This window comes from Malaclemys terrapin, chromosome 1, assembly GCF_027887155.1.
Source record: "Malaclemys terrapin pileata isolate rMalTer1 chromosome 1, rMalTer1.hap1, whole genome shotgun sequence".
Classification (NCBI taxonomy): Eukaryota; Metazoa; Chordata; order Testudines; family Emydidae; genus Malaclemys; species Malaclemys terrapin.
This window is the reverse complement of record NC_071505.1, coordinates 191,427,697-191,488,644: the sequence shown is the minus strand read 5'-3', so window position 1 is coordinate 191,488,644 and position 60,948 is coordinate 191,427,697. Positions and strand designations below refer to the sequence as shown.

At 42.4% G+C, this 60,948-nt stretch overlaps 2 protein-coding genes across 7 annotated transcripts; one reads left to right on the top strand and one right to left on the bottom strand.

Moving 5' to 3' along the window:
* Positions 1-6,987: 6,987 nt before the first annotated feature.
* LOC128848726 (carbonyl reductase [NADPH] 1-like) lies at positions 6,988-18,033 on the bottom strand. The gene is made up of 4 exons (XM_054048837.1): positions 17,825-18,033; positions 15,151-15,469; positions 12,426-12,533; positions 6,988-10,657 (listed from the first exon to the last, which is right to left on the bottom strand). Exons 2-4 carry the CDS (start codon positions 15,434-15,436, stop codon positions 10,221-10,223), a joined length of 831 nt encoding a protein of 276 aa, XP_053904812.1. The 5' UTR covers positions 15,437-15,469; positions 17,825-18,033; the 3' UTR covers positions 6,988-10,220.
* On the top strand, positions 15,488-43,202 carry SETD4 (SET domain containing 4). Of its 6 annotated transcripts, none has more exons than XM_054048780.1 (12): positions 15,488-16,155; positions 18,920-19,053; positions 20,740-20,843; positions 21,732-21,827; positions 25,282-25,319; positions 25,990-26,078; positions 28,821-29,250; positions 31,035-31,209; positions 32,531-32,612; positions 33,079-33,159; positions 34,070-34,193; positions 40,238-43,202. In XM_054048780.1, exons 3-12 carry the CDS (start codon positions 20,771-20,773, stop codon positions 40,370-40,372), a joined length of 1,323 nt encoding a protein of 440 aa, XP_053904755.1. In that variant the 5' UTR covers positions 15,488-16,155; positions 18,920-19,053; positions 20,740-20,770; the 3' UTR covers positions 40,373-43,202. The 6 variants fall into 6 exon arrangements, with proteins under 6 accessions (XP_053904755.1, XP_053904775.1, XP_053904801.1 ...); XM_054048790.1 differs by lacking the exon at positions 15,488-16,155 and adding an exon at positions 18,096-18,149; XM_054048800.1 differs by lacking the exon at positions 18,920-19,053.
* The last annotated feature ends 17,746 nt before the right edge of the window (positions 43,203-60,948 follow it).

Sequence of the window (60,948 nt, the reverse complement as noted above, 5' to 3'; positions counted from 1 at the left end):
AGAAGTGGGTCGTGTGACCCCTCTAAGAACTCCCCCCCCACCCTCTGCCAATCAGGAGGGGTTTTGTGCCGAAAGGACCGCCCTGAGAGGAGATGTTGACCAACCAGGGTGACTTCTGGGTTGGGGTGACCCCTCCGGAAGGGAGTCGTGTGACCCCACTAAGAACGCCTCCCAAGGCCCTCCGCCAATCAGAGTGCAGCACCATTACCCCATAAAGTCCAGCGCCAGACAGAGGAGGCGGCCATGTCTTACCAAGGACACGTGTTTTTGAAAGCGCAGAAAGGCTGCTGAGAGGAAACGTGGCCTCCTTCATCACCCCCGTGAGAACTTCGGACATTGTTTTAGCCCCAACCACCTTTGACCTTGTGTGGAGCAGGAGTTGCATCAGCCATAGTTCCAAGGAGGACCCTTTGACCCAGCCATTGATGGATACGTCGGAACCCGACACCGAAACCCTCGTGAGACAGCCCGATGAACATGACGGCCTCTCTTTGTCCACCCCCTCAGAGGTGGAAGGCAATCGCGGCTCGGGGGAGGCACCGGTGGACAAAGCGAACGGAAAAGACAGCGCTCAGGTAAAATGAATAATTAAGAAGCGGCGGTCGAGGAGGGGTGGGTAATGGGGTAGGAACCGGGGGTTGCGTAAATTAAAAAAAAACAAAAAAACAAGCAGTGGGGGTGCTTACGCGGTTTCTTTTCTGAAAATCTCTCAACAGGTCGACGATGCCTTTTTAGAGGCCTTTAAGAACTTACACATTGGAAGCCCTGTGGGAGTAAACATATCGTGCGTCAGCTGCTTTTGCTCATGTCTGAGACACAGATCTCAAACCGAAGAGGACAAAATGGAAGAATGAACCATCTAAGACTCCCTTATGGTAGGGGTCATGGCATCCATTTTTACAGGTGGCTGTAAAAGGTCGTGTTAAACCAGGCGATTAATAAAACTTATTTAAATGTGTCAATATGAATGTGTTCCCTTTCATACTCGTGGTAGTAAAAGACGGTACCGGTAACAGTCATGTCTACACAGGCGGCTCTGTTAAAGAAAATATATTACGCCCCCAGGGAAGTTGGGAGCTTCGGCGGGGTCAACCCTCTTTTTCAAGCGGCCAGAAAGCATAGTAAAACTTTAAACAGAAGACAGGTAACTGTGGGGTCCCATGCGGAGCGGATAAAGCACACGACCAATGTGGTTGCAAGCTGAATTCAATTCTGTTTATTACAAGCTTTCTTTTATAGTTTTTCTTAACATTACATAACACCATTAGGCTATAATCACACATCTACGGATTGGACAAGAAGGAGAATCATGTGTTTATCTCATGTATAGCCCCACACCGATTGGTTCAACCGTTCCTTACATAAGGCCATGATTTATTACCTTGTTTACCTCATCTTATATAATTCCTAGACCACCAGGGGGGCCTTACATAAGGCCATGATTTATTACCTTGCAAGTGTCCCATCGTGACCCTTACCTCCTCATGGAACTTTCCATTAGGTTGGTGTAGGGATAATACATTCCCACAGGTAACAGCATGGCTTTCAGACCAGGATGCTTACACTTTACACAAACCGGCTCGAATACGTTTTAAAAGAAACAAGACCATTGTTTCAGAGGTGGATGTGCAGTGGCAGGCAGATTTGGTGGATATGCACCGGTTCTCCAAACACAACAGCAGTTTTAAGTACATCTTAACAGTGTACTTTTTCCTCAATTGTTTTTTTTTGTCTTTGTTTTTTTTTAATTACACACCAAACATCATTTGTCTTTAAACCCCCCACCTGGGGTGCTTTATTGGGTAACATGGCTATGAAAATCATTGCAAGATACGCATGTCTGGGCTTGTTGAAACATGGTTTGAGCAAGGCTAGGCATGCCCAAGAATTTAAATTTCCTTTTTACAAACTTCATCACCATCCAGTCGTTTTGCACTAAGTCGTTAGAATACAAATTTAAAATCCGATCAAAAGATAAACCCTTGCTACGATGATGTCAGAAAAATATGCAGTGATAGCCAGAGGGCCTTGGGAGGCATTCTTAGTGGGGTCACATGACTCCCTTCCAGAGGGGTCACCCCAACCCAGAAGTCACCCTGGTGGTCAACATCTCCTCTCGGGGCGGTCCTATCGGGACGAAACCCCTCCTGATTGGTAGAGGGTAGTGGGGGCAGTTCTTAGAGGGGTCACACGACCCACTTCCGGATGGATCACCCCCGCCCCAGAAGTCACCCTAATTGGTCAAAATCTCCTCTCGAGGCGGTCCTGTCGGCATGAAACCCCTCCTGATTGGTAAAGGGTGGTGAGGGGAGTTCTTAGAGGGGTCACACGACCCACTTCTGGACAGGTCACCTCCACCCCGGAAGTCACCCTAATTGGTCAAAATCTCCTCTCGGGGCAGTCCTATCGGGATGAAACCCCTCCTGATTGGTAGAGGGTGGTGGGTGGAGTTCTTAGAGGGGTCACATGACACACCTTGCTTCTGGTCAGGTAGCCCCTTGACCCCGGAAGTAATACCCCATGGGGTGGGACTTACTGTGACAGGTGGGCGGGACCAATGGGGTCAAGGGGCGGGGCTTAAGAGATCAAGGGGGCGGGTTAGGGGTTTGATTGACGGTAGGACCCTTATACTACTCTTGTCTATAAGGCAAATTACTGTACAGCCAGCCTAGGTGTGAATCTACAATGAACCAGCTTGCTGTGCAGTAATGTTCCATGGTGGGAAAGTCCTGGTGTGTAGCTTGTCATACTATTACTTGAAAGTGTAGTATGCTTGCAGGCCAGGCTTGGCATGAGTAATTAAACGGGGGATGCCTCATTTCTTGGAAGACAGGATTAGGAGGTAACTAGATCAGCAGGCTGAAAATGGAATGTTTGTGCTAAAATAAGTACATGGGTCAGTAAGCTAAAAGACAGAAAGTCTGAGCTGGCTCTGATACAGGGCCAGTGCAAGGAAGTTTCGCGCTCTAGGCGAAACTTCACCTTGCGCCACCCCCCACCCAGCTAACTCCGCCCCCCCACAGCAGCTAACCCCTCCCGCCACCCTGGGAGCCCCCCCACAGCTAACCCCGCCTGGGGAACCCACCCCAGGTCACCTCCGCTCCGCCTTCTCCGCTGAGCACGCCGGTGCCGCTCTAATTCTCCTCCCCTCCCAGGCTTGCAATGCCAATTGGAGGAGAATTAGAGTGGGGGTTGTGTGCTCAGCGGAGGAGGCAGAGTGGAGGTGATCTGGGGCGGGGAGTGGTTCCCCTGTGTCCCCCCCAGTTACTGCAGGCAGCCTTCCCTGAGCTCCCCCGCCCCAGCTCACCTCCACTCCACCTTCTCGCCTGAGCGGGCTTTTAGGCGGCCGCCTAGTTTGCCCAGTGGTTGCACCGGCCCTGCTCAGATAAGAGGGGGAACACCCAGGGAACCATTTACTATGAACAAGGTACTGTACCAATGGACAAGAGCATGCTGTACAATGATTGGTTCCTGCATAGTAACCAAGAAAATACCATAACATGTGATGCAATGTATAGTGAGTGTAATGTGATGTGTAAATGTATATAAAGGAAGGGGATATCTGTGTAACTTTGGATGTGCCCTATGCCCTGTATACAACCCCAAGCTTGAATCTGATCAACTCCAGCGTAGTTTGATTGAATGCTAATAAAGGAAGTTCAGTGACGAGTTTGGAGTTGAGTGGAGTTCTTGGGAACGGAGTGGATAAGGTCATGGAGGCTACTGAGTGGATAAGGTCTCAGAAGCCACCCCAACATATTCCTGAGTGGATAAAGTCTCAGAGGCTACTTCAACATATTGGTGCAGTGACTCAGATCTGCTTGTCTAGAGCAGGTAACATATACACTGCTTAGCATGAGGGTTGCAATCAGCATTAAGGGAAATGATATTGGAAGGGTTTAAAGGATTAAATATGAAGAAATTAGTACCATGCTGGAGAAGTAGGTTAAATCTAAAGGCAGGCCCTATGTCCTCCCCAGAGAAGTATTAGTGGGAGACTAGGTGAAAAAGGAACTCCAGAGTGTGGTATTAGAGATCGAGAGAAAAAAAATGTTTGGTAGAACACAGCAAAGATCTGGTGAATGCCACTGAAATTTTCAAAAAATAGGACCCATTGGTAGCCATGGAAAAATAGTATCTTTTTTTTTTTTTTAATCCTAAGGCAAAGAAAGCTCAAATCAAGGCATTAGTTTCACAAAGATTATTTCTGGTGGCTAAAACATTACAAACAAAATGTGCCGCCTTGTGGGATGAATATGAAAAGCATAAAGAGCAACAAAAGGTGTAGAGTGGGAACCAGATTAAATGGAAAAGATTCCTGAAAGGTCAGGGAGAAAACAATTTCTTACCTATTAGCGTACATCCAGAGTAAAAAGCAGCTGTTCTTCAAGACTGTATTTAGGGAAGGGGTGGGTAAACTTTTTGGCCCGAGGACCGTATCTGTGAATAGAAATTGTATGGTGGGCAATGAATGCTCCGAAAATTGGGGTTAGGAGGGGGTGAGGGCTCTGGTTGGGGGTGCGGGCTCCGGGGTGGGGCCAAAAAATGAGAAATTCAGGTTGCGGAAGGGGGCTCCGGGCTAGGGCGGGGTAGTGGGATGTGGAGGAGGGGGATGAAGGCTCCGGCTGGGGGGGTGGGGCTGGGGATGAGGAGTTTGGGATGTAGGAGGGTGCTCTAGGCTGGGATCGAGGGGTTCTGAGGGCAGGAGGGGGATCAGGGCTGGGGTGGGGGATTAGAGGGATGCAGGCTCCAGGCCGCGCTTACCTCAAGTGGCTCCCGGAAGCAGCAGCATATCCCTTCTTGGGGTCTTATGTGGAGGTGCAGCTAGGCGGCTCTGCACGCTGCCCCATCCGCAGGCACTGCCCTGCATCTCCAATTGGAGCGCCGGAGGGGGGCCATGCCACTGCTTCCGGGAGCCGTGTGGAGCGGCCCCCGACCCTGTGCCCCAGCTGGAGCGCCGGAACGGGGCAAGTCCCAGACTCTTCTCCCCAGAGGGAGCTGGAGGGTTGGCTTAAAACGGCTGGTGGGCCGGCTCCGTCCCATGGGCTGTAGTTTTCCCACCCCTGATTTAGGGAGTACAGCTTTCCAAAGTGTACTAAATTAAGAAATAAATGCAAAAAACATAAAAAATAAGTTTAGAGCCACCGAAAGAATTCAGCTGAGACTAGGGTGACCAGACAGCAAGTGTGAAAAATTGGAATCAGGGGTGGTGGTGGGGGGAGGGGTAATAGGAACCTATATAGGAAAAGGACCTAAAAATCAGGACTGTCCCTATAAAATTGGGGCATCTGGTTACCCCAGCTGAGACATGTGTCACTTTGGGAGATAAGTAAGTGATTTAAGAAAAAAGAGTGAGGACTTAAAGGAGCTTTTGCACAAATTAAGACTGCAGAGTTCCAAGGGAGCTGAACGGTTGGGGAAATGTTAAAGAGTAAAAGTGTTAAAGAAAAGAGAGTGCTTGGTTTGAGAATGAAAGCCAGTTATAGCAGTATAACATGGCGAAGTCCTGCCTGGTGAAATCTTTAGTAATCAAACAAACTATGCAAAGGGGAGGTCAGTGGTGACAACTACCATGACTATAGTATGTGCTTTTCCCTCCTGAGAAGCCTTGTCAGCCATTTTGAAGGAAATGGACCCTTCCCAATGAATGTGTCTGTAAATGAGCAATTGTGCTAGTTGCTGCAGGTACAGAGACAATCTGACTGAAATTGGCTTACTGTGGACGATTGAGCTGAAATCACTAAAGGAAACAGCGATTTCTGTATGGCTTAACTGCTTCCAAATGTACTAGTAGGAATGTAATGTTGGCACAGAAAAGGGAGGTAAAAAATTGTTGTGCTAAGTTAAAGGAAAAAATAAATGAAACAGCAGCTGGAATTGCCTGCCAGAAAAAACAGTGGTGATCTTACTATAGTCTCAGCTTAGATACAGAAGAAAAATAAAGGAGAGAAAACAGCAGTAAAACAAAATGTAGCTAGGATACAACAGTTATAAGAGCCCAGGCCAAAAAAGTTATCTTGTCTGTGAAGAACTTATTCAAAGTAGGCTGTCAAACAATTAAAAAAAATAATCCCAATTACTTGCAGTTTTAATCATACTGTTAAACAATAATAGAATATCAATTTAAATGTATTATAAACACTTTTGGATGTTTTTCTACATTTTCAAATATATTGATTTCAATTACAACACAGAATACGAAGTGTACAGTGCTCACTATATATTATTTTTGATTATAAATATTTGTACTGTAAAAAAGAAAATATTTTTCAAGTCATCTCATACAAGTACTGTAGAGCAATCTCTTTATTGTGAAAGTATAACTTACAAATGTACAATTTTTTTTAACATAACTGAACTCAAAACAAAATGTAAATCTTTAGTGCCTACAAGTGGAAGCATGAAGAGGCATACGAATGTGTAGCATATCTGGTACATAAATACCTTGCAATGCCGGCTACAAAAGTGCCATGTGAATGCCAGTTCTCATTTTCTGGTGACATTATAAATATGAAGCAGGCAGTATTACCTCCCATAAATGTAAACAAACTTGTCTTAGAGATTGATTGAACAAGTAGTAAGACCGAATAGATTTGTATATGGTGAATTGAAAAATATTATTTCTTTTATCTTTTTTACAGTGCAAATATTTGTAATAATATAAGGTGAACACTTTGTAATTTAAATTGGTATTCTATTATTGTTTAACAGTGCAATTAAAACAGATTATGACTTTCAAAATCTAGTTAATTTGTTTTGTGTTAATCACTTGCATTAATTGCGATTGACAGCCCTGATTCAAAGCTTTATATAAAATATGAACATTGCAGTTTAGAGATGTAAACTCTTGTTGCTGCCGCCTCAACCTGGCAGAAGGGTTACAGAAATGTAAGCAACTTAAATGTGTCATAACTTGCACTTTATGAAAGGAAAACTTCAGGATTATAAAGCCATTTTAGAAAAGAAAGAAGTTCAAAGGATCAGCTGGCAAGGCTAAACCTAGCAAGTTTAAAATATTTATTTGATCTCTCATAATAAACATACATAAATACAACATAGCAAGAGACCTCAGAATTTAAGAAAACATCTATTTAAAAAGAAAATGTACATGTAAATGGAATTGGCTTTCAAAAGATTCCACTAAAAATCCATCTGAATCTTTCATTCAAGGTTTGCAAAGCTGAAAAGACACTCTTTGGGCAGCAGCCAGTGTCTCCTGGCAGCCTTAACTTTGTTAATTAACACTTGGGGTGTCTTAATACTTTTATAACGTTTAACATTTTTTAAATTAAGTTGTAAATGTTAAATACAAATTAGTAAATAAAAGTAGGGACTTAAAGGGCAGCCACACCCAGGATTATGGGGAAGAGACCCTGTATCCATTTTCAGTAATAAAGGAACAGCTAAAAGAGCTGCAGAAGAAAAGTAATTATTAATAATAGTAATTATATAATTACATTGATATGCCTAATATGTTATAGCAAGTAAAAAGTAGAGGTTAAATTATGAAAGGAATGTACATTTCTATTACATGTGCAATTTACACAGTAGAAGGAATGTAAACAAGACATGGTACTTAATTAAAATCCAATAAGGGCTCCAAAGAAGAGCCACAATAGGTTGTGTTTTGTTTTTCAGGTGGCTGTGTGCCCCAGTGCCCTCTGCGGAGCTGAAGCCCCGACCCCAGTGCTCCCCACAGGTCCTGGTTCGTACTTTGAGCCTAGTATTTATGGGGATTCAAATAATTACAACTATTGGGAATGTGTTGCAAGGTAATAAACTTAGGAAGAAGGCACAAAAAGACAGGAAGATGATACAAATGAAATGAATAATTATGGAGAAAAGAAAAGAAATAAAAAGAAAAGCAATGGAATATAAGATGGCTTGACATACGTAATTGAATATAGGGGAAGCCTCATTTTTTGGAAGACAGGATTAGGGCGGTAACTGGATCAGCAGGCTGAAAATGAAATGTTTGTGCTAAATAAGCAAATGGATCACTAAGCTAAAAGACAGAATGTCTGAGCTCGCTAATGTAAGTGGGGGAACACCCAGGGAACCATTTACTAAGAACAAGATACCAATGGACAAGGGAAATTGGGAGTGTAAAGATGAGGCAGAAAGTAAAGTCAAGTCAAACATGGATACCATGTGGACAGAGCATGCTGTACAGAGATTGGTTCCTCCAAAGTAACCAAGCCAATCTCACATGTGTTGCAATATATAGTGAATGTAATGTGAAGTGTAAATCTACATTAAGGAAGGAGGTTTGGATGTCTGGTATCCCTTGTACCCACTCCCATTCTTCATCCTGATCTACTCAAGTATAGTTTGATTGTGTGCCAGTAAAGAAACCTCAGTAATGAATTTGGAGTAGAGTGGAGTTCTTGGGAACCAGGTTGATGAGGTCTCAGAAACCACCCCAACATACACCTGGGATCTCATATTTTTGGTGCCTGGGTGAAACAGAAAGTGGCTATAATATGCAGAAATGTAGTAAAGCTGCAATAATAGGTGGCTTCACTTCCACTATTTCATTTGGGAGTGTGCTTGTTTATGCTCAGATCACAAGCATTGGACAAGGCCAGACGAGTGGTATTTCTGTGTTGTGGAGTATGCCTGGGAGGCCGTTTGAATAAGTTTTTCCATTTGGTATTATTATTAAATTATATTTAATACAGCAGTGATACTCAGATCTCAGTGGTTCAGGAGCCAAATTAGCAATCAACATTACCAAGAAGAGCCACAGTAGTATGAATGACGGGGAAATATTTAGTTTTATATATCTAGAATATTCTCACAGCAAATAAGTTAATAACTTAGTGCAAGTTGATAACTTAATTGGTTAACATAGTAAGAACCTCCTGATGGGCTAATAATTAAATCACACTGCATTTTAATATCGTTTGCTGCAAAGAGCCGCAGGAGACACATTAAACAGCCACTTGTGGCTCGTGAATCTCAGTCAAAGTGTCACTGTGTTAAGCATAAATGTAAGGCCCCATTGTACAAATGCATAGTAAGAGACAGTCCCTGTCCTAATGAAGTTACAATCTAAAATAATCCTGATAAATCAGGTTTATCTGCTATCCTTACAACTCAATCTGTGCATAGAAGCCTGGGGATGAAAGTTTGGGAGAAAGAATTATAAAAATACTTAAAAAACAAAACAACAAAAACCCACAGAGTTCTCACTGCTTCTCTTGGGTGTATTGGTCAGGGCATTCAGCATAGAGCTGCAATAAATTAAAATTATTTGTTTACATGGCACTTATCAAGCAGTTGAACTGTTCATGTTTTGTGGTATTAGAAGAGTGAGGTGAAAATCAGCAATAAATGTTACCCTATTTTTTTGTTTGTTACCATAGGAACTAGGTTAGTTTATTCTGAAGCTGTGGACAAAAGGCTATGACTACCTGAATTTATTAATTCACTGTGGGCATGAGAATAAATACAAAATGTGAATTAATTTATAATGGGCTAAAAATTACTCTCAGGGTGAATCTGACTATAGATCTAGTATCTCCAAGCCTTTACTCTGAATTATCAAACTACTCTTTAGCTTCAGAAGATTGAGTGTCCCCGGCTGGATCCTATTCTCATTGAAGTCAATGGAATTTTGCTGCTGACTTCAGTGGGAGCAGAATGAGGCCCTACATACTGAAGAGTTTGAAGAAGCATTCAACTAAACAGCATACGCAGTCTCTTGGGGACTTCTGGGCTGAGAATATATTTGCAGGAACGGTTTCACATTAATCTATGCCAAGCCATCCATCTTTGCCATCTCACTTAAAATGGAATGACTTTCCATTTCAAACTGATATGGTTACTTTTAAGATCAAATAGTTAGACATCATAATCTCACCAGGAACAATATGTGAAATCACTAAAAAGAACACACCTCTCCCCCCCCTCCCCCCGCACCACTAAAGAGAATATAAATTTCAACAAATGCATTTTAGCTTATTAAACTATACTTTTTTATTTCAACACTTTTCATACCTTTAAAAACTAAATTAAAGGCACAGTTTAATTCATGCACTATTCCAAATTGCAATTATTTTGCAATAGCAGAAACCTTGTGTATATTCTATAAACCCTAATAAGATATTAGAAATGGCAAAGACATTTACAGATGCTTAATTATTATTGGTACCAACAATAAATTAGTAATATCTGATATTGTCGCTGGACTGCATCTCACATATACAAATAAAGGATTACCACTTTTGCACTTTCTTTTCACTAACAAACTGCCCATGAGGCCCATCAGCATCAGGGGCTAAAAGGGCTAAATAAACTGGAGTCTCGGCTCCCTCATCTGGACTTTTAGTGGCATTGGGACCTGCCATGTCGGTTCTCACCCATCCAGGGCAACAGGCATTTAGAAGAATTCGATCAGCTTTCCTTTCCTCGTTCAACATCCGGGCCTGGATTCTTGACAAGACCGTGACTCCAATTTTGGACACACCATAAGCGGTATTTGGCCAGCCCTCCTTCTCATGCACTCCGTTCTTGGTATCCTCCACAAACTTTGTCATGAGTTTCACTAGCTCCTCCTCAGTGATTGTGTCACTACGAAACTTCTGCTGCAGATCCCGGCTACATCTTGCCAGAGCGGATACACTTCCCGTGCTAGATACATTCACTACTCTACCTATTAAAAGAAAATTATAAATAAATATATAAAATAAACATGCCCATACACAATATTAGGTCTTGATCCTGAAAAGTGCTCCATGAAGGTCTATGTATGGTGATTGCTTTTCAGAACAGTTTAAAAACCAAAACAAAAACACACTGTTGGATGTAATAGAATTGCTAGCAAATATTTGACATATCCCACCTCTACAATTTTAAATAGGGATATTTCTGAATAAACGAACAAATCCTGATCCTGCAAACAAACACCATGCTTCCATGAATAATCCCATTAAAAAAACAAAAAAACCAACACCACCACCACCACAACAAACAGAAATGGGCCTATGTACAAGAGTAAACCCTCCCCTCGGCAGTGTTTGCAAAATTGGGGCATGGGACTTTTGATAGGAACTTTGTTCTCCCTTCTACTTTAAATTGGTATGAATGAAGAGGTCTCTCAAAATTCCTAGGGAAAGAGTCCTACCTACAGGTTAGGAGGGCCTTGAATGCACTAGAAGCAATATGTTCCACTGCACTGGGGGGAGGCAGGCTGTATGGAGCCCATGAAGGGGAGCTGCAAGCCAAACACACAACAGAGTGCAATGTGTGTCCCAGCATCGGGGTGGGGGAAAAGGGAAGACGATGACGGATTCTGCAACTGCACATCTCGGTCAGCCAATCCTCCCATATATTGTTGAATGTGTGTGGGATTCCTTCCTTCTGTAGGGTTCCTCAGTGGACAGAGTCATTATCTGGGATGTGTGCTGAAAAGAGGGGTTGTCTCTTAAAAACCCAAATACACCCTCCAGAAATAAAAACTGTATCTAAATAAGTACAGATATCCTTTCAAGATCATTTATCTTTATAGTATGGGAATGGTTCCATGGCTTTGTTCAAAACCAAACTTTTCTACTGGTTTTTGGTGTTGTATAAACAAATTTTTTCCCAAAACCTAGATTTTGGGAAAAGTTTGACCTATGTCCCTTCCAAACATCTCCACCTGTGACATCACAGGGTTCTAAGACATTCCCAGAGGTTCAGCTGGAAAAACAGAAATGTTGTGCGCACAGTGAAGCGCAGATCATCTGTCTGCTGATACTAAACTCACAAATATAACACAGTTTTATTATGTCTCATCCTGGCCTCTCCCATTCTGTTTACCATTATTGTGTGGACCCACACAACTCTTTCATCCTGTAGCATTTATCGCCACATGGGATGATTTTCACTACCTTTCAAAATAATATGGTATTTCTAATGGCATACCCGATGCTGGCAAATGTGTCAGCTCCCAAAACAAGGGCTGCAGTGTACATAGAGCGAAACTTCTCTGCAGGGAGACAGCAACAAGACTAGGGAGCTAGGTTTCTTCAGTGACTGTGAGTGCAAGCCTGTACAGAACACTGAACTCAGCCTCAGTGCTCCATTTTTGTGAGCAAGCAGAACATTGAAATCTCCCCATTTCCTCTTGTCTGAAGCAAGGACAGATGAGGCAATTGACAATCCTTCATTTCTGCATCATGGCACAGATAAGCACTTCCGGAATAAACCATTAGTAAAGAAAGGGATTCGAATAGAAGCAACTTTAGATTAAAAAGCAGAGACATTCTGTGCGTCAAGACGTGCATGCAAGCTATTCTTGTCTTCTTACTTTTGATGCAGCAGAAAGGCACGGGTACTCCTGTGGGCAGCAAATTTCTAACAGAGGGTAGGGTTTGCCCCCTTGTGAGAAGCAAGAGTTATTCTCAAGGATACTTTGGTATTTGTTGGGTTATACTTACCATGAGGCTTTATGAGGGGTAGCAACTCCGTGCAGACGTCCCTTGTTGCAAAAAAGTTTGTCCTTATTGTAACCTCTGCTTGAATAGCAAATGGAGTGGTATCAGCAACTGTTCACAGGGAGAAGAAAAATATATAACATTGAAGTTATGCTCACTGGTTAATGGGAAAATACAGGTCTCTGAAAGCTAGAGTTAATCCTAATTCCTTCTACAGTAGTCATTTCTGTATAAATTAGGAAGCAGATGTTTAACAGAGAAAGTGCAGAAAAGTAACAGGTACACAGTGCTGCAAAGATTAACATTTTAAAATGCAAAGGCCCAAATATGCAATATTAGATTAGTGGAAGATTGAGAAGATTTTCACCTGCTAAAAACTCTTAGTTTAGGGTTCTGTGCTCCCCCCACAAGAGCTGATGACAACTGATGCCTCAAAACAGGGCAGGGAGCTGCATTCTTTATACAGATTTAGAGCTCAATCATGTGTATTAGGCAATGGCTGGGTTGTTACTGCTGGTGTGTCGAGTTTCATCATGCGTTTGAGCCAGGATGAGGAGTGCTGCACAGAGATAGGATTCCCATGCAGGCAACATCAAGCTTTTGAAGAACTGCAGCAAATGGGGGCAACTAAGCCTGTTTCTTTGTGGCAGGGAAGGAAGAAACAGGAAGCACTGTCATTCTGTAGTAGGTACTCAGAATAAAAATTTTATTAAGATGATGTTAAAAAGAGCGAACAGAATTTGAGCATAGAAGTTTCTGGTTATCAGGGAATAACATACAGATTATCGAGGGTGCAAAATTTGATTTAAGATCAGGTGGCATAAGGAATACATAATCTGCAATATCCCTGATTGGGGGTAAAAGGTTGATGGGTCAAAGTACAGGCATTGAGTTATGAGGGTATGAAGTTCATAGAGTGGCTATGTTCGGGTGTGGAGTATAAGGAGTGGATAGGATGATGAGGAAGGATTGATTCTACAAGCACGAGGGCTCTCCAAGTAGTGTAAATAGATACCAATTGTTGTAGTCCCCTTGCTAGATACAACATACCTGCAGGTAACCCCAAGGAGTGGCTGTAACTGAACACCTATTGCTTAAACTAATGGAGATATTCCTTAAAGGCGTTGCTAATAACCACCTTACCTGTTCTCTTGAGCAATGTGCCAGGACACCACTATTTACAGAATACTGACCAGTATATTAACACTGAGACATGAGGCCCAATTCATCACTGATTTCAATGGTTTCAGCATCAAACAGGGGTAAAGCAGTGAAGAGTCAAGACAATAGCTCCCAAATAAGAAATGTAAGCTGTAACTAGGACATAAGAGTTTTTGTTCTTTATCAACATTTACTACATTTTAAAATATCTCTTTTTAAGCAGGTTTTCCCAGAGCTCAGGGCAGATGGCTGCGGTTTGTGAGTTGTTGCAAAAAAATATGTATCATCCATGCTGTGTGACAAATAACCTTTGCTAGAATCCCCCAGCACTATTAGAAGAGTTCTGTGCACAGTAGGGTGACCAGATGTCCCGATTTTATAGGGACAGTCCCGTTTTTTGGGTCTTTTCCTTATATAGGCTCCTATTACCCCCCCACCCCCGTCCCGATTTTTCACATTTGTTGTCTGGTCACCCTAGTGCACAGTCATTACATGGCAAGCACTTCCCACTATGCATATACTGTACAAAGAGAAGTTTCTGTTGAGATAGTGATTTATGCATGAATACGTTCAACAACAGATCAGTTTAATACCAAATCCAGTATTTGAAAGGCAACATCATTCAGGTCACAGGGGAATTATTTAAAATGGTACAAGAGGCAATCAGAGTAACAAGATTAAATTAAGGAAAGAACACTTTAGACTAAACATCAAGATAGGCCTCCTGACAAATAGAGTCCTATAATATTTTCTAAGACTCCCAAAGTAAGTAGAGGAAACTATGTTGGCAGGAATAGCTTCTAAATAGTCTGTTTATTTATACAGTGCTCATCACCATGGTAAATAGCTCCCTAAAGGGGTGTTCCCTGCAGAATTAAATGGAGTTATCTACGCTCCCTTGCCTCTGGGGGAGGGATAGCTCAGTTGGGGGAAGGGATAGCTCAGTGGCTTGAGCATTGGCCTGCTAAACCCAAGGTTGTGAGTACAATCCTTGAGGAGGCCACTTAGGGATCTGGGGCAAAAATCAGTACTTGGTCCTGCTAGTGGGGGCTGGACTCAATGATCTTTTGGGGTCCCTTCCAGTTCTATGAGATAGGTATATCTCCATATTTCTCATGCCTAGATAGAAGGAGAGCAGCCACTCTGCAAAGCAGTCCTTGAGCTGCACAGCGTGACTGGCTTTTAGTAACAGAGTAGCAGCCTCCCCACTGCATTACTTCAGCAGCACTCGAGCATGCTCCCAGATGGGCCAGCTAGCTCAAGTTTAAAGCACCACTCCTCTTGAGCTAGAGATGTGTGTGTGTGTGGGGACAGGAGTTGGGTTACATAATTTGAGTTATATCTTGAGCTAACACAGCAGTGAAGACAAGATCAAAAATTAGATCTGACAAAGCACCAGAAAAATGTCAAGTTGGGAACAGCTCTCTGCTGGCACAGGGACGAGCGAGGTATCATACTTGCTTGCCTCTCCAGCTAGCATGATTCTTGTAAAAGCAGACATGACCTACTCATCATTCTTCATGTAATTTACAGCTCACAAAGCCTTGCCAATGAGCCAGCAGTGTACCTTTAAAAGCAATCCCTGCGTTATTAACCAGCACATTCAGCCCTCCATATTTCTCCTTCAGGAACTCCTGCAGAGTCCGGATACTCTGCAGATCTTCGATGTCCAGCTGGTGGAAAAGTGGGTTCAGTCCCTCCTGCTGCAGCTTTGTCACCGCAGCCTGACCCCGTCCTGGGTCCCGGGCTGTCAGGTACACATCCCCAGTGAACTGCTTACACAGAGCCCGCACAATAGCAAATCCAATCCCTTTGTTGCCCCCGGTCACCACAGCTACTGGGGTGCTGGACATCCTCCTGGGCTAGTGGATGGCAAAATAAGTTCACTGCAACAGGCAAAAGAATATAGGTGTATATATTTGGTTATTGTGACTATGCACGCCTACCTGCTCGCTCTCTATGCAATTTTCTGCAAATGTACATTTCTCTTCTGTTGCCAAACCAAAAGAAATAATTGGGCAAAATAAGGTTGGTCTCCAGTTTTTCAACGAACAATCGGCACTTATCCTGTAGCTTGCTTCTTCAAAGTGCTTTGCAAATGAATGTGAGCCAAAGAGCGGTCTAGGGCAATCAGGGACAGGGCTGGCCTCGGGGGTGAGCTACCCTGCAATCGCCTAGGGGGCGCTGTGTGGCAGTAGAGGTATGCACTGCCAGTGTAGAGTCAGAAGCTGCTCACAGCTGGCAGGGGAGTGCTCTGTGGGGGGCACTCAGATTTCTCCCAGTCACTGCTTCTTCCCACCAGAGGAACATGGTGGGTAAGTAATGCACAGATACTGCTTTCCCCTCCTCCCCCCCCCCCATCATAAACAGACAGTTAAGGGTTAATGCCTCTTTTACCTGTAAAGGGTTAAGAAGTTCACCTAGCCTAGCTGACATCTGACCAGGGGAACCAATGGGGAGGGGGAGGAGGAGGGGACACAAGATTTTTCAAGAGGAAGGATGGAAGTTTTTCCTTTGCTCTCTTCATTAAGTTCTGTGCCCGAGTGAAAAGATCCAGGAATCAACCAGGGTAGTGAGTATTAGAGAAGGAATAAATTAGCTTATGTTTATTTCCTTTTGTGACTTTTTTTTGAAATAGAGGGGGAATCAAATTGGGTTCTCTTTTGTGTACTTTAAGTTTTTATGCCCAGAGAGAAATCCTCTGTGTTTCTGAATCTGTCGTCTGTGAGAATAGCTTGCATGCTAATCTCCCAGAGGTTTTTCTTTCACCTTTCTTTCTTTAATTAAGTCTTCTTTTAAGAACCTGACTGATTTTTCCTTGTTTTAAGATCCAAGGGGGTTGGATCTGGACTCACCAGGAATTGGTGGGGGAAAAGGGAAATTAAACTCAAATCCTGCCAGCAAAGGGGGGGGATGATTAATTTCTTCTTGTTTTAAGATCCAAGGGTTTGGATCGGTGTTCACCAGGAAATTGGTGGAGGAAGTCTCTCAAGGTTACCCAGGGAAGGGTTATAGTACCTGTGAGGGAGATATTTTGGGGGGGAAGACAGAATTCCCAAATGACTCAAACAGTTGTTTAAACGATTTGGTGGTGGCAGCATACTAATCTAAGCTGGTAATTAAGTTTAGGGGTTCTCATACAGGTCCCCACATCTGTACCCTAAAGTTCAGAGTGGGGGTGAAACCCAGAGCCGGTGCAAGGAAGTTTTGCACTGTAGGCGAAACTTCCACCTTGCAACCCCTCCTCCCCCCAGCCCTGCAGCAGCTCCCCCCCTCTGTCCTGAGGTGTCCCCCTCACGGGGAGCCGAGCCGTGCGGCAGCTCCCCACCCCAGCTCACCTCTGCTCCGCCTCCTCCCTGAGCACGCCGCCCCCGCTCAAATTCTCCTCCACTCCCAGGCTTGTGGTGCCAAACAGATGATTGGCGCTGCAAGCCTGAGAGGCGGGAGAAGTGGAGCGGCAACCGCACGCTTGGGGAGAGGGCATAGGAACGCTGTAAAAAAAAAAAAAAAAAAAGGAAAAATTGAGGGCACCACTTTTTGGTGCCCCCAAATCTTGGCACCCTAGGCAACCGCCTAGTTTGCCTTAATGGTAGCACCAGCCCTGGTGAAACCTATGACACCCCCCACACGTTCCTTCGTGCCCCCCTAGGAGGCTGTGGGGAGGGTGAGGAGGGGAAGCGAAGAGCAACACGGAGTGTTCCATGTATCCAGGTCACTTTCCCCGCATGGGCTACTGCTCTCCTGTCCTTCCCTTATGCAGCCCTGGTGGGGAAAATGCACAGAGCCCTGACATCACTCCTCACTCCCCCCCCTCACAGCTCTTAGGGGTGTGTGGAGGAGCAGCATCAGAGGGGGGAGAGTGCGTAGCAATGCCAGCTGCTCCCTGCATCCAGGTCATTTCCCAATGTGGGCGCAGGAGCGGGGTGCACGGGTTAGGAGCAAAGAGAGTGCAGCACAGGGGTTGGGGTGCAGGAGGGGGGATGAGAGAGGGATTGGGGCAACAGGGGGAGCTCAGAAGGCTCATAGGGGGCAGGCACCATACCCATGCGGACTGGGGCACCAGAATACAAGTTCACCCAGGGCACCATTTTCCCTAAGGCCAGCGCTGCACAAGAAATGCGGTCTGATCTCCGTAACAAGCAAAGGCAGGCTGCAAGGAACGCTGTATGCAAGCTGCCCCCCGGGGGTGGGTTCGCTGGGGAAGGGGGTGCTAAGGTGAAGAAAGCAACTTGCAAACTCACCTCTGGCACTACGTAGCTCAGCCTCTTTAGCTGCTTCAGGCTCCTACGCTAAGATCCAACGGTTTTTATGCATCAGCCCAGAAGGGTCGATCCGAGAGGGCGGAGCGCTCTCGACACAGTCACAGACGCTTCTCACGCCTGATAAGAGAACAGCGAGAGGAGAGAGCGAGCTGGAGGCGGAGTTCTAGATATGTCCGCGGGCTGCCTGCGGCTCCGAGCTGGGTGTGGGACTGGGGGAGAGGAGGCAGGAAACACGTGGCTGCGCTGCAGCTGTGTCCGTGGGGGATGAGCGCAAGCAGTCTGGCCGCTGGGGCCTGGCTTGGGTGTAAGTGAGCTTTTTGCTTTACCATGTGCTATCTGTGCGAGATCTGGAGCTGTAAGCGAAAGGCCGTAGATTGAATGGGATTGTTTACAGGCACTAGCGGGTAGGTTTTTTTTTAAAGCTCTTTGTCTGATGGCAACTCCGGAAAGAACCAGAAAATGTAGCCGAGGTACTCCAGTCAGCGATCGGAGCTGTGAACGCAGTGGGTTTGTTATAGCTGTCTCCCGTGGTGGTAGAGATTTTTCTTATTTATTTAATCTCTTGCGCAGGGCTCTGAAAATCCAAGGCGCTAGAAGTAATATTGTTACTCATTTCAGTATGCAGTTGATAATGCAACCGGTGCTGCTATTAGAGATCTAGCCATTTGTTAAGAAAAGGCCTGATGCCGGAACTGGAGGGGGAAAACACACACACATAGGCTTTCTCGCTTACAGCTGTAGACTTGTGGAAGAAGTGATTCATGTGTGTTAGAATCGTCATCCTCTCCCCTAAAAAGATATGTTCCTTTTATTGGGAAATTCACCCACACCCGTACACGCATATTCAAAAATGTTGTGCCCTGGAAACGGGTGCTGGAACTCGGGGTGCAGGAACATCCCCTGCTTGAAGTGGTTTGTATCATATACAGGGTTTACAGTTTTGTTCAATGGCTCTCAGCACGCCCACTGTACAAATTGTTCCAACACCAATGTCAGGAAATAGAAGTTACTATGATATAGTGTGTGTGGTGGTGGTCCTGAACTCAGCAATGCTATAATGTGCTTACTTGACAGTGTTGCCGGCCGGCACAGGGGCCCGAGGACAGCAACAGTGGGGTTCGGGGCCGGAGTGCTTCACGCCAATAAACATACGGGGTGGAGAAACAATCAAAGCTTATTTGAGATCTCAAAGTGGTGCAAGGAGACAGGCAAGTCTCAAATCGAGCACACCAGCAAAACAGTTTCTCTCTTCTTTATACATTTAACAACTAAGCCCCCCTCTCTACCATCCCCCCTACTCCCCTTCCCCTCTTTACCAAAGGCATGTTTATACATTTAAGTAACTAAATCATTCTAGGGTTCTAAATCTAGCTTGTTAGTAACTTCTCTCTAAACAGTTATTTGGTCCTGTTTACCCTTAGTTTATTACCCCTTCCCCAACTAGAAACATGCAAACCTCATCATTATCGTTTGGTACCTGAAATGAACAAGGTAGTAATTGCTAACTGGCTATTTACACATTCCAATTCCTGTCCTTGGTTGTTGAGGTCAATCAGAGTTAAACATGGAAGGACAGAGTTTAAACATGGAAGAACTCTGGCTCAGGCAGGCCTAGTAACCCCAACAATAGTTTTCACTGTCATAATTAGTGCTGTCCAAATCGACTATCTTCTCATTTTGTACTGGTGTCTTCTTTTTGAAGTATGGCTTGCCCCCATTAATTCCTATAAATTTTTTTTCTTTTACTTATAGTTAAGCTATGGTTCAGTTCAGTTAATGACAGTATTGTCATGTGTCACTGTCCACATTGCAGTAACAACTAAATGCTAACCTGTAAGATGTGTTTACAAGTAATTTAGTCAAATATATCAAAGGAATATGTATAACTTGACTACTTGAAATTTATAACTGTGTAGGTATATTATGAAATATTTTATATGTTGTAGGTCAGAGTTATGGTTGTTATTGGAATAACGTTAATTTTTTCCATGCCAGTATTGTCTTTCATTGAATAAATGAACTGCGAAGGTAATGGAATATTTATGTAAATTATGTGTGTTATGTTCATACTTTTAAATGCAGTGTTGTGTAGCTGTGTCAGTCTCAGGATATTAAAGAGACAACGTGGGTGAAGTAATATTTTTTTATTGAACCATCTTCTGTTGTAGCTTGAAGGCTTGTCTTACCCACAGAAGTTGGTCCAATAAAAGGATACTACCTCACCCACCTTATCTCTCTTATACTTTATAATTGAAAATAGTTATTTTAAGTGTTCTTGCTGTGAATTTTATATATGAGTTATATTAGTCACTGTATCAACATAACTGTAAATTAATAATGTTTCTGCATGGAAACTGCCTTATTTTTAAATGTAGAAATGGAAGTGCCTCTGTTCCCCAAGGGGATTATGCCCATTTCTTAGGTAAGGTGGCAGCATGGGATGGAAGCTTTTTGCTTCCCTCTCCTCGCATTGCTCATTCAAGTGCTAGTGTGTCCTGCGTTTTCTGAGATGAAAAGCTGAAGCATGTTGAATATGAAGAACTTTAATTTCTTTTGTGTATATTTGTAAAAGTCTGGAGTGAGTAATCTTTTATATGCAGGAACTGAAAGAAATATCAAAAAAGAACCTGTAAAAAGCAACAGAGGGTCCTGTGGCACCTTTGAGACTAACAGAAGTACTGGGAGCATAAGCTTTCGTGGGTCAGAACCTCACTTCTTCAGATGCAAGGCTTGCATCTGAAGAAGTGAGGTTCTGACCCACAAAAGCTTATGCTCCCAGTACTTCTGTTAGTCTCAAAGGTGCCACAGGACCCTCTGTTGCTTTTTACAGATTCAGACTAACACGGCTACCCCTCTGAAAAAAGAACCTGGCTGTTTTCCCATTTTTCATTCAGGTTGTATACCTAAGGTGAAGTTTTTCTTACCATGTGGAAAAATAGAGGTCGGACCGGTAGAAAGAGAAGAAGAAAACAATTTAGTAGTTTGCCTTCAAATGGAGGTACTGTATGTTTTCATCTATTCTTTGTTTGCATTCAGGGAAGCAACAGAATAATTAGTTACTTGGCAAGGGATCTTTCTACAGTCTGTACATGTTCAAACTCCTACATGTCCATGATTACTCTTGTCAAGACATCAGCCGTTACATGTGAACAACCATTTTATTTTCTGGTTTTAATGTGCTTTAACTTAGTCTTCCTTTGTCCATGTTTAGCTTTGTGAATTCTGTTTTCTAGTTGAAGGATGATACTGTATTACTCTGCTGAGTGATTCTTGGTCATGCTGAATACCCTCAATTTCCAGTGAAATCAGTGACATTAAGGGTATTCAGTACCTAACAGAACTGATGACTTTTTCACTATCTTATGGTGTGTCATGTTATAAAAGACCATTCTTCTGTGAATATGGTAAAAATCTACTACAGCAGTACTTCTCAACCAGGGGTACTCAGAGGTCTTCCAGGGAGTACGTCAACTAATCTAGATATTAGCCTGTAGAAAACTAGGAAATGTAAAAAGCACTAGTGAAGTCTGTACAAACTAAAATTTCATACAGACAATGACTTGCTTATACTACCCTGTATACTATACCCTGAAATGTAAGTACAATATTTATATTCCAATTGATTTATTTTAGAATTATATGGTAAAAATGAAAACGTAAGTAATTTTTCAGTAATAGTGTGCTGTGCCATTTTGTATTTTGATGTTTGACTTTGTAAGCAAGTAGTTTTTAAGTGAGGAGAAACTTGGGGATACGCTAGACAAATCATACTCCTGAATGGGGTACAGTAGTCTGGAAGGTTGAGAGCCACTGTACTACAGTACAAGTGCACCATGTTTTTAATTAAATTGTATGCTGTAGGTTAATCACTATTCTCTTCATTTAGTAAACCAGAGTCACATACTGGAATATATACAACTTAGGAAGTGGCTGAAAGAGAGGGGGTTTGATGACCGTAATTTAAGACCAGCACAGTTTTCAGGTAATACTTTAATTGCTTATTGATCCTAGGTTGTCTGGTTCTCACTGTGGTTTTATCCCCATCTGGCTGGTTTTCTTCAGGAATGAGGGTACATCTACACTACAGGGGGGAGTCGATTTAAGATACGCAAATTCAGCTATGTGAATAGCATAGCTGAATTCGACGTATCGCAGCCGACTTACCCCGCTGTGAGGACGGCAGCAAAATCGACTTCTGCGGCTTTCTGTCGACGGCGCTTACTCCCACCTCCGCTGGTGGAGTAAGAGCGTCGATTCGGGGATTGATTGTCGCGTCCTGACGGGACGCGATAAATCGATCCCCGAGAGGCGGCGGGTAGTGTAGACCTAGCCTCAGTATTCAGTGTACAGACATTAAGGACCCAAATCCTTCAAACAAATGCACACATGAATAATTTCACTCACACAAGTAGACTCTGTCCCACATAGATTCATAGATTATAGGACTGGAAGGGACCTCGAGAGGTCATCGAGTCCAGTCCCCTGCCCGCATGGCAGGACCAAATACTGCCTAGACCATCCCTAATAGACATTTATCTAACCTACTCTTAAATATCTCCAGAGACGGAGATTCCACAACCTCCCTAGGCAATTTGTTCCAGTGTTTAACCACCCTGACAGTTAGGAACTTTTTCCTAATGTCCAATCTAGACCTCCCTTGCTGCAGTTTAAACCCATTGTTTCTGGTTCTATCCTTAGAGGCTAAGGTGAACAAGTTCTCTCCCTCCTCCTTATGACACCCTTTTATATACCTGAAAACTGCTATCATGTCCCCTCTCAGTCTTCTCTTTTCCAAACTAAACAAACCCAATTCTTTCAGCCTTCCTTCATAGGTCATGTTCTCAAGACCTTTAATCATTCTTGTTGCTCTTCTTTGGACCCTTTCCAGTTTCTCCACATCTTTTTTAAAATGCGGCGCCCAGAACTGGACACAATACTCCAGCTGAGGCCTAACCAGAGCAGAGTAGAGCGGAAGAATGACTTCTCGTGTCTTGCTCACAACACACCTGTTAATGCATCCCAGAATCATGTTTGCTTTTTTTGCAACAGCATCACACTGTTGACTCATATTTAGCTTGTGGTCCACTATAACCCCTAGATCCCTTTCTGCCGTACTCCTTCCTAGACAGTCTTTTCCCATTCTGTATGTGTGAAATTGATTTTTCCTTCCTAAGTGGAGCACTTTGCATTTGTCTTTGTTAAACTTCATCCTGTTTAACTCAGACCATTTCTCCAATTTGTCCAGATCATTTTGAATTATGACCCTGTCCTCCAAAGTAGTTGCAATCCCTCCCAGTTTGGTATCATCCGCAAACTTAATAAGCGTACTTTCTATGCCAATATCTAAGTCGTTGATGAAGATATTGAACAGAGCCGGTCCCAAAACAGACCCCTGCGGTACCCCACTCGTTACGCCTTTCCAGCAGGATTGGGAACCATTAATAACAACTCTCTGAGTACGGTTATCCAGCCAGTTATGCACCCACCTTATAGTAGCCCCATCTAATTTGTATTTGCCTAGTTTATCGATAAGAATATCATGCGAGACCATATCAAATGCCTTACTAAAGTCTAGGTATACCACATCCACCGCTTCACCCTTATCCACAAGGCTCGTTATCCTATCAAAGAAAGCTATCAGATTGGTTTGACATGATTTGTTCTTCACAAATCCATGCTGGCTATTCCCTATCACCTTACCACCTTCCAAGTGTTGGCAGATGATTTCCTTAATTACTTGCTCCATTATCTTCCCTGGCACAGAAGTTAAACTAACTGGTCTGTAGTTACCTGGGTTGTTTTTATTTCCCTTTTTATAGATGGGCACTATATTTGCCCTTTTCCAGTCTTCTGGAATCTCTCCCGTCTCCCATGACTTTCCAAAGATAATAGCTAGAGGCTATTATCCCTAATACCTCCTCTATTAGCTCCTTGAGTATTCTAGGATGCATTTCATCAGGCCCGGGTGACTTGCAGGCATCTAACTTTTCTAAGTGATATTTAACTTGTTCTTTTTTTATTTTATCCGCTAAACCTACCCCCTTCCCATTAGCATTCACTATGTTAGGCATTCCTTCAGACTTCTCGCTGAAGACCGAAACAAAGAAGTCATTAAGCATCTCTGCCATTTCCAAGTTTCCTGTTACTGTTTCTCCCTCTTCACTAAGCAGTGGGCCTACCCTGTCTTTGGTCTTCCTCTTGCTTCTAATGTATTGATAAAAAGTCTTCTTGTTTCCTTTTATTCCCGTAGCTAGTTTGAGCTCATTTTGTGCCTTTGCCTTTCTAATCTTGCCCCTGCATTCCTGTGTTGTTTGCCTATATTCATCCTTTGTAATCTGTCCTAGTTTCCATTTTTTATATGACTCCTTTTTATTTTTTAGATCGTGCAAGATCTCGTGGTTAAGCCAAGGTGGTCTTTTGCCACATTTTCTATCTTTCCTAACCAGCGGAATAGCTTGCTTTTGGGCCCTTAATAGTGTCCCTTTGAAAAACTGCCAACATACTACAAGCTGTTCCTCACGAGGGGGTTCTTATGCTGTTGCAAATTGCTACTGATGCCAGAGGGGCTCTGCACGGGCAGTGGGGTACACTCATGTAGTACTTCTTGTAGGATTGCTGTCATAGGCCTTAAAGAAGCTGGTCACATTTGTAAAATACTGTTGCATAAGTGTTTACAGGCTCAGGACTTAAGCTTGTAACCATTTCCTCATTCATTCTGGCAGACTAACTAAACCTATCAACATGTAGAGATGGAATGCAGATAGCAACAATAATAAATAGTTCAGATTTGAATGGATTGTTTACTGTGTGTGTCTTTAATAATAATCTTCAAAAATCTTTACAGAATTAAATTAGAAGGCAGCAGATAGTACATAGTATAAATCGAGAAACAACTGTGCAGAGATATTGCAGAGTGACAACTAAAACACTGAGTGTAAAATAACTAGCAAAAAGGGAGAAGCACAAGCAGGGGAGAAAAAAAGTGGTTTTTAAGCCAAGATTTGGAAAAAAAATGAGTGAAGCTGAGGGATGCAGGAAGATTGTTCAGATGGCAGGAGCTGTAGAGATGAAGGCTTTCATCAGTGATAAGAATGTGTGAGACAGCAGAGAAGAGACTGAGGCTAGAGAAAGGAGGAGAGAGAGAGAAATAAGAGCCCATATCTTTAAAGGTAATTAGGTGCTTCTCTTCTATTTAAATCAATAGGTGTTAAGTGTCTAAATACCTTTTGAGTATCTGGCCCAGATACATACATAAGCTTCAGCTAGTCCATGGGGGACTTTTAAAAATGGTTTTTATGTTATATAAGAAATATGTTCATTTTCATGTTTCCTTTTTCAGACCAGTTTTAATTCATAGTGTTTTTTTGTAGTCTTATGGAGAAGTCTTAAGATTGTATACCATATTGTAATCATTCTTTTTGTTCCTGCTATTTCAGATACGGGAAGAGGCCTAATGACCACAAAAGCCTTTCAGGTTAGTATTTATTTGTTTGTTTGTTATATGGCTTTTATTACATGTACTGCAGGAGCAGCTGGAGACATTCTGGGCCCTAATCAAAATTGCTCCTGGGAGAGCCTAAAAGACTAGAGGGGAGTCTAAGACGATATAGTTTATAATCAGGAGTTGGAATCCCCCAGGCTCCGTGTACTCTGCACGGCAGCGTGGACTACATGGGGTGTGAATTGCAAAGGGCACCAAAATGTTATGATTTAACTGTCCTGTGTGGACACTGCAGGCATGAACTAAAAGGTACCTAGTTTATGTTAATGTAGTCCTGTTCGAAAGGGGCACAAAGGAGCTATAATCTGGGTGTAAATGCCCAGTAGAAAATTCCTCTGTCAAAGGGGTCTCGCTCCAAGTGTGGTGTATTCTGTTCAAGGGGAAAGGTGATGCTTCTCAGCCAGTCGCCAGCCAGCTCAGAAACTGTTTATCCTCTGTCAGGACATCCTGCCACATACTGCACAAACTTCCTACATTGCTGGACCACAGAATTTTACAACTATAATGATCCGCGCTGAGGCTGTGGTTGTATCCGTTTGCCTTCTGGCTCTGGTGTGCTCTGGGACATTTCTCTACACTTATGAATTGTGCATCCGTGGGTCATTTTCAATCTGACTTTTAGTCTATTTGATTTTTCTCAAAGGCAGGGGAAGTGATTATTTCGTTGCCGGAGAAATGCTTGCTCACCACTGGTACTGTCCTTAGTAGCTACCTTGGGGAAAACATTGCAAAGTAAGTGTGGAGGAGGGAAAGATAACTCGTAAGAAATTCCACTGTTGGTGTTGATAGGGTGCTCGCACACTGTTAGATTATTCATTTGAATTTGTGTTAGGGCCTCAATCTGTAAAGCCTAATTTACACATGTATGTGACCCAAGAAACTCTGGATGCCAAATGGCAACAGGTACAGGGATCCTCTGGGTTCACCAAATAATGTCATGTAAGGTCTGTACTGGAAGCTTGTCACACCGGTTGTCATAATCATTGCAAAATGTATGTATAGATGTTGTATAAGGAGTTATATATACACTGAAAATTCAGTCCTTAAGATCTGTGACTAGGGACTGATTACCAGAAAGGTGAAAAGCAGGTTTTCTTTCTGGCAAGAAATGTTTGGTTCAAAATGGGCATCCATTTACAGTCTGAGCTGAGTGCTAATGAAGGATTGTGGAATCTTCAAAGACAGGAGATTTAGAGGAAGAAGTGTATGAGCAGAGGAGAGCTCTGCTTGCAAGTAAGGACAATGAACTTTGGGGCAGTGTTCCCTCTCATTTTTTCCAACCCATGTGCAGAATGAATTTTGTTATGTGCACCAATATGGAGGTGGTGTGTGACACATCACCTCCATATTGATGCACATAACAAAGTTCATGTGGCGGGTGTGGGGCTGAGGGGTTTGGAGTGTGGGAGGGGGTTCAGGGCTGGGGCAGAAGGTTGGAGTGCGGAGGGGATGAGGGCTCCGGCTGGGGGGGGCAGGCTCTGGGGTGGGACTGGGGATGAGGGGCTCGAGGAGGTGGGGGGGGATGAGGGGTTTCGGGTGCAGGCTGCCCTGGGGCTACAGTGGGGAGAGAGGACTCCTCCCAGCTCTCCCCCTCAGCCCAGGTGCTGTTGCGGCGAGGGAGGGGTGGCTCTCCCTGCTGGGGTCAGAGGAGGGTCGCCTCTCCCACGACCATGGCAGGCCCGGGCTGGGTTGGGTCTGGATCTGGGGAGAGGTATCTCTCCCCTCCGGAGCCCTGAATGCCTGTGCGGTGCTTAAGTATTTGGCTTATTGTAATAGGTTTATAAATTTATATTAAAGTAATGCAAAAAACCTACAGGCTATATCCTGTGTGTTAAGCTAAGGGAAAGTTAGCATATTTAAATTAAAACCTAATAAACTAAGAATAAAACTTAGGGAAACCAAGCTTAGCCTAGTTCCCTTGAAACTTAAAGCTTAAGAAGAACAAGTACAGCCTACTAATAGTAGCAGTCATCATAAATAAATAAAATAAATAAAGTTAAGTAAAAATGAAGATGGAGTAAAGTGAGAACTGGAGATACTCTTTTGAGGTGGGTTACCTCTTTTATAGGGCAAATGCCAGAAATCCTTCCTCTTATGCCCAAATTCTCCTTACCCACAGAAGTGTTAGGGTACACTCACCCCATAGGCTAATATGTATGAGCATATTCATAACAGGTATGTACGCACATTAGTCTCTTGTGGTGTACTTGTTAAGTCTGTGGGTACAACATTTAAAAAAAAAAACCTATGCCATTCTTCATTGTTTATTAGTTTAAATAAACATAGGCATGGGTACTTATCTATTTAGGTAACAAAATATAGGTTAACTTTGCTTTCCAAGTAAAAGATTTTAATATAAATATGCTAACTTTGCCTTAGCTTAACATACAGAATATGGCCTGTAGGTTCTTGCATTACAGCCAAGCTTACTTTAATATAAATTTATAAACCTATTACAATAAACCAAATACTTAAACTATAAAAATATATACACACAAGCAAGCAGGTTAGTCCTATAGGCTACAGTAATTGCTGGGGTAACGTCTGGAGCCCTTTTAAAAAATTGGCATCATATTAGCTATACTCCAGTCATTTTGCTACAGAAGCTGATTTAAATGATAGGTTACAGACTACAGTTAGTAGTTCTGCAGTTTCACATTTGAGTTCATTCAGAACTCTTGGGTGAAATACTGTCTGGTCCTGGTGACTTATTACTATTTAGTACACTGGTATGCTGTTTCTCTGGGAACAGAGGATCTGGTATTTCTGTGAGTGTTCAGTGGTCAGGGGCTGGATACCACAGGGTGACACTTTGAAGGGACACAAGGCCTGGGGTGCATCTGTTGTGAAACTGCAGGGCAAAGGAAGGGCTAATATAGCCCATTATAATATAGCTATAATGACGGGCTGTTTGTGTTAGAAAGCTGACACCCAGTTAAGCACAAGCAAGACTCCTTCGTGCTGGCAGCAGATGGTAACAAGGTGACTCATAGCTCTGGGTGAGTCGAGAAGCGTCACAACGTATTCCCATTGGTCTCAACAAGACTACTTGCATGCATGTGGATTGCTCAAATGAGTAAGGTCTTGCAGGATGGGGCCCTTATTTAAATGGAATTGTAAATGATTTGTTTGACATTACTAAATGTGCATGCCCTAAAAGAAAGGAATTCAAATATGAGACCACAAAGTGCTATATGAAGGCACCCTTTCAGCAAATTCATAACAAAAGGTGATGTAGAGTATAGAAAACTATTTTATATTTTTGTTTAAACAAAATCCAGTGTTTTACCAGCTTGTTTTTAACAGCTTGTCAGTAAAAATAAATTTAAAAACACCTCGAAATAATGAAAAAACATTTGCAGGTGAACTACAAAGAAGTTTAAAATATTTGTTTATAATCTCCAAGTATTAAAAGGATATGTGTGGTTGTATTTTCTCCACCTCACTTCTGTGTATCTGTTATGTTTTTAATAGGTGGAAGCCTCCCATATCTCCTTTGATAGCACTGTGCACATTTTTAATAGCAGAGAAATATGCTGGTGAGCAATCTGTGTGGAAGCCTTATCTTGATGTTTTACCAAAGACCTATACGTGCCCTGTTTGTTTGGATCAAGAAGTAGTGAGACTTCTTCCTGAGCCCTTAAGAAGGAAGGCTCAGGAGCAAAGAACAGTGGTCCAGGAACTGTATACCTCTTCCAAGTCTTTTTTCTCTTCTCTGCAGTCTTTGTTTACTGAGAATGTAGAAACTGTTTTTAACTACGATGCCCTGCAGTGGGCTTGGTGTACCATTAATACTAGAACAGTGTACATGAAGCATTCACAGAGGGAATGTTTCTCTAGAGAACCAGATGTTTATGCACTAGCGCCTTATTTAGATCTGCTAAACCACAGTCCAAATGTTCAGGTAAGAAGCTGGAAAAACATAACCATAGTTTTTACGATGTACAATGCACAGACTTTGTGCAGAATCCACATTCTTGTCTCTGATGAATTAGGAACACGGCATCCCACTGAAGGGTCATGATTGGTGTGTGTATAGTGTATTGTTTGTAGGACAGCTATAGGCTCAGTAGATATGCCACTAAAACTTATCATGTAACCCAGCGTGAATTAACAAATAGAATTGATTTTATGGATCAAGTGGCAAAATAAGGATGGGGAAAGGATTCCGCGCCTCTGCCCGCCCCCAGTACCCTGGTATGATGAGGTGTAGCAACCCCACACTCAGCCTGAAGGGATTAATGAAAGCCTGTGGGCACAATCAGCCTCACCCCACTACACCTGCAGTATGTTCAGACCTGAAGGAGAAGTTAAAAGGGCTGGAAGGAGAGCAGATTTCTGGCTCTCACTCAGTGAGAGAAGCCTGGCTGGAGTCAGAGAGCTGAGTAGGGTTGCTGGCAGACAAAGCCTCTCTGAAGGAAGGCACCTCTGCAATGGGGAAACTTAGGCAGTTGAGAAAGAAAGTGGCAGGAGGTGAGTCCACCCAGGTTTCTCCCCTGTGGTGGAGGGTCCTTCAAGGAGCAGGAAGACTCCTGCTGAGTCAGGGACTGCCCTGCCAGGGGAATGGAGGAAAACCCCTCTGCAGCAGACCCAGCTGGGTAGCGGAAAGTGCTAAGAAGCCCTGCAGTGACCCTTTGGGAAGCGGCTTAGAGTGGAGCTGATATGCTGGGAACCTGGGAAGAGGCTGAGATAAAGGGCCAAGACAGGATAAGGTAAGAAGTGGCCCAGGAGACAGCCAGGGCCTTAACTGTGTAATGAGGGTCCTTGGTCTGCACCGAATGGAGTGGGAGGGCCTGAGTTCTACCAGCCCACCAAGGAAGAGGGGGTGCCCCCCTCTCTCCCCAAAGAGTAAGAACTGCTGAACTCCCCTGATACTAGAGATGAGGACTGGTGAGTCTGGACTCAGACTAACTGTCCAACATGAAGTCGAAGGACCACAAGCTGGTTTACCCTGGGAGGGGTGGGACGCTACATGAGCTGGAAGGAGGGGGGCTGAATGGCATGAAGAAGCAGACCACAGTAGGGGTGGAATGGCTGTCAGCAGGGGCGCTAAAGGAGGAAAGCCTTTACACCATGCCCCAGCCACTAGGGGGTGTGCCAGCCAATGAGTCACATGCTTATGCTTTTGGACCATGTGTCCAGAAATGGCTTGGGGAGAATTGTCCCCAGCAGAGGGCCCCTGTAAGCAGCTCTGTATTACCCCCTCACAAGGCACAGTGCAGGGGGCATGTGGTTTCTAGAGTGCCTGGTAGTAGGCTTCAAGCAGCCTATGGCAACCTCATCAGGGCTGCCTATGAAGTTGCTCTGATTTATGCCAGGGACCACACTGACTCACGTGACCGCACAGAGTCAGGGTAGCACAAAGGTGGCTTAAAGCTAGCTTTGTTCCCGCTTCCCCTTCTGTGCTCTGCCTCCTAGAGGCAGCACAGTCTTGAACCCAAGGATTTTTTGTTTGTTCTGTTTTAGTATTTTAGAGAATTTTTCCTCTTTCTTCAGATAAGGTCCTAAGTGCAACAAAGATAACCCCTCTTCAAAAATCACTTTACATATTTCACCATTGAGTCCTAGATGTTTATACCCTTTTGCCACAGTAAGGAAATATTACTGGTCTTTATCATTCTAGGTCTGATGGGTTTTTCCCCCTCACTGCTATAGAGGAAATGTCTTTCTTTTTAAAATTTCTCAAAGGTAAAAGCTGCATTTAATGAGCAGACAAGATGTTATGAAATCAGGACAGAGTCACATTGCAGAAGACATGAAGAACTGTTTATCTGTTACGGGCCTCATGATAACCAGCGACTTCTGCTAGAATATGGATTCGTTGCCATCAACAACCCACAGAGTGGGGTTTATGTCTCAGCAGGTTGGTAGCTTGATCTTCACATTAAAATATGAAATACTAGGGAGCCAGCCAGCTTTATCTCTTCATCTGGGTAAATATGGTAATTGAGGGGCAGTGAGGAAGCTTACATAGTTTCACTCTGCACTAGGCTGTCGCCATATATGATCAATTTAGGGTTTGTTGGGAGCATTAAAGTGAAATATAGGGTTGAGTTCGTTCCATTTTTGCCTTTTTGAACTACACCTAATAGGGATTTTTAACTAAAAGAGTGTGCGTGTGTGTGTGTGTATGTGAAGTGGCCTTCATTTTTTTTGGAATTGCTCAGGTTTCATTTGTTACGCTATGAAACTTAGTTAGCTTTACTCTGAAAACTCTTACGTGTTTTGGTTAACTTTAAGCACAGGAGTAGCAACACTAGCTTCAATGGGAGTGCTTATGCGAGTAAAATTTAGGCACGTGCTTAAGTGTTTGCAGGATTGTGGCTTTAGAGAATCATTTAAGGATGGAACTGGAAATGCTGGGAGATTTTTGCAAACTACCCTCTCTCAAGTTGTGTGTGTGTGTGCATGCATCTGTATCACACTAAATATTGATGGAGCCTTTTCATAGAGAGGATGCTCACATGTCTTAGAGGCCCCAATTCTGCTAAACTTAGTGTTAAGCATGTGCTGAACTAAGACCACAATAAGAGAAACCCATGCTATTAGGCAGCCCAGTCATTGTTATAGAAAATTAATAATTAAGTGGTGAAGACTTGGTTATGAGTTGGCCAACAAGCTGATTGGAGAGCCCAAGCTATTTTTTGGAAGTGGATTTTTTTTTTTTTTTTTGTCAGTGGGGCTTGGTTGCTTATATAGGCATGTTAAGAGAGACAGCTGTTTGGAATTGAGTATGCAGTAGACAAGTTATATTTTTATTATAAAGCATTAAGGCTGTTTAAAGTCAGATTTGCAGCTTGTATAAATCAACTCCATTTACTTCAGTGGAGTTATGTTGTTTTACCAGCTGAGCATCTGGCTCTTGGTGCTTTAGAACTGTCTGTATGTCAAAAATTGTGTTAAAAGAACATTATTAAGGTTGCCAGGTCAAGTACTCAAGAGTTAGGAAATGCCAGAATGAACTCACGCTCTGGGTTCAGTCCTGCAAGTTGCTAAGTGCTCTTCAGAGGGTTCTTCAACTCAAGGTAAAGTTCATTAAAGTTTTGACATTATCTGAGCTGGTCTTTGCGTACTGTTCAGTTGGAAGATTAATTATAGTTAAAATATAAGAAAATACAGTTCAAGTTTAGTTTGTTTTCAGTGTTAACTGTTTGCTTAAGGATCTTTAAATATGTGTTTTGCAGATATCCTTCTTAAACATCTCTTTTCAACAGACAAGCAGAGAAATATGAAGCTTTCCATTCTAAAGGCTCATAACTTGTTAGAGTAAGTATCTCTTCAAAACCCTGGTTTCCATTTGAGAAAATAGTTACAACAAAACTGAAATAAAAGTTCAGATGCTTTTTTTTTAAACTTGCCAAAAAATTGGTTTATAAAAATATAGGTATTCTGTTTAGCTCCTTGATAGTGGAAGAGAATTTAAGTGGATAAAAGACAATATGAAAGCTAAGGATCAGGGCTAGGGGTCAGCACAAGACAATCTGGACCACCCTGTCCTAAGGCTGTGGGAAGCAGCAGAGCAAAGGAAGCTGGGGAGAATCCTTTTCCCCTAGATGTTACAGTGTAGTTCCCACATGGACTATGAATTTGCTTCTCCTTAACTGTGTCCTAGGGTGGGAGGAGGCTGCCACTAGGCAGATGATTTGTTGCCACAGTTACTGTTAGTGTGAAGATGACAAACTGTGTAATGAGCTCATGCTTTCTACCTTTTGGTAATTTTTGACACTTTTAGAAATTTGACGTTTGGAAGGGATGGGCCATCATGGAGACTCCTCACAGCTCTCAAGTTGTTATGTCTTGGAGCAGATGAATTGTAAGTTTCAAATACACTTACAGAAATGTGGTCATTTATTTAGAAAATAATGCCCCTTCTATCCCTCTAGTCTGTGTCTTCTCACACTAAGTGAGGTGTAGAGATGGTAACATTGGATATACTTGTGTGATTATCTCGAACTTCAGTAAGACTACTCACATGTGTAAGGCAAGAAGGATTTGGAACAATATATAATTTAAAAGTCGTTATCTGCTTGTTGCATATATGACAACTCGATTCAGTTAAACACCAAGCATTCTGTTGTTGTTCCCTTCCTACTCCAAGAACTGGATATTGCTTCAATGTTCAGTTTCTGTTTCTTACATTTGTCACTTTGATGGGTCCCATGAACTCAGACATCAGTTTGATTTCTCTGAAAAGTACATTTCAGGGACTACTGTTGAAATTTCAGGGCCAAGTTCATGCTGAAGTACAAAGGTTCAGCACTGATGTCACAAAATTGATTGTGCTTATTTCAGCAGTGAATTTGGTCTTCACAATCTTGGCATTGTTTGCAGATAGGTACATGAGCGTTGTCAGTTATCAAATATGTTTTAAAATTAAAAGGAAAAATATTTACACTCATCTATGCTGTGAGGGTTTAGTCCTGGACAGAACATGTTAAAGTAACTGAAAGATATTGAGATCCATCTGTCTTCCATACCATGCAGTGTGTGTTCTGTGCTACTCAGCGGCTTAAACATGCACATCATTGTGGTATCTGAGTGCTGTGGGTCTATTTTGTGTGTGTGTGTGTGTGTGTGTGTGTGTGTGTGTGTGTGTGTTAACTTTGACTTAGTTATCTATCAGAGTTTTATTTATTTTATTTATTTTGGGCTATAACTTCAGTTTAACTTCTGGCTGGGGAATGCAACAAATAATCGCTTGTCAAACATATTTTTTGCTTTAGTACCTACTGGAAGAAAGTGCTGCTTGGTGATATAATTTCAGCCAGAAATGAAGAGAGGAGTTTGAACATAGCGGCAAAAATATGCTTTTCTTTAATAGAGGAGACACAGCACAGCCTTCACCAGGTAACTTGGCTAGAAGAATACAACGGGGCAGACGCCCCCAAGGGGCTTGTCTACGTGGTGCTGTAGTCTGCAATAGAGGGCTGTAAATTTTAGTCCCCACTAGCATGTTGCGCACTGACAGGCCCAGGGTGGACTCTGCTGGTGTGCACTAAAAGTTCCTGTGTATGTTAATGTACTGCTGTTTGAAACAGGACTACGTTAACGCATGCTAGGGAGCTTTTAGTGTGCACCAACACAGATCAGTTTGCATCCCTCAAGTGCAGACTACAGTACTGCATAGACAACTTAGCATAAATTGGTAGTAACAACATTGACTTCAGTGATGGAAATGAGGGTAGCATCTGGCTCTGTGTGTTTCATAGGCAATGGTTTGACCTACAATTATCAGCTTATTTCTGGCGTTAGCTAAATGCTTATTTTTGTGGGCAGGGTGCCTTTTATTTTTCTATTCAAAGTGTGCTTCAGGCATAATATACTCTAGATTTACACCAATATAACTGGGATCAGCTCCTGGTGCAGTAAGCGTGCCTTAGTTTAGGATTTATCCTGCTTTGGGGGAGTTGGAGGGGACTGTCACTTTTTGGGGAATATCTTGGTATATATTACGCACATGGACCTTAAATCAATGGGATTATTTCCATTTAATTCAAGTGGGTTTTGGATTAGAAACTCTTGGTAAAGCATAAAAAGGTGGCATATGAAAAAAGCCCCTTGCTATTGACTGCACTAAAGTGATTCTGGATTTACACCAGTATAACTAAGATCAGAAAATGGCCCAACGGTTACAATGATTTTCTTTAAAACTGCATGCAGTAATCTTATTGCAGTGGCAATAGGCTTTAACTCAGGAGCAGCGTAGTGGCCATCATATCCCTTTATCTGGTGTGGTGTACCTCATGGCTATCTGATGTGATGAGGGCAAACCAATTAGGTGTACTTTTTATGAATTAAGTGAGAAAATAAATAAGCAAATACAAAGCTAGCTAACTTACTGCATTTCCCTAAAACAATGTGATCAATAGCGTAAATTGACCTCAATTGACATCAATAACCTGACAAGAAAATAGATTGAGAATCAGTCAAAAAAAAAGAAAAAAAGACTGGGACTGACTGTTCAGCTTAGAAAAGAGATGACTAAGGGGGGATATGATTATGAATAGTGTGGAGAAAGTAAATAAGGAAGTGTTATTTAATCCTTCACATAACACAAGAACCAGGGTCACACAATGAAATTAAAAGCAGCAGGTTTAAAAACAAACATAAGGAAGTACTTCTTCACACAACGCACAGGCAACCTGTTGAACTCTTTGTCAGGGGATGTTGTGAAGGCCAAAATTAGAACTGGGTTAAAAAAAGAACTAGATAAATTTCATGGAGGATAGGTCCATCAATGGCTATTAGTCAAGATGGTCAGGGATGCAACCCCATGGCTCTGGCTGGTAGAAGCTGGGATTGAACAATGGGACGCATCACACGATGATTGCCCTGTTCTGTATATTCCCTTTGAAGCACCTGGCATTGTCAAAAGACAGGATGCTGGGCTAGCAGGACCATTGGTCTCACCTAGTATGGCCGTTCTTATGTTCAACTGATCAAATCATTGTAGGAAAATGATCTGTAGTCAAATCATTAAACCAATATAACAGAATGAAACCACACACACACACATCCTAACCCCGCCTTAGCCCTACAGGTATTAATACATCCTTGGAGAGCCAATCATTTAATGGCTTATTCAGGACCGGTCTACACTTAAAAATTAGATTGATGTCACTCAGGGCTGTGAAAAATGTTTGCATCTTGAGCAGCGTAATTAGGTCAACCTAATCTCTGGTGTACATGCGGCTAGGTCAGCAGAAGAATGCTGTTGTGCTAGCTACCACCTCTTGGAGAGGTCGGTTAACTACCTCTCAGAAAAAACCCTCCTGTTGCCGCAGGAAGTGTCTACAGTATGGTGCTACAGTGGTACAGCTGCGGTGCTGTGCCACTATTGCGTGGACGTGACTCCCACTCTCATCTCTCTACATTCAGTACAGTGGAATCAGCAGTTCAAGATTCCTCTCTCCAGCAGAGTGGTTTATGCTAACACCTCTACAGACCCAGGATGACCCCTTTTGATCTGCAGTAGGATTTGCTTAGAATTTAGGTTAGGCTGAGTCCAGTTATGGTTTTCTTATATGGATTTATCAGCATGTGATTCTATCTCTATGAATAGTGTGGAGAAAGTAAATAAGGAAGTGTTATTTAATCCTTCACATAACACAAGAACCAGGGTCACACAATGAAATTAAAAGCAGCAGATTTAAAACAAACATAAGAAAGTACTTCTTCACACAACGCACAGGCAACCTGTGGAAGTCTTTGTCAGGGGATGTTGTGAAGGCCAAAATTAGAACTGGGTTAAAAAAAGAACTAGATAAATTTCATGGAGGATAGGTCCATCAATGGCTATTAGTCAAGATGGTCAGGGATGCAACCCCATGGCTCTGGCTGGCAGAAGCTGGGATTGAACAATGGGACGCATCACACGATGATTGCCCTGTTCTTTAGTTGCAGGCATCCCCGCAGTTATCTTAGAAAATAATTCAAAAGAGAAAAATACTTAGAGGATCTACTCTTCAGCTTGCTTACTCCGTGAAGCTTCAGAGTCAGTCAGGAACTGCAGTTTGGGGAACCAGATGATGTCTTTTGGCTCAGATATCTTAAGATAGCATGTGTCATCCTCTGGTCAGCTGGCTGGTCTATGAGAATCTCTCTCCTCTTTCCTGGGGACTGGCCCAGGGAAAGTAGGGTATTAGCCATCTGGGTGTCTTTGTGGTGACCCATGAAGCAGCACACTTGGTTTTTTAAGGTTGGTAATGACTCATAGTACCTCCCAGAGATTTTTTTCGAGCAAATGGGAGATCACAGGTTCCATATCTCTTGTAGTAGGAAGAGAACTTGAGACATAAGCCCTTGTATTAGAGGCCTGGTGTGGGGCGGGACCTGCTTACAGAATCTGGCAAGAACAGGGCTAATATTGCAAAAATACATATTTCAAAGAAGTGCTAAGCACAGAGTACTCACTCAAACACATCCCGATATCAAGTGGTACCAGAATATTCCGATATCAAGGATGGTACAAAAACATTCCCCAAGAATAACAGCAACACACTGACCCCTTCTAAAAGATAAGGTCAGTATGTAATAGAGATGTATTGATTGAACCAACACGTACAAGGTGATGGGTGATAACTAGCCACATCAGGGGGCAGTACTAACTTGTTTGTATCAGGGTATAAAGATGCATCTCAGAGGGAATATCTTTGTCTGGCCTAGGGAGGAATGGAATGTTCCTCTGTTCACTGAGCTGCCCATTGTTACGGGCATACATGCATTAGTAGTCTGGTAGAGTCTACAGGATACTAGTACTGTGTTTTGTCGACAATAAATCTGGCCTGATGCCTTCATACCTTAACGGGTCTTGTGGTCATTGGGTGGTTCATTCGAGGTCTGCTGTGCCAGCTGTCTGCACAGAGCTGGGGCAGCACACAGAAAACACACACATACGCAGCCGAACATCTAATCACACTGGTGACCCCAACTACTGCGTTGTCCAGTCCTTGTTGAGGGTGGTCAGGCTTAATCTTTGGTTCGCTTTTGGGGCCTTCCTTCCTTCCTGCGAGCAGTGTTATCACCACATCTATCTTAAACTACAAGTCCACGTACTTCCCCCCAAAAAACCTTATCTGGGTTAACAGTCAGTGTGTCACAGAGGTTCTCAGGCAGTTAGGGCTCAGCCACTTCCCTGGATATGACTGGTAGCCCATTGCTGTTTGACTGATAACATTGTCAGTGCCCAGACTTATTCATATATCTCATGCACGCACTTCCTTAGTGTTGCTTAGGGCCTCACAACACACAGAAAGAAATGACCGAACTGTCACCCTGTGGCTAGACTGGGCGAATGTAAGGGTGTCTTGCACTACCAATGTCCTATTGACAAAGCTGCTTTTGAACTCTTGTTAATATAAACGTCATTTAAAAATACAACAGATGAAAATACCTACTCAGTGTCTACGCTACTATAGACCTATGTGCCATATATAATTGCCTACAGTAAAATAAAATGACTACCTGTGAGCTTATTTTAGCCACCCCTGAGAACAAAATGAACCTCTGTTAAGAATATTATAATGGAAAATAGTTATAAAAATACATCCTCAGCAAAGAAAACATGTATGCACAGAGTTCAAGCAGCTCATGGCCCTCAGAGCCTAGGTACAGCTTCTTTAGGCCTGAACCGCTGAACTGGAGGAGCAGAGACAGAATTGTTTATAGACATGGCATATAGGGACATTGTAGAGCAAGCCTGCCTCAGAACTGACTTCCCTGATCTTCCAGTTGAGGAAGCCAATCTTCTGATGGAAGGGCATCTAGGTGAAATGGAAGGACACACCTTCTTAGATGGGATTTCCTTCCCACTGCGATAGTGGAGATGAACAATTCCTCAGGCACCAAAGAGGTTGCTTCAGGCGATGGAATTACAGGCAGCAGTACGGGATTAGATCAGGAATAGACAGGTATGTGGTTACTGAGAGAACAGCATGGTGACTTGCCTGCCAGTTGCAAAGGTGGTGGATATTACAAGACTCTAGATGGACTTCTGGTGAATGCTGGGGAGGAGCCTATGATGGTGGTACGTGTTGGTACTGATGACATAGGGAGCCATAGGAGAGAAGTCCTGAAAGCTAAATTTAGACTGCTAGGTAGAAGGCTTAGGTCCAGATCTGGGGGAGAGGAGCATTCCCTGAAGTCCTTCCAATCTCAGTGTGTGGTTGAGAAAATGGTGTATAGAAAAGGGGTTTCAGCTTAGGTTCTGGGGAACATTTTTGGGAAGGGGGAACCTGTACAGAGGGGATGCAAGAATTTTAAAAACAAAAACAGTGAACTAGAGCCTGGCAATGGAAGAGGACCTTGATGTAGTAGGTAATATAGAAATGTGGTGGAATGATTAAAAACCAATGGGATATGGTAATACCTGTTACAAACTATACAGGAAAGACCGACTAGGCTGAAGAAGTGGGGGAATAGCGCTGTTTATAAAGGATTCCATTGAATCTTGCTAGAAAAAAATTTAAGAGGGGAGAGGACTACACAGTTGAATCTATATGGATACAAATTCCAAATGGTAAGAATGTAAATGTATTAGTAGGGCTATGCTACTGTCCTCGAGATCAGGAAAAGGAAACGGAATAGACAATGTTGGGAGAAATCCAAGGCAGACAAGTGTAACGAAATGATGACAGTGGGAAATTTCAGTTATATAAGTTCAGGTATTAACTGTTCAAAAGGCATAATGGGACAGTGTTGAGTACTTGTGTCAAAACTTTGATCCATTAAGTGTTTGCTTCTTATAACAGCCAGTTCTAGAGGCTGTTCTTGACTTTGTCTTAACTCAAGCATGGGAGCTAATTCATGAAGTAGCTAGCTGAGTCCATTATTGAAGCTGATTGTGGTGTCCAGAAAGCTGATGCTGGTGTGGCTGTGTTTTAGAGAGCGTTTGATGGATGGGTTAGTGAAGTTGTGGTGGAAATTTATGAGTAGCTGAGTAGTATTAGTGACTATAATATAACTAGGCTCACAATCTCTGACCTACTGTAGGGGGCAGATTGCTGAACATCTGCTTACTGTCTGTAGGGTTCTTCTGAACCTTCTGGTGCTGGCCACTGGTGCGGACAGGATACTGGACTAGATGGACTTTGAGTCTCATCCAGTCTGGCAATTCCTACGTTCCTGTGAACACTGGGCTACTCACGAGGAGCCTGACATTTTCTTAATGTTGACTTTAGTCTATATTTTCTGTCTGTGTTGTGGATTTTGAACAAACGCTTTTTCATTTTGCCACTAATTGTGTTTTCTTGATAAGTCATAACATGTAACTAGTACACATTTTGATGCCACTTACCTCTGGCACAAATTAATTTGTCGCAAATGTCTGTTTATGGGCTACATCTATTTTTATTACTGAGTTTAAATATCCTCTTGGTTTTTATACACTTCAGATTTCCCAAATGAAAAAGGACAAGGTGAACCTTGAAAACCAGCTGGCTTTGGTAGAAGTACTGCGCCTGGAAGATCTGACGATCCTGCAAACATCAGCAGAAATTCTGTACAACTTGCACCCTGCAATAACTTGACCTGTTCAGAAAGCAGACCCTGACTGTCACAGCACAGTGGCTTTCACTTACCAGGAGCTAGAGGCCTGCTTGACCCAAACATTTTTGATGACCAGTAGCATCAAGGAATAATGTAAAATTATGGTGGAAAAGCTGTCCAGTTTCATTTATGGGTGTTGACATCAGCCATAGGGACATATTCTGTGCCTCTTCTCCTGAGAGGCGCAGCCTAGAAAATGCAGCGGGCAAGAGTGGCTTTGTCACCTTTGTCATCTAGATTCTGGGCTGCTGTGGGGACCAAAACAGCTGGAATAATTAGAGCAGTTCCAGGGGCTGATGGAACTTCATCTGCCTGGGGACTGGACTATAGTCCAGAATTTCCATAGTGCCAAGCAGCTACTCCCTGGTATGTCCCTACTTTTGTGGCTTACATGGGAGGGCAGTGCAGAGCTACTTGCCTCACCCTATGTTATTTGTGTGCGAGGGCCATCCTCTGCTGACCCTTTTGTATCTCATTTATGGTCCCTGGACTTTGCTGGGATGATTATATAAGGTCTGGAGCACAGGCCATGTCAGCCCCACAATGACTCAAAAACATTCATCCAATGCCCAACCCAAATGCATGTATAGTACACTGATGCTGGAGGCTCGGGTGGTGGCCGTCATGCAGAAGTGTAGATTTCCCTCCCCCCATTTAAAAAAACTCCTCCAGATTGTTGCCAGCCTATGTGATTATTGCTCCTCCTCTGAACAAGAAACAGATGTGCTTGAGTTTATTTTGAGCTGTGGTGTTGTAATAGTTTGCACGTTGGCTATTCAGGAAATCCACTCTGATGCATTCTACCAGTCCTGATTGTCACATGGAGAAATTTCCCTCTCCTGTCCCCTTTTTGCCTTTTCCTGATCGATCTGGCTGGACTTCATAGTTGTTGGAGGGTTAGGGTAACTATTGACATTAGGGCCATACCTGTGTGAATGGTCTTGTATCTTATTATTTTTTTGTGTGCTTTCCTGCAGGCCCTCGGTCTCTCACTTCTGTGTTTTCTAGTATGGATCTGCTGCATGTCAACAATTTACTAATACCCTAGTAGCTTTGGAAAAGCTAATGTGGGATAAAGTCTTGGTCAAGGGAGATATGTGAGGTGATGGGCAAAGCTTGAAGAGGAAAGGAAAGAGGATATCTTAGGTTCCACGGCTATGGGATCGGTATAAGGACATAGATAAATGGCTACAAAGTCAGTTGAAAACTGTCATGTGCACAGGGCCTGTATAATTTGGGAGTTGGCTGACTCACAGAGTTAGAGGCAAAAAGGGACACTTTGAGCATCTAGTCTGACCTACTGTATATCACCGGCCTCTAAATTTCACGTAGTTACCCCTGTATTTAGCCTAATAACTTGTTTGACTAAAGCCTATCTTCCACTTTGGCATCCAGTCTTTACTTGAAAACAGTAGAAATGGAGAATCCACCCATGGTTCCAGTGGTTAACCACAGTCACTGCTAGAGATTTGTGCCTTATTTCCAAGTTGAATTTGTCTGGCTTCTGCTTCAAGCCATTGGTTCTTGCTATGCCTTTCTCTGCTAGTTTAAAGACCCTATTAGTACCCAGTCTTTTCTCCCCATGAAAGAACTTGTGCATTGTAATCAAGTCACCTCTCAATCTTTTTTGATAAGCTTAACAGATTGAGCTCTCGTATCTCATTGTGAGGCATTTTCTCCAGCCATTGAATCACTTTTTTGGGGCTCTTTTCTACACCCTTTCCAAATTTTCTACATTGTTTTTTAAATTGTGGATACCAGAACTGTAGGGGCAGAATTCTAGTATCAGTCTCACCAATGCTGTGTACAGAGGTAATATCTTCCCCTTATTCCTACTAGTAACTTTGCATTTGTCTGTATTAAAATGCATTTTGTTTGAATGGGGCCAGCTTTACCAAGCAATCCAGATAACTTTGCATGACTGCCCAATCCTCATTATTATTTATCACTATGCCAATCTTTTTGTGTCATGTGCAAATTTTATCAGCAGTGATTTTTTTTTTTATATTTACTTCCAGATCATTGATGAAAATATTGACTAGCGCTGGGACTAGTAGCAATATCTGCAAAACCCCACTAGAAACATTGCCTGAAAGATTGCCTCTCAAAGAATATGTCTGTGGCCTGTGGAGTACAGGCACTACACGTGTAGCTACATGCTGCAGTGAAAGGCAAGCTGTATAAACACCTGTTGCTGTGGGGTAGAGCTACAGGCTGCAGTGAAAGTCTCCAGCAGCAGGGAGTGGGAAAAGGCTCTGGCAGTGGAGAAGCTGCTGGAATCTCCCTGGTGCTTGAGCCTCTCACTGTGTAGGGAAAAGACTTGAACACTGTTAAAAATAGCAGCATAGATGTGGGTGTGTAGAGAGCCTGTGTTGGGTGTATACACCGTGTGGTTCAAGTGTGTAGGACACTCTACTCGCCTAAGCAGTTCCTCCTCATTTACACTGCTGTTTATATGTGTGCTAGCGGGGCATGCAGTGTCTCTACGTTTATGGCAGCATGTAGACATACCTTAAGTGTTACATCGCCACAGTTCAGATCAACAGAGGTACCAGAGCTAGAGTTCTTTCATTTTAAATAGGAGGACATTCTCTTAGAAGGTCTCTCTCCTCTATAATTTGCTTCCCCCCTAACCACACTTGGTCCACCAATGCCTGAATTTATTAACCTTTCCATCATGCTTCAAGACACTTCTGTTCATCTGGACATTTGGAAAAATGGGTTGAGGGAGAATTTTATTTTTGTAAGATAATTACTGAAATGGGATGAACGGTCTAGATGATGATGTAAATAAAAGAGACTATCTGGGAAGGGAGCTTATTGCTATTTTATTGCCCTTTTTTTTTTTTTTTTTTTTGGTACCCAATTGCTCTTGGCCTGTTATGTTATGGGAGCTCGTGGCCTCACACTGCATTTTGTAAGGAAGTCTTACTATAATGTTAGTCATATGTAAAATGAACTATGGTATAAAAAAAAACATAAGGCTCTATTTTTATTGTGTGTTTGAACAGCTCCTAGCACACCTAATAGGAGCCTGGGCCATGACTAGGGCTTCTAGATGTTACGGTATTACTACTACTAAGGAAATAACAAAACTGAACGTACATATATTTTAGTTACATCAGAAAAGCCCATCTGTTAAACACTCTTAAAATAACGTAATCTCTTTGAAGTGGTGTCAAGAGTCACTACAAATCACTCCCAGCATTTTACACTCTCAGTTGTACCGTGGTGTAACATGTCCTAGGGGCCCTTACAGCAGCTGGGGAAGGGCCAGAGTGTAGCGAGCTCCAGCCATGCTTGTCCCCGCTCTGACAAGCCAACTGTCCCTGGAGTGTTGAGAAGGGGTGGTGTGAAGCAGGGTATGCTAAGATTCTCCTAGGCCAGGGAAATTCTCAATAGCTCATGTAGATCCTTTTTGTAACACAGAGGCGGTTCAAAGGGAACTTTGGTGCTGAGGAGCTGTGACTAATGCCAGGAACTGATTATCTGCTTAGTTTCATTTAATAAAATTATCCCTAGAGAACGTAGGATGTGACCCTGAGTTGCTATCAATCTGCATATTTCTATGTAGTTAATGGAACTAGGCTAATGTAGACCAGCTGAAGATCTGGCCTTGAGTATGTTGAATAGTTTATAGCAGTGTTTTACAGAGTTGGACACAGAAGGGTTTAGAGATTATTTTGAGGTGATATGGGGCTGTAATTAAGACTGCTGTGCTTAAAGCAATTTCCATTTCTGTAGGTATGATAGGTGGCCTTGGACTTGCAGGAAAACACTACAGTTTGACAGTGGACTAATGTCAAAGGCAAAATCCTGCCCCACCCTTAACTATGAAGTCACTATCCGTGCGTGTGTACTACACTTCAACGTCAGCTTTGCTGAATTGCACCCTTAGGCACATGTGTAAGACTTCAATAGGGCTTAAGTGGTTTGCTGAATCAGAGCTTAAAATACATCTGAGCTAAGGCATCCTAAGATGGTTTACCTAACCACCTTTGCACATTCTTAGCTTCTCTAGCTCTCATTCTAGAAGCTTAAAAGGACTCTTGTTATCTTAGTAGTTTAGTTTTAGTAACTTGCTGTTGGTTAACATTTGCCTCAAGGAGTTTAATCAGTCTGTCATTTAAGTGTAGTTCTACTGTGAAAAGAGACACTGTAAAAAGAGCCCATTCTCACTCATTCCACAGATCTACTCCCTGTGGGTGTTCAAGGCAGATCTGCAAACTTTAGTACCACCACTGTTTTTACTACATTTTACTTCTGTCAGTGATGAAGCACCAATATAGATTTAGGGGAAGCGAGCTATATTTTATTCTGACTTGCTTAGCATCAGCAGAATAGTTAAAGTCCAAAATACAGAGCTACATTCTGCCTTCAGTTATTCTTGTGCAACTACAGAGAAGACAATAGGTCTACAGAGGTGTAACAGCAGCAGGAGCAGAATCTTCATTGCTAGTGGCAATACATAAGACAAAAAATAACCCAGCTTGACTCTCACATCCTAAGGTGCAGAGCTGGCATTTGGGGGAGGGGGCGGTTCTTTTTTTTTTTTTTTTTTTTTTGTCAGCTGAACAAATGAAAGCTGGAGTCACTGAAAAATTATAAACACAGCAGCCTACAATGCCTTCTAACCTGAGTCACTTTTTAGAATAGAACCTCACTTTACAGTGAACATCCTGTGGATTTTCTTTGATCTCTTCTGGCGAGTGGCTTCTAGTTTTCATATTTCTTCAGCAATAGGGTGGAGAGCATTCATAATTTCTTAGTGTTTTTAGACTTAACTGATCAGAACAAGGTAAGAGAGCATCAGCTCTCAAGCCCTGTTAATTAAAGCTTTAAGTACATTATGAAAACATTTCAAAAATGACACTCCCTAAGGAAGAGATCTTTAAGTGATGTCTCCAAGGATACATTGCCCCTATAAGGTTGAACATTCCCTGCAAATATAATATCTTTTTGAAGAAGGTCCTTGGGAATTATCTGAAGTGATTGCAAGCACACAGTGCATCTATAATTATAGATGAACATAATACACAGAATGCTGGGAAAGGTTTGCAATAAAATCTGCCTGGTTTGTTTAATTACACAGTACACTTGGACTAAGTTTGCTGAACACTTTGCAACCTACCCTTGTGTTCATTTTTGCAGCAAAATCATGTGGAATTCATAGTATCATCATTTCCACATGAAATCAAGAGAATCTTGGCATTTGTGACTGATTTTAGTCATATCTAAAACCCAAACTGAGATGATATGAATTCACACAGACTGAAATGGAAATAAATCATCACATAATTCCCATGAGTTTTATATTTTAATATTCTTTAGGATGTCTAAAACCCTGCAATGAAGTTCTATATTATTAGCCATTTGTATTCTATATTCCTATAATGCCTCGGATCCCCAGTCACAGACCAGGATCCCATTGTGCTAGGTGCTGCACACAGAACAAAGATACAGTCCCTACCCCAAGGACATTACAATCTGCGTATAGAAAATGAGCTGACAGCTAGATACAGGCAGGTGAGGGAATACAAGGAAATTGAGGCAATACTGTGCAAATAGACAACATAGTCATGGTGGGGGAAGGGGTAGAACACACAAGCAGAGTGAACAATGTGATGGCAGCAAATGGCATATGTTAGTTCCATAAGTTTTTGGAGAGAGATGGGTTGGTGGATTTACTTTGGAGGGGATCAGCCAAATGGACAGAGAAAGGAAGGAGAAAGTAGAAGGGGTAGGTGTTGAGAGGCGGAGGTGAAGAGACCTGCAGAGGGAAGGGGAGGGTTAGAGTGAACAGCCAATCAGCACAGGACACAAAATCAAAGAGCATTCTCATTTTGACTGGAATGCCCAGAAATTCCTACTTTGCCATCAGTAAGCAAAGAATGAATGTGAAACACAGTCTCTCATTTATTGTTTCTGCTAACCACACAATGTGCTAAGTTCAGAACAAACACAGAGGTGTTCAAAAACACAATACTGTTCGAACTGCATGAAATTAGTGTAATTTCTGTAGATGTCCACTAGATGATGCAAATGTACTGCAGAAAGATAGGAAACTACATTATAGCAAGAAATAATTATATTTGCTGTATTTTATATTTCAATATTAGGGGGAGAGTAGCATTTTTTCAGTGGGCCATGGTTATTATTTGATTTCCATAGTTAAGAAAAATATCCATTTGTTGAATTGCTTTTAGGATCAAGTTACAAAACTTATATTCTAGTCTGCTGCAATGTTGGTTCCAGGACACTAGAGAGACGTGTGCGAGGTACACAGAAGAATCTTGTCTCTTCCGCCAATAGAAGTTGTCACTTCAACCACCTTGTCATTTTAGTCCTCTGCATTTAGGACAAGAAAGAAGCAAAATCTCTTGAAGGAACTTTATCCCTTATTCGGCATGCTTCCATCTTTTTTCTGTTTTATCTATCTTTTTTGTAGTAGCCTCCCCAAATTTAAAGCATATCTGAAACTCCATTCCAAGACACAGACACAGACCTTGGGTGAATTCTGGTCTTATGCTATTCTGGTTCAACCCCATTGACTGAGGTCTGGTCTACACTATAGAATTCGCTTGACACAAGGCAGCAAAAGTTGACCTAACTCTGTGTCTACACTAAAATTTCACTTCTGCCAACGTAACTGCCCTGCTACGATAATAACTCCACCTCCACGAGAGGTATTGAGTCAATGTCGATGTAGTTAGATCGATACAATGTCAGTGTAGATTAGGGAGAACAGATGTCCCGATTTTTATAGGGACAGTCCTGATTTTTGGGTCTTTTTCTTAGCTAGGCTCCTATTACCGCCCACCCTCTGTCCCGATTTTTCACATTTGCTATCTGGTCACCCTAGGGTAGACACTGTTGCTTACATTGACTTTCAGAAGGCATCCCAGAATGCCTCACACTGACAGTATAATCGGGACAAGTGCTCCTGGTGAGGCTGTACACTGCTGACACGAGTGTAGTGTGGACACACAAAAGTGATTGAATTATTGCAGTGGCTGTATGCCGACCTGACTGAGGGTGCCATAATTTTGTAGTATAGACATGCCCTTAGTGAGGTTGCCCTGGTGTAATTGAGTACTGTCCACTTTTCTTTTTCACAGATTCGGGTCCTGAATTCTCCTCTCATTTACATTGATGTAGCTCCACTGTCACTGGGATTACTCCATATTTCAGGGTGTATCTGAGAGCAGTTCTGGGGCCTCTGTCTGGTTGCAGAGATTCAGTTTCTTTTCTCCCTCTTAAAAAAGACAGGCCAAAGTCCATCTGTGCATTTTGAGTCTGATCCTCAGGAGCGCTGAGTGGCACAACTCTGTTGCAACCAATGAGAATTGCAGGTGCTATGCAGCCCTCAGGGTCTGACCCCTTGTTACTGCACTGGCTGGCCCTCCCTCCTCCGGATAGTTACACAGCTGCATATACTTGGCAGCTACCCTGACTGGCAGAGCAGATGCTGTGCCTGAACTGAACCCTCGGAAAGTGACTATGTCTCTCTCCCAAGCTTTTGCTGGCATGAGCAGTGGGAGTCCTAGGGTGGACTCTGTCTTCCTACATCAGTTTTTACATTGGTGTAACTCCATTGACTTCATTGGGGTTACTTCTGACTTATGTTGAAAAAGGGATTAGGCCCCTAATGTCTGTTTTATGGCTGTGTCTACACTTAAACCTATACAGCTGTGCTGCTGTGTTGCTTCAGTGTAGACACTACAGCAATGGGAGGGGTTCTCCTGTCTCTGTAGTTAATCCACCTCTCTGAGTGGCAGTAGCTAGGTCAACAGAAGAATTCTTCTGTGCCAGCCTCTCATGTCACCTACAGCTATGCTCCATTTTTAGTGCACTACCTCAATCAGAGCTAGCACAGGTATGTCTCCTCAAACTGGGAATTATACCTCCAGCTCAAAGTGTAGCCGTATCAAAATGCTGAAAACCCACTGCGACACTAGCAGGCCAACTGCCAGCTCTTGCCAAGGCTGCAGGCATTAGGTAAGAACTGACAAACTCATAGCTGGAGACCTGACCAGTTTACTTATGTGTTAGTTTTGCTCAAAATAGGTATTAGTTTTACAAGAATGTATTTAGTGTTCAGACTCCACAGAGTGTTTGTAAATTGCTGCATGCATTAATCTTATTTGTAATGTCTGTATTCCATGCTATAAGGAAATATGTAACTTTTGCTTTATAACTTTGAAAATGTTTGCTTTAAACTTGTGAACTCAGATGGGAAGAGTGTTTCTCCCCAGCCATCCCGAAAAACTATCAAAATCAGATGGACCATCAAAGAACATCACAATACAAAGGATTGGTGAATGGCCCTATTGCACCTTGGAAATTATATGTGCAAGGAAGCTTGTCCTATGGACTTGGAGGCTGGATCTAGGAAATAAAACAAAGATACAGGAAAATTTTCCATCTCTTTGCTGTTTGAACTCTCACAGGAACAGAGATGCTACACTGAGGCCAAGATCCCCAGAGTTTATACCCTGGGTCTGCCCTGAAAGACATCTTGAACTGACAGATTATCACATCTCTGTCATCTTTAGGAACCATAGAGGGTAACTCATTTGTGTGTATATATTTGCTTGCTATAACCTGTATCTAACTCTCTTATTTCTTTTTTCTAGTTAATAAACCTTTAGATAGTTTATTACAGGATTGGCTACAGGCATTGTCTTTGGTGTAAGAGCTAGGGTACCAACTGATCTGGGGTAAGTGACTGGTCTCTTGGGACTGGAAGCAGCCTGAATATTTTGTGATTTTTGGTATAAGTGACCATTTATCATTAAGTCCAGCTTGCCTGGGTGGCAAGATATACTGGAGAGTCTAAGGGAACTGTCTATGACTCCATGGTAAGACTGTTATAGTGATCCAGGAGTTCACATTTGTTACTGAGTTGGTGAAATCTAATTGTAGAACACAGTCTGCCTTGAGGGAGGCACTCATGGTCGTGAGCCACTCCAGACAGTGTGACACTCACCTCCCATCAATTCATGTTCCTTGAATACTTTTAACCTATCCTTAAGGGTTCCCATGAGTGACAAACATTTTAAAGCAAATGCCGATATACTATAGTTGTTACCAGTTGCAGGTTACAACTTGTATGACCATCAAGAGTCCGTGAGAGAAAGAGAATAATTTTCTCCATTAGACCACTTACATTGTAAAGAATGATGTAGAAAAGAGGTATTAGCAGATCTCCCTTTGTTTATAACTAAAAAAGTAAATCTGGCTGCTTTAAAGGACATGAGAATGAGTTTTGTCTTCCTTTCCTATTACTGTCAAACAAACTTTACCTCAGCCCTGAATATCACATGGAATTTGTCACTGGCAGGAAGCATAAACTTTATCTTGTGAATATATAACTTACAGTCACTTCTTAAGAAGAAAAAAATCCTTTAATCATGTACAGTTTTCTTCACTGTTTTATTTCACTTAAAACATCACTCAGTGCCAAATGGTATTTGTCAGTAGTAATTGGCAAATGCTGGAGGCAGTTTTCAAGGCTGTCTGAATGGAAAATCTCAAGGCAGTTGTCTGCGTTGAAAGAAAATATTACATTTGATCTTTTTATGATTCTCACAGACGATGTATGTCTGCATTCTTTAGCTTGAAGAATTCTTGTACTTTTTAACTGACAGGAAGTAAAACTTAACTATTAATTGACAGTATTGTCTGAGAAATAACCACACTATACAATAATGTAATTTTTTTTTAACTCTTCACAAAGATTCATTTTTATTAGCCATTTATTGTGGTTTTGCTTGTTGGCAAGTTGTAAGACTTTGAATGATGACCGTATCTACTGCATTTCATCTACACTTGTATTTGGAAATATATTTCTTCCAATGTGTTTCCTCTGAGTAATGAGTCTCACTTAAAGATTGTCTTGCAGTAAATCACCTTTTCCTTAATGGAGTCATATAGATATATTATTGCTTTTCTCAGTTCTGCCTCAGTGCTTTCCAGTGCTAATGACAAAGGGTAGATAGCATGGTAGATTAACACCACAGTATACATTCAGAGGGCTAGATCCTCTTTCGGGCTGACTTAAGCTCAGTGCATGGAGGGATGGTGGGAGTCTGGGTTCTAGAGCTCTGATTCTCAGAGCGAGGCCCAGTCTCAATGCAGTTTAAAGCTGCTTTAAGTTGTGCCACTGGTGCCCCCTCTCCCTATCCCCTACACCAGGGGAGGAGGCATGAAAAGGCAGGGCCCAAACGGGGTTATTCTAAGCTGGATATTTGTGCCTGGATTGTGGCTCCTTTGAGTCACTCAAGTGGCACGAAGGGGCTATAAACTCAACTTGTTGACCTGGTCCAAAATGATTGATCAGTGTTGAAATATGAATGGAGTTCCACTAATGTTCTCAGCCATTTTAAATCATCATAATATTAAAATGTGTGGTAACTCTGCTTACTGTCCAGTGTCAGACAAGTCTGAGTAATCATTGTGAGTTGGGTGTTATGCACCATGAAATACCAATTACCTTTTTGCCTTTTATTTCCGTTTCCTTCCTTCTGCCAACTTCTGTGGTTGAGGATGTGGGAATGAGGGCCTAGCTTCCTACAGAGCCTGATAACCCCACTGCTGGCATTGGTCAGAAGAAGGGGGCTGCCGGTTGGTGGATCTTCCCATTTTAGAGAAAAACTTCAGTGCTGAGATTTGGGTCTGTGTGGTCAGGTAAGGCTTTAGCTAGGTCTCTCTCCTGTCACAGTCTCCTCCTCCGCTACTAATTGGAAACTCAGGGACTAGGGGAATATAGCACTGATTTCAGCCAGCTATAGCAAAGATGGGCTTTCTGCAAAGTTCTCCGAAGAGCAGTATTGCCAACACCCAGGAGTCACAAGTCTTGAAGTTGGCTTGAAAATAATGAGATTTAAAACATTTAAAATAATGAATATGGGGATAGTTTTATTGGCTTCTTGTTTCTGAGTCATTGGGCTGCACTCAGTTCATATTACCTCTGTAAGCATCAGTACCAGAAACTTACTTCTAAAAAAATAAATGAAAATGAGATTCTCATGTAATCACTTAACTCCAGAGCTGGGGCTTTAAGAAACATATTGCGAGACTTGCAATACAATTGTGGGAGTTGGTATCACTGAGACAGCTCTGCAGACTTACCTCAGTTATTATGACACATCAAATATTAAAATGTTGCTGGTCTCCTGAGAGAAAATTGCCAATTGTGTCAGTACATTTGCCATAATTATACTAAATCCCACTATTCAATTGAAAGATACGGTGAGAAACAATATTGCTAATGTTTGTTTGTTTGTTCTTTCTTCAACACACATTCACAAGCAATGTGTAATCCCTAGGGAGGGAAGGGTGAGGTTATCTGGAAACAATGCTGTGTTTGTTTTGTTCTTTATAGAAAATTGGTTGACATGAGTAATTTTACACCTTTCTAAAGGGTTGAAGGTTTTGCCACTGACTCACTGTGTGACCAGGAGCCAAGACCTGTAGGTCAAAAATGTCTAAAAAAGCCTGCAGGCCTACAACTGGCAGTCTGGCCAGTTAAAAAGGTGTTTGTGTTGCTTCTGGGTGCACACAGCATTTCCAGAAAGGGGGCTAGGGCCTGTCTTCACTGTAATAGTTAACTTGAGTTAGTACACTGAAATTACTAGAGCTAGCCTAACTTGAGTGAGATCTACCACCCTGCAAAACAACTCTGGAGTTACACAGAGTGATTGGATTAGTCGTTGATGAATTGTTGTATATCACCACTGCATTATTAGTTTGAGTATCAGCCTTACATGAGCTCCAGCCACCACCCCTCCTCCTGCCAGGTTATCTAGCTTGAGCTCTTAAAGCACCCACTTAACTCAAACTTGAGACTTTTGCATCCAGTACTGAGACAAAACTGGATGTGGTTTTGTCCAATAGCAAGAGTGTGTCACTTCACCCACAGTGGGTGACCTTACGTGTGCCAGGCATGCGAGGTCACACCAGCGGGGTGGGGGGTGACACTCTCTTCAAAATAGCATCCTCCATGTGGCATGACCTTACGCACACTATGTGGTGTAAGATCATGCCAGCAGGGGTGCGGCCATGCAGGCGGGGATAGGCCCACGCTGTTCCCAGAAGTACTGCAGTGTCCAGTATTGTGGGGATGCATCAGTGGCTACCCTGCCCACAGCCCCCATCACACACTGATCAGATGACCACCAACACTCTCGAAAGGGAAAGTATTTTCAAACTTCTGAGAGGGTACGGAGGGTATCACAAACAAGTGAAAGCTCTAAATAAATAAAAAGTTAAAAGCTACTAAAATAATTTAATGTTTGCTTTTAAGTGGCAGTTTGCTAAGATCTACATTAAATCTCAGCAAAGCTTCCAGCTGTCAGTACACGCTAACCAGGGATGCCTAAACTTTTCCTGTCACACTCCCCTCTTACTAATAATAGAATCTGTCTGCACTCCTCCCTCCATTACAGCACAGTTGACTCAGCAGAGGAGCTTGGGCTGATGGCAGAGCTGGGAGCAGTACTGGGGATGGGGGAGGAGCTGGGGCTAGAGGCAGAGCTGGCCTGGGGGCAGAAAGGGAATGAGGGCAAAGCTGGGATGGGGGCAGAGCAGAGGGCAGAGTTATGGTTGCCAACTTTCTAATCCCACAAAACTGAACACCATAGTCCCGCCCCTTCCCCAAGGCCCTGCCCCGCCGTTTCCCCGAGTCCCTGGCTCCTGCTCACTACAGTCCCCCCTCCCTCCGTGCCTCACTCTCCCCCACCCTCACTTGCTTTCACTGGGTTGGGTGCGGGAGAGGGTGAAAGCTCTAACGGGAGGTGTGGGCTCTGGGGTGGGGCCAGAAATGAGGGGTTCAGGATGCAGGAGGGGGCGCCAGGCTGGGGCAGAGGGTTGGGTGTAGGAGGAAGTGAGGGCTTCGGCTGGGGGTCTGGGCTCTGGGCTGGGGCCAGGGATGAGGGGTTTGAGGTGCAGGAGGTGGCTCCAGGCTGGGAGGTGGGGCAGAGGGGTTCAGAGTATGGGAGAGGGCTCTGGGCTGGGATGGGGGGGTGAGGGCACCACCTGGGGGTACAGGCTCTGGGGTGGGGCTAGGGATAAGGGATTTGGGGTGCAGGAGGAGGCTCCGGGTTTGGAGGGGGCTCAGGGTTGGGGTAGGTGGTTGGGGCTTACCTTCGGCAGTTCCTGGTCAGCGGTACAGTGGGGTGGTGGGGGGGGGAAGGAAACAGGCTTCCTGCCTGTCCTGACTCCGCGCTGCGTCCCGGAAGAAGCCAGTAGGTCTGGCTCCTAGGTGGAGGCACGCAGGTGGCTCTGTGCACTGCTGTCACCCGCAGACACTGCCCCCGCAGCTCCCATTGGCCGCAGTTCCCTTTTTGATTGGGTGTTCCAGTTGAAAACCAGACACCTGGTCACTGTAGGCCGCAGAGTGGAGCTGTGTCTGTGGCTGGAGCTGGGCTGGGGGCAGAGCAGGGGATGGCGTGCAGCTGCGGCTGGGGGCAGAGCAGAGCTGGGTGGTGCTCCCTCAGTGCCCCGGGGCCCCACCACACACTGCTCCGAACTTTTCTCCATGCCCACTAGGGGGATGTGCCCCACAGTTTGGGGACCACCTCTCTAACCCAAGAGCAGAGTCCCAAATGGAAGACACAGTCTACTATGTGGAATTTTGCTGGAACATAGATACCTATATTAATTGTTGCTCTGTGTCTTTAAACACACAAGACTTGGCATTTTATATAATTCACCTGGTATACTGTGAGGTCTACGTCTTGAAAAATTCTCCCTTGGAAAATCCTGTATGTTTCTGAGCAGGGATCACTAAAATATTCCCACACTTGTTTTGTTAAGTTCAATAAGAAACTTAATTTGAGGCTTGTGTCTTTATTCAGCTACATTTACTGTGTTTAATAGTGGAGTTATGATTGTTACACCATTACTATTCCCATTGAGGGCTATCAATTTTGAGTTAATACAAATTTCAGAACATCTTGGGCAAAACTAAACCCAATCTTTGATGTCTTTATGTCACTAAAACTTTTGGAAGCCTTATTTAGTAGTTATCCTCAGTGTCCGAGCACTTTCAGCCATGTTTTGTATCTTACTCTTGTCACCCATCAACGGATCAATACATGCAGAAAGAACCATTTACTCTTTTTCTGAGCCAGGTCATATGCTCCCATGTGCTGTGTGATATGGAACAAAGAAAATTACTGTAATCTTTTACAAAAAGTGCCAACCAAGGTTTTCCATCATAAAGATAGTTCTACATGGCATGACGCCAGACTCAGTGGAAAAGAACTGTATTGCACAATTATAGAATCATAGGACTGGAAAGGACCTCAAGAGATCATCTAGTTCAGTCCCCTGCACGCATGGCAGGACTAAGTATTATCTAGACCATCCCTGACATGTGTTTGTCTAACCTGCTCTTAAAAATCTCCAATGATGGAGATTCCACAACCTCCCTGGGCAATTTATTCCAGTGCTTAATGTACAACATCTTCTGTTTTCATGCCCAATATGCACGTGGGGGTGTGATTTGTGGAAAGATCAGAGGCGTTAAATGAAAAAACACAAGAATTTTAGAATATCCTTTGAAATGGTTGAAAATAGTAGGGCTGGATCCATACTAGAACACTGGATCTAAAACCTTTCAAATCTTGGGAAGCTTCAAGTCAGGCTGGATCAGAATTTTGTGGTTCAAGGCCATCTCTAGAAGAGGAGGCAAGTTTTCATGTTTAGATCGATGTAAGTAGACAAAACTTGAAATGGCAATGCACATATTAGATGGCCCCACCAATGAGCCCAGAAATGTTGATAGACACTTCTGGTATGTTACAGGAAGTAGCAATTAAGAAAAAGAACTATGGTACAATTGCACTGACAATCTGTTACTCCATAATAAGACCAAAAAAGAGGCATATGTGACTAGAAGACATACAGGAAGGTGCATGTTATAGTTACAGGAGTTACTTTTGACTGCTCTGTTGGATTTCTGGAGAATATGATCCTTTTTGAGACAAAAGCTTTTTAGGACAAACTTTTTGGGGCAGATATATGATAGGATGCTATGGCACAACTTACTACAAGTGTTTGGCATGCAGTTTTCTGTCGACTATAATGCCTTGAATATGTTTTTATACAGAAGGCTAGCTTACATACCTACAGCATAGATGGGATCTGTTATTTTTTATTATTCACATTACAATAAAGGCTCCAATCAGGATCAGGGCTCCATTGTGCTAGGACGTGAACAATCACATAGTAAGAGATGTCCCTGTTCTGAAGAGGTTACATTCTAAATAGACAAGACAGATAAAGGGTAGGGGAAAGGCATACAGTATAGAATCAGAGTGGTGGCTGGCAAATGTCTTGTTAATTCCATGTTTGTTTTTGTCAGTGGAATTGGTGGAAAGATTAATGTCCAGAAACAGTATTGCATTTTTTGATTGAAAATGAAACTTACACAAATGGTTTCTAAGCCTAGAAATTCTAGGAATATGTATTTGCAATTATTCTGCTTTAATAATTAATTACCAACATGTTTTAATCACTGAGAATATTGTTTTCATCATTAAGAATTTACAATGTAAAGATTGTTTCAAGGTCAAATCTCAAATGTTAATCATCCTAACATAATGCATGTAAATCTCTGCTGAATAAGAAAAAGAAATCATTAATTCCACCTGGCGTGCTTACTGGAAATTATCTTTCGTGGTTCTGTGATATGGTTCAGGGTCATTTCTCTAGTCAAGAATCTCTTAAGATCTACAAAGTCAGCAGGAGGAACAACAGCATTGAAAATGTACAGTATTCCCTCCCCACCTAAAAGTGTTTGTTTATTGTCAGAATAAACAAAAAAGCACTTAGATCTGCCATGTGTGCATTGTGTTTCTCACCTTTTAACCAAAAATACAAGACAGAGAGCCTCTCACTGATATGGTTGCCAACCCTCCAGGATTGTCCTGGAGTCTCCAGGAATTAAAGCTCAATCTTTAATTAAAAATTATGTCATATGATGGAACATATCCAACTGAAATTGGCAACCCTAAAGTGATGCCAAATAGGTGTTCTGCAATTCTAACCATCTTTGGTGAAGTTCATCCGTCTGTGGAGGGTTTGCACTGTGCCTATCTACCACTTCAGTCCCACCTACATTTTATTTAGAGGGATTTACGTGGGACTTAAGTGATGCATAAGACTCGTGCTGGCCTTGTGTATGGGAGGGAGTTTCACCCCTTGTATATTTAGGGGTCTATTTGGTGGTCTGTGTGCATGTAAAAATCTATTTCACTTTGAAGTCTATGCTATATTTAACCTGGATACAGACTGTAGGATTTGATTCTCTTCATTGTACTGGTACTGTACCGGTTTGTAACTGATGAGTTGCAGATCCTCCAACAATTGACAGGCAGCAGCTTCACTAATCAGCACCAGTAGATGTTTTCTTCCTATCTCTCGTCCAATTCCATAAACTGAAAAGTAGTAGGTGAGCGTGACATGCCTCTGGACTCCAACTGGGTCCACAAGCTGCTTTCTAACGTCTACACAAATATTTAAGTGCTCAAATCATACTCAAAACAGGTAAAAATCCAAGTGTGCAGCTGCATATGACTATATTTTACCAGTAATCACAATAGAAGTCAATCACTTGATTCACCTAGATGAGTTGCTAAAAGATGTTCAGTGAATTGGACAAGCAGAATGCTTGGAGGAGGGGAAGCACGTTGACCAAGAGGAGTACATTAGCGAGATCATTTCTGATCCTGCAAAGGATCAGCTCTAGAGAAAAGCCTTAGAAACAGTCCATGGGTTGGATTATTAAGGACAGTGAGTGTGCTGGCATTTGCTCAGGAAAAATAACAAAACCAAAATCCATGAACAAGCTCTTAATGACAAGGAAGTCATAACATTTTAACTTGTCCAAAATCTATTCAATAGTAGTGCTGCATAAAAAGATGAAAAGGCCATTAAAACAAAAGAAAGATCTGATATAGGACTGCAAAAGCTTCTAGAAGACCCAGTTCACAATGTAGTCTCGACATACATTAGCATGTGACACAAGTGTATTATGGAATCTTGCAGTACCTACCAGATTCTTCTTTAAATAGCCCATTGTACTTGTTGAGATGTGCACGTCTCGTTCCTTTGTGTAAATGATACTGAATTTTGTGATTTAAGAATAGATTTAAGAAATATTTGACATGTTTATTACTTTAAATCTTAAAGAGCCATCCTTTACCAAATCCTCCCTGAATGATACATTAATTTTAGTCAGGACATGCTTTTAAGGGAAAAGGATTAGCTATATAACATCATCTTCTTTCTTAAATTGCATATAATTTAACATGGTGTAACCTTTAAAGTAGAAATATGACCTATTTAGTGTATTCCAGTGGCATTTGAGCAGCCTGTATGCCTGAAAGCCCATCTTAAAATAGACAGGCATTTAGTTTCAACCTCATAGTCTTCTTGGAGATATTTTGACATCTAAATAATAGTCCTGGCATTTCTTTCAGAGTTCAGGTCAATAACATTGACTCAGTGCATTCCTTGCTCTTATTTTCATCTCTCCAGCTAGAATTATTTAGAATAGTAAATATTAATAATTGTTTTTAAGATTCCCCAGGCTTATGTTTAGGTTTGGTATTTTGTCATTTAGCCACAGACAGTCATCCTTTTGAGACCCTCACCTACTAACTGTAAGACTGGTTACTAGTTATGCAGGATTTAAATGTCTGTGCCTTCGAGAGTTGAAAGCTATGTGTAACTGTTTTTAGTATTTGACTTGCATGATTGTTATAATGATGCGAACATATTTTGCTTCTTTTTCTTTTCTGCCCAGGATGCCTTTGCAAATAAAATGCTTCATCAAAATAAGATCCTCCTGTTTGCATAATTTTAAATAAAGAAATACATTTCCGTAATTATACATTTGGTAACTCTGCACTGACAATGAAAATGGGCCCAGGAAACATAAGGCAAGGAATCAAATCTGACAAATACTGTATGTATATAGGGCAGGTAGCATGATCCATTAGACAGGGAATCAGAGGAACTGGCTTCTACTCCCAGTTCTGCTACTGACTTACTGTTTGCCCTGGGGTAAGTCACTTAACTTCCATGTGCCCCAGTTTTGTCATTTGTGAGAATCTGAAATGATGATGATTATTATCCACATTTTGAGATTTATGTACCAAACTAACACTATATGAATGGTAGGTATTATTTATATTAATGTAAAATATGGAGCATTATTCAATGGAAAAAGTTTTGTTGTTGATCTCAGTATAAAACTACTTTTTGAGTGAAGATAGATAGCATTTTGTTTATATAACTGACAACAGTAAAGTAAAAGAGTTTACTGATAACCCACTGGGCAAGATTCTCCAACGCTGTGGGGACTCTGTCCTGGGCACTAGAGGCATCTCCTTTACCAGTTGCCCTCCGCACCCTAGTTTGGTGAGAGCATGTCATGCGTGAACTGGGAGCTTGATGGAGCAGATCTCCACTACGTCAATATCCCGCTGCTAGAAGGTCACATGCCCAGGGATTCCCTTATGCACAAATAATCCCAGCTGGCTGGTTAAACCAGTTTTTCATCCTTTCAAGGGTAGCAAAGGCGAGAACAAGAGAAAAAAGTGAAAAAATGGAATGAGAATTGCAGGGGAACATTTTTGTTTTGTTTTGCTTTTTGGCTGGTTGCTTAAGATGGTAAGACTGTTATGATCACGGGGCAGTTGCTACCTATGTTAGTCAGCCTTACTCTTTGCTTCAAAGAGAGGAGAACAAAGATTATATTGTACGACCAGTGCGGAGATGGAAGCATGTCTTCTAGGGTCTAAGTCAGAAGCATCTAGGTTGCTGATTGCGCATGAATAGCTGGGTTTATCCAGCAGTGGCTGTTGAGGATTGTCTTTTATTCTCTCTTAGGCAGTGGGCACCATTTAAAATAAAAAGCAGGGTCTGGCCCATAATAATTCAATTTACTGTGCTATAGAGTTAAAATGGGAAATAAACACCACAAATACCAGGAAAGACAAATACAAGTGATATGGCAAATACTGATTTCTGTATTGGAATATGTAGAGAATATTTAGCAAATATGGTATAGACAGTCTCTGGTTTATGTATCTTTGCACACTTTTTTCTTTAACATAAAACACTTATGAGACCCAAGATTTTTTTCCCATTTGTTGTTTTTTAGTTTTATGGAGAATGAAAGCTACCTCAGCTGACAAAGAGGGAGATTTGGAATATTTGTGTATTATTCTTTCACTTTCAGTCCTACTTATTATTATTCATTTTGGGGAGAAATAAAAGAGCTACAATACCTGTCCTAAATAAGGGATTCTGCAGCTCAACGTTCTATGGCTAGATGTGAATCACAGCTTTACACAGTACTGTTTGCTTTTATAAAATATACATGAAGCAAGGGGGTCAAATAAGATAGGAGGGTATTTGCTTATCTTTGGGCTTGTTTGAAGACCAAACCACAGCCATGTTGGGATAAAACAACTGAGGTTAGATAGTGCTAGTATAATTCAAGGAACACCTCTCATGGCTTACCACGAAAACCTCAGTACTGATATAGTGATCTGTATACACTGCAAAAGGGCAATAATACATACAAAATATTGAATGCATCATCACTATTGACTATAACTGAATGTATTAAATCTGTAAGTGTGTGAGTATGTAAATGCAAAGTGAAAGAGGTGTAAGCCCTTGTTCTATGCTAGTATATTTCCCAGCAAGTTCACTCTGTGGCGAATGTAATGCTCAGCAAAGCACGAAGGCTGGAATTTTCTAAGGAGTCTAAGGTCTCATGGATGGACAGTAGGAGGGTCATTGCTCCGTTAGGCTTCTTTGAAAGTCATAGCCAAAGGCAGACACTATGGTTTATTCTTTTAACATACATGTTGGTGCAACAAGAGTTAAGGGCTACAACTTTACAGTGTTTCTGACTGTTATAATTGTTTTTAAGTTTTATGATGGACAGACTACTCTACTTCAGGGAAACAAGGCATTCTGTGCTGCACTAATGAGAGACTCTGGGCATGATTCTGCACCTTGTATTACCACTTACACCTCTGCAAAGAGACTGGTGTAGAACTACTTATTGAGGATGGGAGTGTTTTACACTCACTTTGCACAGGACTACTTGACTACACAAGCAACAAAACTGGCTCTCTGGGTGGTGAGGATAGTTTCTACCTTAGTCTGTGATGGGAATGAGAAAACTGACATGATGCAAAGTTTTCCTTGATTTTTGTCTCTCACAATGACACTTGTCTGCCTGACTACCGTCCCTTGTTGTGGGAAGTCAGCACAGTGAAAAATCAACCCTCTTTTCGTTTTCTTTCGTATTCCTGGGGGTGAAATTTTTAGTAGCGTAGCTAATAGCACTATAGGTTTTTTGTGTCAGTGACTTATTGCTGAATGGTGGGAGAGGGTTTCAAAATAAACAGGAGGCACTTTAAATAATTAGTTGACAGGAAAGGCGGCACCGTGGGGCTCTTTGTCATTAGGCCAAGCCCTGCTTATATGCAGGATCCATTGGATTCATTATTATTTAGCCACTTCT

Coding starts and splice junctions, on each gene's coding strand:
- LOC128848726 (XM_054048837.1), bottom strand. CDS start 15,436: ATGTCCAGCACCCCAGTAGCTGTGGTGACCGGGGGCAACAAAGGGATT. Junction 12,534..15,150: donor CGCAGGGATTGCTTTTAAAG/GTACACTGCTGG, acceptor CCCTGTGAACAG/TTGCTGATACCACTCCATTT. Junction 10,658..12,425: donor ACCCCTCATAAAGCCTCATG/GTAAGTATAACC, acceptor TTCTTTTAATAG/GTAGAGTAGTGAATGTATCT.
- SETD4 (XM_054048800.1), top strand. CDS start 20,771: ATGTGGAAAAATAGAGGTCGGACCGGTAGAAAGAGAAGAAGAAAACAA. Junction 21,828..25,281: donor AAGACCAGCACAGTTTTCAG/GTAATACTTTAA, acceptor CTGCTATTTCAG/ATACGGGAAGAGGCCTAATG. Junction 25,320..25,989: donor TGACCACAAAAGCCTTTCAG/GTTAGTATTTAT, acceptor TTTTTCTCAAAG/GCAGGGGAAGTGATTATTTC.